General features: G+C 53.8%; 13 protein-coding genes across 13 annotated transcripts; 5 read left to right on the forward strand and 8 right to left on the reverse strand.

The window, feature by feature from the left end:
• Window positions 1-438: 438 nt before the first annotated feature.
• CORC01_13802 (chitin synthase I) lies at window positions 439-3,251 on the reverse strand (the record flags this gene model as incomplete). Its single annotated transcript, XM_022625418.1, has 3 exons — window positions 439-1,156; window positions 1,211-2,967; window positions 3,024-3,251. 3 exons carry the CDS (start codon window positions 3,249-3,251, stop codon window positions 439-441), a joined length of 2,703 nt encoding a protein of 900 aa, XP_022468061.1.
• A 4,646-nt stretch (window positions 3,252-7,897) lies between these two features.
• CORC01_13803 (serine/threonine phosphatase) lies at window positions 7,898-8,368 on the forward strand (the record flags this gene model as incomplete). The annotated part of the gene is made up of 1 exon (XM_022625419.1): window positions 7,898-8,368. The coding sequence occupies one exon, from the start codon at window positions 7,898-7,900 to the stop codon at window positions 8,366-8,368; it is 471 nt and encodes a 156-aa protein (XP_022468062.1).
• Window positions 8,369-11,702: 3,334 nt separating this feature from the next.
• CORC01_13804 (transcriptional Coactivator p15) lies at window positions 11,703-12,287 on the reverse strand (the record flags this gene model as incomplete). The annotated part of the gene is made up of 2 exons (XM_022625420.1): window positions 11,703-12,020; window positions 12,132-12,287. The coding sequence occupies 2 exons, from the start codon at window positions 12,285-12,287 to the stop codon at window positions 11,703-11,705; spliced, it is 474 nt and encodes a 157-aa protein (XP_022468063.1).
• A 1,301-nt stretch (window positions 12,288-13,588) lies between these two features.
• On the forward strand, window positions 13,589-16,879 carry CORC01_13805 (uncharacterized protein; the record flags this gene model as incomplete). The annotated part of the gene is made up of 1 exon (XM_022625421.1): window positions 13,589-16,879. The coding sequence occupies one exon, from the start codon at window positions 13,589-13,591 to the stop codon at window positions 16,877-16,879; it is 3,291 nt and encodes a 1,096-aa protein (XP_022468064.1).
• An 846-nt stretch (window positions 16,880-17,725) lies between these two features.
• On the forward strand, window positions 17,726-21,865 carry CORC01_13806 (hydantoinase B/oxoprolinase; the record flags this gene model as incomplete). The annotated part of the gene is made up of 1 exon (XM_022625422.1): window positions 17,726-21,865. The coding sequence occupies one exon, from the start codon at window positions 17,726-17,728 to the stop codon at window positions 21,863-21,865; it is 4,140 nt and encodes a 1,379-aa protein (XP_022468065.1).
• A 1,191-nt stretch (window positions 21,866-23,056) lies between these two features.
• CORC01_13807 (uncharacterized protein) lies at window positions 23,057-24,918 on the forward strand (the record flags this gene model as incomplete). The annotated part of the gene is made up of 5 exons (XM_022625423.1): window positions 23,057-23,602; window positions 23,671-24,226; window positions 24,293-24,433; window positions 24,495-24,590; window positions 24,665-24,918. 5 exons carry the CDS (start codon window positions 23,057-23,059, stop codon window positions 24,916-24,918), a joined length of 1,593 nt encoding a protein of 530 aa, XP_022468066.1.
• Window positions 24,919-25,945: 1,027 nt separating this feature from the next.
• On the forward strand, window positions 25,946-26,749 carry CORC01_13808 (uncharacterized protein; the record flags this gene model as incomplete). The annotated part of the gene is made up of 1 exon (XM_022625424.1): window positions 25,946-26,749. One exon carries the CDS (start codon window positions 25,946-25,948, stop codon window positions 26,747-26,749), a length of 804 nt encoding a protein of 267 aa, XP_022468067.1.
• An 888-nt stretch (window positions 26,750-27,637) lies between these two features.
• CORC01_13809 (RanBP1 domain-containing protein) lies at window positions 27,638-31,159 on the reverse strand (the record flags this gene model as incomplete). Its single annotated transcript, XM_022625425.1, has 1 exon — window positions 27,638-31,159. One exon carries the CDS (start codon window positions 31,157-31,159, stop codon window positions 27,638-27,640), a length of 3,522 nt encoding a protein of 1,173 aa, XP_022468068.1.
• Window positions 31,160-32,219: 1,060 nt separating this feature from the next.
• CORC01_13810 (uncharacterized protein) lies at window positions 32,220-32,372 on the reverse strand (the record flags this gene model as incomplete). The annotated part of the gene is made up of 1 exon (XM_022625426.1): window positions 32,220-32,372. One exon carries the CDS (start codon window positions 32,370-32,372, stop codon window positions 32,220-32,222), a length of 153 nt encoding a protein of 50 aa, XP_022468069.1.
• Window positions 32,373-32,822: 450 nt separating this feature from the next.
• On the reverse strand, window positions 32,823-33,340 carry CORC01_13811 (SCP-2 sterol transfer family protein; the record flags this gene model as incomplete). The annotated part of the gene is made up of 3 exons (XM_022625427.1): window positions 32,823-32,986; window positions 33,045-33,245; window positions 33,325-33,340. The coding sequence occupies 3 exons, from the start codon at window positions 33,338-33,340 to the stop codon at window positions 32,823-32,825; spliced, it is 381 nt and encodes a 126-aa protein (XP_022468070.1).
• Window positions 33,341-35,642: 2,302 nt separating this feature from the next.
• Window positions 35,643-38,290, reverse strand: CORC01_13812 (uncharacterized protein; the record flags this gene model as incomplete). The annotated part of the gene is made up of 5 exons (XM_022625428.1): window positions 35,643-36,033; window positions 36,115-36,673; window positions 36,733-37,438; window positions 37,534-37,946; window positions 38,017-38,290. The coding sequence occupies 5 exons, from the start codon at window positions 38,288-38,290 to the stop codon at window positions 35,643-35,645; spliced, it is 2,343 nt and encodes a 780-aa protein (XP_022468071.1).
• Window positions 38,291-40,274: 1,984 nt separating this feature from the next.
• On the reverse strand, window positions 40,275-41,267 carry CORC01_13813 (carbon-nitrogen hydrolase; the record flags this gene model as incomplete). Its single annotated transcript, XM_022625429.1, has 1 exon — window positions 40,275-41,267. One exon carries the CDS (start codon window positions 41,265-41,267, stop codon window positions 40,275-40,277), a length of 993 nt encoding a protein of 330 aa, XP_022468072.1.
• Window positions 41,268-43,533: 2,266 nt separating this feature from the next.
• Window positions 43,534-44,905, reverse strand: CORC01_13814 (guanine nucleotide-binding protein alpha-2 subunit; the record flags this gene model as incomplete). Its single annotated transcript, XM_022625430.1, has 5 exons — window positions 43,534-43,878; window positions 43,938-44,196; window positions 44,253-44,410; window positions 44,494-44,717; window positions 44,788-44,905. The coding sequence occupies 5 exons, from the start codon at window positions 44,903-44,905 to the stop codon at window positions 43,534-43,536; spliced, it is 1,104 nt and encodes a 367-aa protein (XP_022468073.1).
• Window positions 44,906-51,793: the final 6,888 nt, after the last annotated feature.

Below are 51,793 nucleotides of genomic sequence, written 5' to 3' on the forward strand. Positions count from 1 at the left end.
CCCCCCCAGGCCGGCAAGAACGCCCAACAAGGACCAAGCCCTTCACTGCCCGTCAAGGGTGATTACCGGCGGAATGAAACTCAAAAGGCATGCATGAGAATGAATAGAAAAGGCAACTCCAATGAAGGGGGAGTGCCATGTGATATCAGAGAATCGAAAACACAACAAGACACGGACGGGCGGGAAGGGCGGGAATTGAGGACTGACAGAGGTTAACAGGTACAGAAACGCATGGTAGCAAAAAGGCAAAGTCATTAGAGTTACATAACCCCGTGATCGTACTCAAAACATGAAGAAGTTCGGAAACTCTTCAAAATCGTGTTCGCCATCCACATAGCCCTTTTCTCCAAAAAAGCGGTGGGTATAATGCTCACGAAACCAAAAGTCGTCAAAAAAGCAATCATCCCCGCTATACATAATGCTCGTATCCACTGGTAATTATACACCTCTGAACATGCGGACGACGAGGAACCACATCGCTCCAATGAACTTGAAAGACGAAAGTCCCGCCACCGACCACAACACAACCGACATGTAGATGTTGGCACGGCCGTCCTTGTCGGCAGTACTATCTGCGGTGGGACTTATCCTCTCGAGGCCAGCGGCACTGAGAACGACGGCAGCAAGGCCAAAGTTGGAGATCATCCAGGCCAGCACTACAACGGAACGGACACCACGGTAGTAGTCCATCTGAGCCTCAGCCTTTTGCGAGTCCGTAGGGGCCTTAACTTCCTTGACGAACTTGGCGCTAAAGACCTTGAGCTCGCGCTCGTACTGGGCGTTGAGATCAGCCTCGTCGGGAAGATCGGTCTTTCCTGAACCATCCTTGGTGCTGACGGTAGGCAGCTTCTCGGCGCCGTCGTCACCCTTGGTACCCCATGAGATATCGTGAGTGTTGCAGAATGCGTAAACATTGAGAATGTTGGTGTAGGTAGGCGTCAGAAGCATGTACTGTCCGAATGAGGTGATCATGTGCCAGGGATCAAACATGAGCACCGAGGCAAGTAACCAAATACCGTAAGTCGACATGACGGAGATGATGAGGGTGTAGAAAACTGGATTCTTGAAGAGGTCGCTGACGTTGAAGCCGTTCGAGTCGTTGACATCAGCGATAATAGCCTTGACAGCAATAAACACGGCGGCAAACAACAGGTAGCTAGGGAAATTTCAGTAAGATTGCCACCATTTAGTGCAGTCAGGGTATACTCACATCATTATAAGCGCCCAGAAGTAGACCATCGTGATGTAGTAAGCACCGGAACCGGCTGGACGATTACCCATGGAGAGAACGAAACAAGTCATGAGTGAAATTCCGTAGAGCCAGGTAAAGACCACGCCGAGGATCTCGCCGGTCCTACCTAGCAAGGTGTCCTCGCCCAAGCTCGTCGTAAGAATCTTGAAGACCAGGAAGAAGTTACCGATGGCAAACCATGCGAAAATCATGTTGATCGTGTTGAAGACGAACTCGATGAAGAACATTAGCTTTCGTAAAATAGAGTGGTCGGACCGGAAGAATTCGTAGAAGTGGGCAATAGCGTAGATGGCAGCGAAGAAGGAACCGTTCAGCCAACGACGACGTTGGAGGACAAGTTCCGTGACGGTATCCGGCACATCAGTCTCGCCAGTAGCAGACTTGACGTACTGCAGAATCCAATGGCAGTTTCTCTTCGTGACAAGCTCGAAGCAGAGGATACGATCCTCGGCGAGATACATATTGGATGTGAAGATACCAGCGCCGGCACCTTCAAGCTTCTCACCAGCAAAGTACTTCTCCAGTGGACCTTGACCGTTTTTATCGTTTTGCAGAGCAACGTAACGGTAGGCTGAGAAGGCGCCAGGCAACACAGAGATGAAGCCAAAGGCGGATTCCAGGGGTTTGTCGAGAATGTTGCTCATCTTGTACTCGAAGTTTTGCGTCGCCACCAAAGGGTTAAGAAGGTGCTTTCCACCAGTTCCCAACATGGCCTTGATTTCACCGCAAGCGCCAGCGCACATGGGCTCGAGGTCGAAAGCCTTCCAAAGGTGATAGATGGAGTTTCCACCAGGCTTGGTACCCGCATCGATGAGGACACAAATGTTGGGGTCGAGAACGCGGCCGAAGGCCTGGAAGAACCATCTGTGGGAGTTGATCTTTTTCGAGTTCTTCTCCTTCAGGCAGAACAGCATCTGAACGGGCTGCTGCTTAGGGACCAAGGTGACGACGTCGTTCTTGATCGTCATGCCGACTTGGGAGGTGTACTCGTAAATGTGGGCCGTGACATCCTTGCCGTTGACCTGTTGCTTCGCAATACCCTCCTGGTATACACCCATACCAGCCAGCAGCGCTCGTGTTCTCGGGTTGATCTTGCCACGACCGTCGCTGACCACACAGACAACAATCTTCTTCCAGGCATCCTTGCCCCAAGTCTTGCTCTCTTTCCGGCTGCACATATACTCAACGTTCTTCAACACGCCAATCATTGTCCGTGCGAACAAGATTTCGTCCTCATTGTACATGGTGACGACGATGAAAAGCTCTGTATGTCTCGGCTTGGAGAAGAGCCTCTGTCTCAGTGTGAAGTTGTCGTCGTAGAAGAAGTTCGGATCGCAAGTGGCTGCGGAGTAGCGCATGTGGGTAAACTCGTCACGCTCGCCGTGAGGAAGCTGGTTAAGCAGTCTTGGGGGAACGGGGCAGTCAAGAACCAAGTTTCCCCGGTACAACAAAACTTGCTTAACGGTCTTCCATCTCTTGATACCTCCAGCTGGCTGTGGTGTTGGATTGTCCTGGTATCCCCCATCGGTGGGCGTAGTGTCTTGGTGAGGTAGCATCGGCCTGTTATCGTCAAACTCGTTATATCCACTATGTTGATCATGGGGTGAAGGTTCGTAAGACTGGTTGTAGTATGCGTCATGATGCGCTTCCGGGTTCACACCGTAGTCGCCGTGGTTCACTGGCGTATCGTACCCGCTCAAGTTGCTTACAGAGTGCTACGTAAAACCGTCGTTAGCTAAGTTCCAGATGAAGGCTCTTGAGCTTTGCTTACTGCTGCGTTCAGTTGTAATTGGTCACTGGGAGTGCCATAGCGGCCAGGTGCCATGGGGATATCGAGCTGAGAATGAGGGCTGGGGCGGCCATACGGGTCGTCCACATGTTGAGGAGGAGGCTGGTGGTATCCTGTCTGTGCCTGGTTGTTGAACGGGTTGTCCTCCAACTGATAGCCATGCTGAGTCGGCTGGCCTGGCGAAGGCGTGCGATGGTACCGGGGATCCATCCGGTCGTTGTAATAATCGTCGTCTATAGGGAAATCAGGTTAGGTTGGCTGTCTACACAAGTAATTTGCCGTGACTTGAAAGTAGGGTGTTGTAGAGGTGAGAAGCGGGTATAATTGTTTAATTGTTTAAAGCAAGGACAGAAGCTTGCGCCACGGAAGGTGCGTATTCGTACTCTTCGATGCAGTATGCGCCGGACAGGGAAGCTCTTTGACAAAGACGGTGCGATCAGGGCCAGATGACGAGATGACTTGACCGGACACACAAAAAGGGTACAGTTATGTTGGGGTCGAATCAGGTCTCGGACTTTGTGCGGGAGGAGAGGGAGATGTGGGATGAATAACGCCAAGGGTCAGTATCAGAAGGGACCAAGTTACTTGCCTAAACGATTATACGACATGGTTGCGATGGTACGGGGGGTTCAATCACAGGAACCAGTGTGAGTGTCTGATGTTTGTTGCCAGGAGAGTCCGTGGGTGGATATGAATATGGATCGGGTAGACGATTCGCGTCCCTCGGGGAGAGCGGGATGTTGCTTCTGAGGAGACCGGTGTTGGCAGTGCTACGAATGCGCCGTGCTGTGCAGACTTGGATATGGGCCAGTCAGAGACGTTGTAGGCGTAGATTGAGATGGGCGCTGGAGAGAGTGGTGTCGCGGAGAGAGGAAAGAGAGGTAGAGATGGAAGGTGGATAGGATGGGAAAGTTGGGACTGTTCGGCGCTTCTCAGAGTCGCAGAGTCGCAGAGATGCAGTCGCGCAGCAAGACAGTCGCACCTGCTCTCAGTCGTCGGATCGGTCTTTGTCGGCAGGCAGTACAACTTTCAGCTAAGCTTAGCCCCTATTCTTGTTTTTTTCCTCTTTCTGATGCTTCCCCTGTGAGCTGCTGCGGCAATGTAGGGTGTGGTAGGTAAGGTGCGCAAGGTTTTGCTCGTGCTCTTGCCTCCAATACAGGGTAGATCAGGGTAGGTTGTCCAAGGAGGTTGCCGGTTGGGTTGCACAGCTTGTGGAAGGGCAGTGAGGGCGGTGGTGAGGAATGCGGTATGGCCGCGCGGGTCGGTGCTCAACTCAATGCGCCTGACGGGTTTCGGGGCGGACGGGAAAGATCCAAGGGGGGGTCCTGCGGGAGACTGGGAGGCAATTGTGAGGGAGGTGAGGGACAGGAGGAGAAGAAGGGATGTGTTCGGTCGAAACGTTGAAGGGTGGGAGAGGTCAGGGAGGACGTCTCTCAAGAAACCTGGGTAGGCACCGTTTCAAGCTGATTGAGCCGTAGCAGATTGTCTGCGGGAGGCAGGGCAGGACGCAAGATGACCAGGATACCTTAGCACCCCGAAGGAGGGGGATGGGAGAGAGAGCATGGGAGAGGATGGACAGGGGTAGCGATGGTTGTAGGAGCAACCGCCGCAGTTGCCAATCGCAAACAAGCTGTGGAGGCTTTGGAACGTACCTAGGTAGCTACTTAAGGTAGGTACCCTACCCGTTGAACGCCGTTGCGCAGCAGCAGCAGGCGTGGAGCTATCTACCTTTGCAAGCGCAGTCAGCCTTTTTTGCTCCAATAGATCTCATACTACCGGTATGTACACAGCAAGGGAATTTCAATTCGGTGCCGCGGCAAGGTTGATTCCAGGTTGGAGGAAAGATCCGCAGGCTTCAGGTGTTCTTACGGTGGTGCCTTGGTTTGCGCCATCCAGAGGGCAGGCTGACTTGTTGCGTTTCAAGTGTGGCGCGGCGCCTTTCGCTTCTGTATTCTTGATATTGGCTTAGTGCCATATTATCGGACCTTACCTTACATAACCTAGGTAGTAGGAGGTGCATGTCCAACACCACCAGCACTCCCTTGCACCTCCTTGCTTGTCGACCACAGAGCTTCGAGAAGACCGCGCTGTACGTTGATTTGTGGTAGTCATCGGAGCAATTGGGTGGCGGATGACGTCGCCGCGGGCTTCACGGGTGGACATGTCAGGGTCCCCGTGGACTCTGAAAGCCTGCGGATGCCAGCAACCCCAAAATTGTGAGAGGTGATGGATGGTGCGTGTGACTAGCTTAGCGGGGGGGCAAGCCAACACGATGGCGATGGCGGCGGGCCCAGCTTTCCAGGTATAGGTGTGAGGATGTGATTGAGTACGGAGGTACGGGCCATGACTAAGGTAGGTCCCTGAACCAAAAAAGCATCCAAGTTGGCATTGGTGAGGAGATGTGTGGATGGGATGGCCACGCCAGAGGTGAGCGCAACTTTTTTTACATGGAGGTGACGTGAAAGTCTGTCTCTGCCTTCGCCGTCCGTCTGTCCGCATGGCAAGCCGTCAAACGTCCGTCCACAAAGTCCGATTTCCCGCCCGGCCTTTCTGTCCGTTCATCTGCCAGATTTTAGTTACAATTGCGGCAAACATCCGTTTTCCTTCCTCATAGGGACGGGATAGATCCGAAATCGAGGGCTCAGCAGGAACCAAAACACCTCTTCCACTCCAACTCGAGCCCTCTTTCTCTTCTTCTCTCCCCATCGCTGTGCCGCGCAAGGTACCTGCACCCGCTATGATCGCTAGAAATTCTAAGCAATCAGCAAGTGCCGTAACAGCCGTTCGTTGCCCATTCGATGAGTCGCGTTCCCGTGGTTGCATGTGCTGCTGGGATCCGTTGTTTAATTTTGAGTAAGAGTAAGCATTGCAGGATAGGGAAGGGGAGGGGGGGCCATCTTCCGAGCCATTGACAGGGTAACCGGCGCTTTCCCCTTGATGACCAGGGGTCAAACGGTCCATTTGCCCATTCACAAGTCAGAAGTCTCCCTCACCATCAAATCCCCCTGTGGGTCGATGACTGTGACACCTCCTTCCTCAACTCGGACTGAAATGCATGGGCAAGGTACGTACCTAAAAACAAGCGCATCTTGCGAGTCGCGGGGGCTTAACCTACACTACCTTATGCGTGTGTCTCCAAAAATAAAATTCAAAAGAGAGAACGAGAAGATGTAGGCACGATAGGGTGGTGGGTGCTCTGTATCGACGCCACACTTGCCTCAAGGTGACGACGCCTCCACGGCCTCCAAACTACCACAGTAGGATAGGTATGCGTGCCTGTATGCATTGCCTTCACATTGCGTCTCCACTCTGGGTGCTCAGCCTCACTCCTCGGTCTCTTCTCGTACTTCAAGCATTCTCACCTCACAATTGGACGCCACTGTCTTTCACATCCGAGGAACTTCAATCCTGGTGTAGTGCCCAAAGCCTTGCCTCCACCAGCCCTCTAGGACCCTTATGCGCGGCATCTTCCCTCACCGAGAAACCCACCAACCCGGACCCGGCTCTTCCCCGCCGCCGCCACACACCGACCCAGGCGTCTTCCCCGCCATTGGGGCTGAATCGCCTCATCCGTTGCCAAAAAACCTGCTGCGGCCATGGATGCACGAGTTCCTCTGATCCCTCGCTAACATAACCATTCGCCTTACCGCGTCTGGATAATCCAATGGGCCTCCTCACGGCCATTCGCCTCTCTTGCGCCGAGCCGACAGGCACTCGCTTGAACATCCCCGGAACAGGAAGAAGAAAATCTATCCGATCCATCCCATATGCCCGTTTCTGAGCGATGCAGAGGGAAGGCCTTACTTCAGACTCTCCTGCGCGCTTCGCTGACCGAGGCATATGGCTTTGCATTGCTGTTTGATCGTCATATGCTACCGCCCTCTCCAAGGGGCCAAGCTCTCTCCAAAATTAGAGATACTGAAGTACACCTGACTTGCCGTCAATGACGATGATCCGATGTTGCTCGCCAAACTCAAATCAATCCGAACTCTATCATACTCCTTCTTTCTCCACTCACAGTCGCCTTCTGGACCGAGCTCTCCCTCTCTTTCTGTCTGCGGACTTGCGGGCGTCCGTCAGGCTCCCTTCTTGAACCTTTGCTGTCGTCTCAGTGCCGCGGTCTCCCTAGTCCCTCAGCTCCCCCTTAGACTTTGGCGGGCCAGCCCGAGATGATGCAGTCGCCTTTAAAAAAAATTGCAAAGTATCGTGACGGTTGCGACAATGCCAAGTTGATGTTTCTCTGCTCCGTTTAGCCAACTTGGTTCGTCCCTTATCTTTTCAATAGTGCCCATTTCGAGGTGGCTGAGTCTTTGTGGACTGATACGGACCGAGCAATCACATCACAAAGTTTTGTGATATTTATAATAGTTCTCTTTACTGGCTGCCTAATTCAACTGAGTCAAGTCGAGGACTGATTCACCGCATAAACTAAACAGGATTGACGACCATCCAGTGCTGTGATAGGGCATGATGCACACATCCAAACTGTGAAAGGGCAAGACGAAATTGGTTACAAACCTCCACAAACTATATGATGTACAAATGCCAGATTTGGCCAATTCATGGCCTTCTAGTCCATCAACGCCATGGTATACGTGGCACCAATTGGTCTGCAGCATAGATTATCCAAATCCAAGGTAAGGCGGAAATAAACAACGAGCCAGATGTGTGACTGTGAGAAGGGTACCAAAGACCACCCAGATTTAGGCGTGGTATCTTTCCATAGAATGAACAAGCTTTGACATGTTCGGCAGTGACTTGGACATTATCGTTACCAGTCTTCACGTAATAATGCCGCATACTTCCAAAGTAGATGGCTTTCAAGAGACCGCCAAACCAGGGATGCAAAAAGATGGATGAACAACGCCAAGACTGTCTCCTCCTTAAAGATCAAGAACCGAATTTTCATCATCTCGGGCACCCATGGCGCAGTACCTCAACCGGTGGAATATGACAAAACACTGAACCTGGCCGATGTATCCATCCGCTGCGGCAACCTCGACCTGCTGAGGTCCTCTCAAGCTCGTCATAGCCACTACTCGGCGCTCGATGGCCCGGTTTTCCGACGCAGGTTCGCTGATATGGCACCTCCCTTGGTCGCTATGATCTTCATCCGGAGACGTAGTGGTGACTTTAGCGCGTCGCGGTGTGCCAAGGTTGCTGCCATCGTCTTCCTCGACGACCATGACGACCATGGTGACAAGGGAGGAGGAGGGGAACAGACCGACACTAACACTCATACCTTGACGCTCGCCAATGCTGCATCACTGAATGTCTACGCGAGTCCCCCACCTCACGCTGTCCTCGCCGTGGGCAGACGGTTGTAGGGGTTCCAGTACGATCCATGGCAGGATGTCGAGGTCAACGGCGACGTCAAAGTTGGAGCAGGAGGCCAAGGCCCAAGACCACCAATCGGACATTGGGGGCGACGTGGACGTCGTCGTCACCCACGACCCGCCGCAAGGGGGGGGATATTCGACCGCACAGCCACCGAACGGATCGGGTGTCCGGGCTTATTCGCGGCATGTCATGCGGGTCAAGCCGCGGCTGCAATGCTTCGGTCACATACATCGGAGGGCGGGGGGGTTCAAGACTTTGCATTACGCTGGGGACGGGCATCCGCTTAGGGCGGGAAAGCATACTTTGTTTATGAATGCTGCTGTTCAGAACGATGGTGATGAGGATTCGCTACAGCACTTGCCGTGGATTATGAGTATTGAACTTTTGAGAGCTCAAGATGTTTCCTGCGATTATGGCGCAGGTTGCAGGTGAGCCAATAGAGCGACTGGGGAGACATTGAAACAAGGTGAGATCATCTTGGATAGACAGGGATCCGGCGCTGGGTAGGCTAATAAACCCGTTGGCAACGGCAAAGGAGAAGAAAAATGGTTTCAATTTTGGCGAAATGAAGGAAGATTGCCGGGGGATGTTTTCGAACCCCAAACGGCGCAAAAATGATATTAATGAATAATGCCGCTATTGACATCATCAAACATGACATGGGGGCTTAAAATTGTGATCGAAATTGGAGGGAAACTCGCCATGGTTCCGGGTGATTGATGATTGAAGAGAAGAAAACATGTGCTTGCCCATGTCCAATCTTTCGAGGGAAGGCCACCCCCGATCGAGTTGATGAGACCCAGGGTTTGGTCAACCTGCGACGGAAACATGCACCGAAAACGAAATGCCTCCGCTTCTAATTGCGCGATGCTGATATGGATCTTGGTTTAATTTGCGCTGGGCGAAGCGAAGCTAGGGGGCCACAGAACTTGCATGGGTAAGTTGGTTTCTCCTGCCTTATCTACAAACACAGACCTTTTGTCCAGATCCGTTTTCGCGGCATGGTCTCTCGGTGTTCCCACTATGACCTTTCCGTGTGACGGACCGAAGCCGGCCGGGGTCCTCCGGAGTCGTTCCCGGGGGGCGGCGGATCGAATCACAGCCGTCGCGGACGTTCCATGGCGCAAACTTTGTTGTTGTTTTCTCTGCGTGATAGCCTCGGACTTTTATGTTGTCAATGAAAGCGCAATTCGTCTTCGCTGCTCATGGTGCAATGGCGTGGAATAGCAAGCGGACTTAGTCATGGCATCGTAGGGCAAGTGTATTACCGCGACCTTGGTGGTTCCACGAAGTGAGTGGATGCCCAAGCTCAAGCAGGAACCTTTTTTTGGTAGACTACTGCTGCCTTTCTGGCGAGCAAATGGTACAGCCGCAGCTACATTGTCATCCGTCCGATGCTTTCGATGATTGCCATGAACTTGATGGTAGAGAAGCGCAATCCAAACCTTCATGAATAACGCCTCAGCACCTCCAAGACATATGTTTGCCAGCATATTAATTCTTTCGGAAGATCGTCTTTGTAAGCATCGAACAGCCACACATTTCTATTTATCGATGTGCTTTGTGAAGCCGTGAAGATTTGGCCTCAAAAGAAAAGGCTCTTGGGAACATGACTTCCAAGAGATCGGACCTCTGCAAATATGTCCGACGATACAGCAGTTCCTATAGAGGCTAGTTATCGCAAATTGGTTCTCGGTCGAAGTGAAGGCAACTGCCTTGCAGAATTCTGGCGCCAAGCACGCTACACAATAGGGCAGAGAGACGTCCACTGCTCAATTGTTTTAGGCTGGCATTTGCAGTCCTCTGCATCTCTCAACAGAATCCTTCTCCAGAAATAAGGACGAAATGGAAACTCCGGCTCCATCAACTTCACTTGAGGCAAGAAATCGCAGCAGGCGTTCTAAGCAGCGCTGCAGTGACTTCACCGATTGATCACGGAGACACGCTCCGTAGGTTCTATCACCGTCTCGCTTGATTGCAATCCCGTCATTGCCGTGCTGTTACTTTGAAGCGAAATGCAATATTACTTTGGTATAATCTCTTTTCTCATTCAGTATAATTGAGGACGTAGTTCATCTTGGTATCGAATTTCAAGACCAGTCCGTTATACGTATAAATCAAGGCTTCTCTTGCATCTCCATCGCGCAGACTTGAACTACGATTCCTATCAAGATGGAGATGCATAGGCCCTCGACCAAAAGCTACCTCAGTCCTTTTTCTAGCTTCCAAATTCATTGAAGACTGACTGAAGTCTAACGATACCTGACGTCTCTCAATCATTAGCTGGCGGTCCCTTTTCCATTTCATCCCACTCAGCCGTATCTTGCAACTGCCTGCCATTGCTTGAGTTTTTCATCTGCCCGCTTTGGTTAGCTCGTTTTTACAGAGTACGAAGGATAGAATGTTCTCGCCCTGGACTTGGGGTGGAGGGCGTCAAAATCGAGGGTCTAAAGTGAAACCTACGTTGGGTTTTCTGACTTGTGGATCTGCCGTCCACATGTCGTGCCAGAAATCTCTCACAGCAGGCATTGGCACCTTCATCCTCGACGATGATGAATGCGGCGTGAGAAAGTGACAACACGAGCACTACAGGCAGCCATGAATAGCTGGAAAATGATCTCTAATATGCATACGAATCCAAGTCATGTGCGTCCAAATGAACACGCAGCTTTTGACGCCCTCCACCCCAAGTCCAGGGCGAGAATGCATTCATCTGTTTTTCCTTCCTTTTTCTTCTTCCTATATTGTGCCTTGATGCGTATCATATTCTACTGGCCTAGGCAAAATATGTTCGAGGCGCCGTTGGCCGAGAAAGAACAATCGATAAGGGCCTCCATCATACGCTTTCGCCCGGCACCCCCTTGGGAACCTACGACTAGGCCATTTCCATACGTCCTGCGGTTGTAGCAGTTTTGTGGGAGACGTTTTCTGGAAAAGTTGGCCCGATGGTGTGAAATAAAGGAAGCATACGGGATCATCCCGTAGAACTAGGCGCGGAAATGCTTGGAACAAGGATGCACGATACCGGAAGTTCATGTCTCATGAGCTTTTCATCAAGTCTAAGCAGCCAGCTATCACAAGTCTTGATGAACATCATCTTGGCCTCCCAACCCCCGCTCCTTTGTCATACATCAATTCCTGTCTCATCATGATCAGGAGAAAGCAACAAAAACAACTACGTATGACGCGTACAACTTTTGATCTCAATAACGCCTGTCCCTTCCCTTAATCAGATTCCGAACCCGAAGTGTAGTCGGACTGTTCAATCCCCGACTCCGAAGTAGACTCAAATTTGTCATCGTCGTCACTCGAATCCGAATCCTAGTCCGACTCCTCGTCACTGGTAGCCTCAAAATTGGACTTCTTGGCTCTTGACTTCTCCTTGGCAGCAGGCTTTGGTGCCTCGACCGCGGTGGGAGCCCCGCCGTCCTCCTCCACGTCCTCGACGTCGTGGCCCATGGCGCGCAGCTTTTCGCTAATAGCGGGCATGGCCTTGACGAGGGCCTCGTACTGTGGGACGGTGAGGGAGATGCCTTTCTTGCCCGGCAGCATGTCGCCATCCTTTTCGTAAAACTCGCGAATATTGACAAAAGTGGTGTTCTTGAATTGAGAGAGGCCAACGCGGCGCTTGTTGGACAGCTGTGAGGGAGGTGAGGAGCATGTTAGAGTCCCGCCGGGTTACAAGGAGGACAGATAGATTTTGGGAAGAAGCAGATGAATGGGTGTCCAAGGTAGGAAGAGGGAACTCACATCCCAGAAAGGGTTGCCGTCCTTGTCAACCCCATCTGTGCTTCCGTTGTTCTTTGTGGTTTTTGTCTTCTTGTTGGACTTGGTGATGACCTCGTCGCCGGAGTCGCTGCGCGAGTCGCGCGGGGCGGCGCGCTTAGTACCCTTTGTAAACGGCATGCTGGGCTGGTAAGCGAAATGCGCTGTACCAATGGGTGTTTTTCTTGGGTGATCTTGTGGCTTGACGTTCGGAGGAGAGAGATTGGCGCGGGTATCAAGGCTTCAAGAACCAAAAAGTTGAGACGCGATCAATGATATGTAGTCGATCGCATGTACAGTGAGTTGTCCATCGCTTGGCAGGCGCATTGCGGTCGGTCGAGTAAAGTGGTCTGTCGCGAGTCCACCAGATGACGTAATCGGTCAAACGCAAGCACACGTAACGCGAGGACACGTGACGAACCTCACTTATTTTGGCAGATCTGGCTGAAGTCCGTTCCTCACGTGCTACCAACCTTGGCACCTACCTTACCTGTCATTGCATAGCGAAGACGTTGCACGCCAAGAACCGGAGGAATTTGTGGGCATGGTTTTGCGGCGCAGAGCACCAAAAGACGTTAATTTTCAACATTGGGACCCTGTCGCGTCGCTCAATGCAAGGGACATTGGATCGTTTTCTTGTCTCACCTCGAGCGCGCATCTGCCGCGTCCCGAACCAGAGTGGTCCTTCCACTGCTGCTTGAGATGTGTTTCACCCCCATATTCTGTCCACCTGCGCTACACTTCCCATCACTTCCCCCATCCCCCTTTTCATTACTGACGATCCCTTACCTATACATATGGCCATGTCGCAATTGTTGACGATCCATCATCCAGCAGACAGCTTTAATGAACAAGTGGAATCAGAGAAACAAGAGTGGACAGACACTGCCCAGAAACACGGGGAATTTTTCCTAGCGACTGGACCGGTGCAGGGGTCCCGTCACTAAAATTAGGAGTCTAGAGCTTTGGCGAGCATTTTGAGCCCAGCTGCGTTCCCTTCCAAGGCGGGCCAATCTGCCACAAGTCCCACCAAGGACGCCAACATGAATTCCCATCCCGTTCTCCCCCAGTCCCATCCGCGCTTAGGCCCCCCCTAAAACAAACGAGATCTGATTCTACCTGGCACCTTACGCCGCTGGTGCACTTCAAGTCAACGCACGCCTCTTTTTCTACTAGACTTTTTCGAAACTCTACAGCTGCTGCGTGTGCGAGAACCACCTCACGGCAAGGTCGGCCAACTATCCTCTACCAATTTTTTTAAACCTTGCGCCTGCAGCTGACGACGACGACTACTTACTGCTCTTGCCTCACGCTTACGGTCAGACGTTTTTTCCATTGTGCATCTTGCTCGGCTCGATTAATGCACGCTTGGTCTTCACCTCCAGCACCAGGGATGTGAGAGGGTGCGACTCCCGAATCAATAGAACGACCAATTAAGAAATATGGACTCGACGCCAGCCGAAGCGCATCCACCCGGCGGCGCATCTCGCGTCGCTGACGAGAAGCTCCCGGCCACTAAGACAACAACGACAACGACTACAACAACGCAATCTACAATCCCCCCTCCGATCGAAGATAAGTCTACAATTTTCTCTGCTTCGTCAATACCAGCGGCGGTCGCTTCAGAAGCGCCAATGCCTGGTGGAAAAGTGGAAGAAGAAGATAATTTGGTCACCAAAGTGCTCAAGTTCTTGTCGACCGCAACATCCGAAACCCTAGGTGCTATCGCAGTCGGCCTGGCAGCTTCGACATATTTCATCCTCGGCAGGATTGGACTCGTCCTTATCGGCGCTTTTGGTGGTGTTGTCGCCTTCATATCGTACGAAGCGCGCCATCCAGAGGTGTCCCGGGTCGTCCGGGGCGAGAAGGGCATTGACGTCCTTCAGCGGCTGGCCTTGGTCAAGATCGCTGAGCCACCCAAGAATGATGAGGAAGAGGAAGATCGACTTATCCATGGATTCGACGACTTCCAGCCCGAAACGCGCGAGGCTCTGACTAGCTTGGTGGACGCCGTCATCCGTGACTACGTCAAGTGGTGGTATTCCCCGATTCTTCCGACGGATAGCTCGTTCCCTCTTTCCTGCCGGAGACTCCTCAACTCGTTTCTCCTATCCATCTCGAACCACCTCTACCGCAAACGCCCCGCCGACTCATTCCTCGACTTCATGACCAATGCGTCGTCCATGTTCATCGTCTTTCTCTCCGAATTATCCTCTGCCTTCACCGACCAAAACAACGACCCCAACTCGACAGCCCCCGAAATCATCTCCAAGTACCTAGAAGAAAACCCCAACTCGAATCTGGCCAATCTGCTGAGTCGGTCACAACAGTCTGCCAAATTCCACAATGTCGCAGACGACCTCCTCGGGTTCCTGGACCGGTCGGCATACAATTGCGATCCCGCTCGCGTGTTTCTGCGAGAGATCCTCGCGGGAGTGATTCTTGAGATGACCTTGCAGTCATGCTCAGCGCCGGAGTGGATCAATGCCTGGATCGTCTACCTGTTGGAAGCCGGAGAACCCGACTTCAGTCAGGCCATCGACGTCGGCATGCAGACGGGGCCCGAGGCAGCCACCGCCAGCGCTGTCCACAATGCGAATGCGTTCATTGACATTGACGGAAACGTCGGTAACATCGCGCTGACCAAGGGGAACCGCAACTCGTTAGAGATGGAACGCGAGCGCCGCAAGGGGTCCCTAGTATCGCACAAGAAGCAGCTTAGCAAAGCTGACGAAGAGATGGAGGAAGCTATGGAAGAGATGAAGCGTATGAACGCCTTAATCGCCGAAGAAGAGGCTAAAAGAGTCAAGACGCGACAGAGCGTTGACTCGGCATCCCATCCGACGGTGCAGACTACTGAGGGCAAGATCGTGTCTTCCCCTGGTGAGCTGTCACCGAGATCCTTGTCTTCAGCAGAGAAGCCGTCAACGAATGGTTCGAGTGGATCGAATACGTCCGACGTTTCTAAGCGGGAAAGTACGCACTCACCTACCACGCCAAGGTCTGACGCGGACTCCTCCAGCCAGAAGTCGTCATCCAAACACGCCTCTACAGGGAGCGCCTCCCAGTTTTTGAACTTTGACCAGATCGTGCCACCCGCGAAGGAGGAGCCTCAGGTGCCTGACGAGAGCATTTGCAAGCTTCCTTTTTCACTGCACAATGCCACTATCACTCTGTATGAGGATGGCAACGACAACAATCGTATCCGGAGCAAGCCTAACTGGGACTATATGGTTCAGATTGAGCCATCTTCGTCTCACTACCCCGGCTGGATGATTGTGAGGCAATACTCAGACTTCGAGACTCTGCACGAGATCTTGAGGCGCATCGCAAATATTTCGGGCGTGACAGCTTTTACAGAACAGCATGCCGCGCTCCCTAACTGGAAGTCGCATACGCGGGCCTCGCTTCGTGGTGAACTGGAGCGTTACGTCAAGGACGCCTGTTGGTACAAGTCACTAGCAGAGAGCGAGGGCATGAAACGCTTCTTGGAAAAAGACTCGGGCCACGGCCACAGCAATTCCAAGTCAGGTCTACCATGGGACACGGTTGGCAAGAACATGTTGGATGTCTTGACAATGGGCCCCAAAGGTGCCATGGAAGGCGGCAAGGCAGTCTTTGGAGGTGTGACTGGCATGTTCAATAATATCGGTCTCGGTCCAAGAAAGAACACGTCCTCGTTGTCGGAGATCCAAACATCAAATCATCGATGGTCCACAGGAACGCCGCCAAGGATGGACAGTACCACCAGTCTGAACGCGGCACTCTCATCGCCGACTGGAGTGGGCTCTCGGAAGGGCCGGGACAGTCTTGACAGCCAACGATCCTCGATTGTCTCTACCCAGCCAGGCAAGATCGCTCCCATGGAACGACGGCCTAGCTTTGACCCCCGAGGCGATGCCGAGGCAGATGGCCTCAAGCCTCGGTCCGACCATTGGGAGAGGAACACTCCAAGTGCCACTGGCAGTCGCGAACATAGTAGAGCTTCAAGCCTAGCGCCCTTGCACTCACCAGCCCTCCCGTCTCCCTCGTTAACAAGCCTTGATGTCATGAATCTCCAGTACCTGCCTCCTCCGCCGGACGAGATGCCGGAAGACTACCAGTCACCCACACAGGGGGACATGCGGGCTAAGATGGATGAAGTTATTTCCCCCCGGAACTCCACCGGGGCTCTTTCGCCAGGTCTCCCGCAGACCCAGCCGAAGAAGAAGGAGGCAAAGCCTGCGCGGCAATACCCTCCTCTTCAGGAGCAAGAAACGAACGTGGCTGTCGAACTAGTCTTCGCTATTATCAATGAGATGTACACGCTCTCGTCCGCTTGGAACATTCGACGAACTCTGCTAGCCGCCGCAAAGTCATTCCTTCTGCGACCCGGCAACCCGTCCTTGATCGCGATCCAAAAAATGATGCAGGAATCCGTCATTGACGCCAACACCAAGGATGAGGGACTCGCGTACCACCTTCGCAAGCTGCGAGAGAACACAATGCCGACTGATGAGGAGCGGGCCACTTGGCCTGCTGAGATGACGGAAGAGGAGAAGGAGAAGCTGCGATTCAAGGCACGCAACCTCCTTATCAAACGAGGTGTTCCGGCTGCCTTGACTGGCGTTATGGGACAAGCGGCGACGACCGACGCCCTGGGGCGTATCTTTGATAGTCTCCAGATCCAAGAGGTGGCGCGGGGCTTCATATTTGGCATGATGCTCCAGGCTGTGAGGGTCGTCACCCACTAATCCACAGCATTTTCATCCCTTTGGCGCCGGCGCAACACACCATTTTTGTACCAACAATCGGCTACGAAGGCGAGAATGCGCAGCGTAGAACAGCCGCTGTTTGTAAAACTTATGACTTGAAAGAAAGACATGGAAACGACCGGTGTCGGGCAACTTGGCATCGCTGGGGACGAGAACAAGATTACTTATACATACTTAATAATTGACTGACATATATAGCTCAAGAAGATATAGCTATCATTGACTGGAAATGTTTACTTGAAGTGAAACGTGAGAGGGAAGTTCAAGAGGGACTGGCGCTGGCCTGCCTCTTCCTCTGTCGTACTCTGAGATTGCCTGCTGCTGTCTTTTACACTCATCCAAGGCAGGCGCCTAGTCAAGGCACTTAGACGAGGGACAGAGGCAACCAGGACGAGGAAAAAAAACCAAATACGAGCAAAGCAGAACTTGCGTCTGTATTTGGCCAGAGAAAGAAATCGGTAAAGTTCCATAACGACCGTCGTGACCTTACCTTCAAGGATCATTTCGAAGCTCAAGAACGCCCCCACTACTAGCACGGCTGTGGAGTGCGGGGTATCAGGCTAGTAGTGGGGTGCGGAGCTTGAGCTCCTTATCTTATCGGCAGCTCCTTCCGTTGCGTTGACGTCGACCACCATTTGTCATCGATCTCTAGAATCACCAAGTCGTCGTGATCTTTAGCCTTCATCTATACCCTTGAATTCTTCTTTTGCCTTGATGTGAGACTTTTTGATATTTCCAACCACAAGTCGAACCCAATCCTTGTTCAATAGAACCTACGGGTACCTTCCTCATCACTACCCTACGTTCTCGAGGTCCACCGTCACAATGGCGTCAGACTCGCGAGACCGCGGCATTCGCATCGCCATCGACCGCGGTGGTACCTTCACTGACTGTGTCGGCGAGCTAAATGGAAAGGAGACAATCATCAAGCTCCTCTCTGAAGACCCGGCCAACTATGAAGATGCGCCTCTCGAGGGGATCCGGCGCATCATGTCGCACTTCCTCGACAGGGAAATCCCCCGGGGTGAGGCTCTGGACACAAAGAGGATCGATTCCATTCGCATGGGGACCACTGTGGCCACAAACGCTCTGCTGGAGCGCAAGGGTGAAAAGATCGCCATGGTCGTGACCAAGGGGTTCAAGGACTGCCTCGCCATCGGCAACCAGAGCAGGCCCAAGATCTTTGACCTGGCGATTCGAAAACCGGATGTGTTGTATGAGAAAGTCGTCGAGGTTGATGAGCGCGTTACTCTGGAGGACTATGCCGAAGACCCCATGCGGAATTTGACCAAAGTGGCTGCCAAGGCTGGGACGCTAGAAGCAGCCAAAGAGGAGCTTGTACAGGGGACATCGGGGGAGGCCGTGAGGATACTGCAACGCCCCGAGGCACAGAGTATCAAGGACCAGTTGCAAGAAGTCTATGACTCGGGAATCCGCAGTATTGCGGTGTGTCTGATGCACGGCTATACCTTCCCCGACCACGAAGCCCTGATTGGCAAGATCGCAAAGGAGATTGGCTTCGAGCACATTTCCCTCAGTCACGAGCTCATGCCCATGATCAAGCTGGTTTCGCGAGCGACGTCCGTTTGTGCTGACGCGTATCTCACGCCTGCTATCAAAAAATACATCGCGGGCTTCCAGGCCGGATTCGAGGGCGGTTTGGGAACGAGGAGCGTTCAGCAAGAGGAAGGTGCCAAGGGTGCCCGATGCGAGTTTATGCAGAGCGATGGTGGTCTTGTTGACGTGGAGAACTTCACTGGACTCAAGGCTATTCTATCCGGGCCGGCGGGTGGTGTTGTGGGGTACGCCATCACGTCGTATGATGAAGAGACAAAGATCCCTGTGATTGGATTCGACATGGGCGGCACAAGCACTGACGTCTCTCGGTTTGGCGAGGGGCGATATGAGCATGTGTTTGAGACTACTACTGCTGGCGTGACTATTCAATCGCCGCAGCTGGATATCAACACGGTTGCGGCAGGCGGCGGCTCCATGCTTTTCTGGAAGAATGGGCTTTTTGTGGTTGGTCCTGAGTCTGCTGGCGCACACCCAGGTCCGGCGTGCTATAGAAAGGGGGGACCGGCGACTGTAACCGATGCCAACCTCTACCTCGGTCGTTTACTCCCTGAGTTCTTCCCAAAGATCTTTGGCGAGAACGAGGACCAAGGGCTTGACCCTGTGGCTAGTAAGAATGTTCTACAAGAACTTGCTGATCAGGTCAACAAGGAGACTGGAAAAAATATGAGCGTCGACGAGGTGGCATACGGTTTCTTGACCGTTGCAAACGAAACAATGACGAGGCCTATCAGGTCAATCACGGAGGCCAAGGGTCACGATTCCTCCAAGCACCGCCTGGCAACATTCGGTGGTGCCGGCGGGCAGCACGCTGTTGCTATTGCCGAGGCCCTCGGTATTCAGCAGATCCTTATTCACAGATACTCCTCTGTGCTATCAGCATATGGTATGGCATTGGCGGACGTTGTTGACGAGCGCCAGGAGCCCGATTCCAAGGTCTGGGAATACCCGGGCAAGGCAGTGGATGAGCTAAAGAGCAAGATGGAGAAGCTCAAGGACAAGTCTCGCAAGGCCCTGCGCGACCAGGGCTTCGACGAGAAGGAAATCGTGTTTGAAGAGTACCTTAACATGAGGTACCGCGGCACCGAGTCGGCGTTGATGATTATCAGGCCTGACCAGGACGAGCAGAAGGACACAAAGGACTGGGATTTTGGAACGGCCTTCATTCAGCAGCATCGTTACGAGTTTGGCTTTACTCTCGACGATCGAGACATCATTGTTGACGATGTGCGAGTCCGCGGTATCGGAAAGAGTTTCAGGCATGCGGAGAAGACGGTAGACCAACAACTCAAGGAGTTGGAGCGTAAGAATGTAGAGCAGAGCAAAGCACACAACCGACAGCAGGTTTATTTCGAAGAGGGTCGACTTGATACCCCGGTGTACAAGCTCGAGGATTTGAGCACTGGCGAGACTATCAAGGGACCCGCCATGCTGGCAGATGGTACGCAGACTATTGTGGTCACGCCGAAGGCCACTGCGCTGGTTCTTGATACCCATGTCGTCATTGACATTGAGAAGGAAAAATCCAAAGAAGACGGGTATGTAGGACAAGTTCGAATCGAAAACTTGAAGCTGACCTCTAGGTATAGGCTACCAAAGAACCAAAGCGAACGAGACGTTGATCCGATCATGTTGAGTATTTTTGGTCATCGATTCATGGCTATTGCAGAACAAATGGGAAGAGCCCTCCAAAAAACTAGCGTCAGCACCAACGTCAAGGAACGACTAGATTTCTCCTGCGCCATATTTGACGCGACGGGCGGTCTCGTGGCTAATGCGCCTCATCTTCCTGTCCACTTGGGCTCGATGTCGACCTGCGTCAAGCGGCAGGCGGAGATCTGGAAGGGGGATTTGAAGAAGGGCGACGTCATCATTTCCAACCACCCTTCATACGGAGGTACTCATTTGCCAGATATCACTCTGGTGATGCCGGCTTTCAACGACAAGGGGGATAAAATCCTCTTCTACGCGGCCTCGAGAGCGCATCATGCGGATATCGGAGGCATCACAGCTGGCAGTATGCCGCCACACTCAAAGGAACTGTTCCAGGAGGGAGCTGCGATTAAGAGCGAGAAGCTTGTTAGCGAGGGGCGCTTCGACGAGAAGAGAGTGACGGAGTTGTTATACAACGAGCCTGCGCAGTACCCCGGATGCAGTGGAACCCGCTGCTTAGCCGACAACATCAATGACCTGAGAGCGCAAGTCTCGGCGAACCAGAAGGGCATTGCACTGATTGAGGGTCTCATTGGGGAGTATGGCGAGGAGACGGTGCAGTTTTACATGGTCCACATTCAGAATAACGCCGAGCTCTGCGTGCGCACACTGCTGAAGGAGGTCAGCAAGCGATTTGAAGGCAGAGATCTACAAGCGGTGGACTTCATGGACGACGGCAGTCCGATTCGGTTAAAGGTCACCATTGACGCCGACAAGGGCGAGGCGGTCTTTGACTTTGAGGGTACCGGGCCCGAAGTCTACGGCAACGTCAACGCCCCCGAAGCCGTGACGTACAGCGCGATAATATACTGCCTCCGGTGCCTCATCTCGGAAGACATCCCCCTCAACCAGGGATGTCTGAAGCCCATAAACGTCAAGATCCCGCCAAAGTCGCTGCTGTCCCCGTCAGACGGCGCGGCGGTCGTGGGCGGCAACGTCCTGACGAGCCAGCGCGTGACGGACGTCATCTTCAAGGCCTTCCAGGCGTGCGCGGCGAGCCAGGGCGACTGCAACAACCTGACGTTCGGCTTCGGCGGCAACGTGACGGGACAGAAGGAGGTCAAGGGTTTCGGGTACTACGAGACGATTGCGGGCGGCAGCGGCGCGGGCCCCAGCTGGGAGGGCACGAGCGGGGTGCACACGCACATGACAAACACCCGAATCACCGACTCGGAGGTGTTTGAGAGGCGGTACCCCGTGATCCTGCGGGAGTTTTCGTTGAGAAAAGGGTCCGGCGGTGACGGGCAGCATCGGGGCGGTGACGGGGTGGTGAGGGATATCGAGTTCCGGATCCCCGTGCAGGTGTCGATCCTGAGCGAGAGGAGGGTGTATAGGCCGTACGGGCTCGCCGGCGGGGAGGACGCCGAGGCCGGGCTGAATGTTTGGGTGAGAAAGGTGGAAAAGGGGAGCTGGGAGAAGTCGCTCAAGAGGTTGAAGGGTGCCGCTGGGGAGGTGAAGGGAGACGAGGAGGTGGAGTACGAGGAGCGGAGGTTCAATCTGGGGGCAAAGAACAGCGCGCCGATGAAGCCTGGGGAGAGGATCATTATCAACACGCCTGGCGGCGGTGGCTGGGGCAAGGTTGGGGCTGAGAAGGGAATCAGTAGCAAGAGGGACCCGACGAACGGGTGGAGGAAGGGGAGTCATGCGAATAGGGAGGATACTGCTCTGCAGGTCTAGGATGTTTGGACGTGGTTGATTGCGTTGGAGAGACCACCTATATAGAATGTAACATCAAATACCATTAGTCCCGTGGGCATTCATTCATGATTCAAGTCACTTGTGATGCTTGCACACAGATCATAGGATTTTGAAGGATGTGTAACTTTTTTAAAACTATCAAAAAACCCTTGCGACACTGCCTTCATCTTGGTGGTGGCTATGATTCCCCCTCCAAAGAACTATCTTCGCGGGCTGTTGTCTGTCTAGAGTAAGATATTCGATGCGGAATACAACACGAAAGCTGGGGGCCTATGACGACTTGATTTGAGTTCAGTTTGTCGAGTAAGGCTGATTCAGAGTGAGACAGCGTCCTCTTGTACCCATTGGCAGGCCTCAAGGCACTTCGTCTCTCAATGAGTCTCCTTACAACGGCGCACACTCAATTCGACTCGTAGTTGCCGGACAGGTTGATTCCAGAGTCTTCTTGAAGTTCTTCTACTAATCCAAGGCAAATACCCACTCGGATTAGCCTCCGTGAGTACTACGTTGGGTACGTAGTAGCAATGGCCTCGACGAGTCCCTCGGGTAGTCGAATACAACAATGTTTTATCACTCTATGATGTCAATCAAGCTGCGATAGCAAGGAAAATTGAGTAAAACAAAAGAAGGAGCCAATCCAAGGGAATTTCGGCGGTTTTGTGTACTGCCTGGGCGGGGCCTGGAATGACGGCGACCCCGGTTTGGGTGGTAAGACAAGATATTGTCAAAAATAAACGTTTCAAGACAGCTGAGAATAATAATTCGGTCGAGCAACTTTTGGACCCCACAGCCTGATTCTGCATATATTACTTTGCAAGCCCATTGGTTGTGACCATGCGTCGTGCGACGCCCAACATGTGCAAATAAGCACGCAGCCTGACCACATTCGCATCTCGAGGAGGGCTGGAAGGAGCGTAGCAGCTGCCCGAATGTGGCGCGGTTTTCGCTGGTTGAAGTCTTTGATATTTAATGTCGTTGTTTGGACAGCCTGGTATCTCGAGATTTTGACTTCTGGCTCGTCAGTCGGAAACACCAGGGCCAGCGATGTCGAGTGAGGGACAGCTGAGGTCTTTCTTTGACGATCTCTCTACGAATTGCGCCGTCTTGGCTGGGCTTTGAGAAAAGACTGAGTTATAACCACGTAGCTCAAGGCCGATTAAGCATTTCAAAATGGCGGTTCATCATGTCTTGAAGATGGACTGGCTTTACTACTACTATGCCGCTCCGAGTTGGCCTAACTACCTGTACTCCATCTATAACGCAAAGAACTCGGAAGATACCAGCATCACTGTGTCTCTTCCATACTGGTGGTATGATGCTGAAAGTAAAATCGACGCACAAAAAGACTGTTACGACCCGAAAGCTCTGTTTGAGCTCTCCACTGAGAACTGGTACGGCTGCGCAGCAATCGCGACCTCGGCGTTTCTCGTGCAGAATGAGAACATCACCATCGACGAAAGCGTCAATGAAGCGAATAAGAGAGCCAATTTTGGCTCTCTAAAGACTTTCAACGCCTCACGGGTCGTCCGACAAATTGTTGGCTGTATCGAAGAATCCTGTACCGACAACAATCCTTTGGGAGAGTGCGATCCCCGCGTCGCGAAGCTCACACAGAGCCAAGTGATAGCGGATGACCTGAATCTGGTCTTGGACCCTCTCCGGGACTTGTGTTCTGTGGTACAAAAGGAACCGGAAGCCGACATTGCTGGGCCTGGGGTAAGTCAAGCTGTTGATCCGAGAAAAGGGGGGGGAATGATCGACCCCATCGCTAATGTAGACCATAGATTGCCGTATCCTACTACATACAAGTCGTACTGACCATCTGGTTCTTCATCGTTTGCGGTCTTCTCCCCCACCAACCTGACTCTTCCACCTTTTTCGGCATGCTGCGCGCAATCAGGTGGTGCGTCAGGCGACTTCACACGCGCTCAGAGACCGAAAGGGACCGCCTGCGCTTGACCTTGACGCGTCTACGCTCGACTCGTTTCTCCGTAGCCTTGTACTCGACAATGATCGAGTTCCAAGAAACCCAGGCTTTTTTCGTCATGGCTATTGAAGCGGCGACTCTGACCATGATCATCATGAACCGCGAGTCTCTCGCCATCCGCGTCGACGTCGGTGCCGCCAAAGTCTTCGCGACAGCCAATACGCTGCTGGTCCTCATTACGCAGGCCATCATGCAACGGAGGGGTATGTACTGGTGGTACACGTTCATACTCACAGTTATCGTATATGTCCTTTGCGCTATCATACAGATACTCAGGCTTCCGACGTCTTCCGATTCGGATCTGTCCCGGCAACACGAGGCCTGCGGCGGAAAGCAGAGTATTCTGCAAACATGTTTGCCGGCCGGTGACGGTAACTATTACGTTTCTGACATATTTATTTACTTATACCTCTATACAGCAATCATCATCTTTCTGACAATCGATCATCTGTTCCATCTTCCTCGTCTGCGCAGGATGGTGGCCTCGGCAAATCAGGCTCTTACAGAGCGCAGTATTCAGATGCCCGCTTCGGTTCTCAAAGCATCCTCCGTCTTTCCTGGTGATCTCAATGGCTTTTTCTCTCTTCTACAAATTAAGACAATTATTTGACTTGTTCGGAGAAACAATGCACATCAAAAAGCAGTGGACTTTTGGCCAGGTTGTCGCGGTTCTGGTATGGGCTCCAGTCTTATCCAAATACATTTACTACAACATCTGTAAGTTCCATCCATCAAAAGACGATGTGACAGTCGCGGGTCAAGGCACAATGACTGACTTTCAACTCTTTCAGTTGGCATCGAACTTGGGGTTGGTAACCGGATAGACGATCAGTACAAGGTTGTGCTCAACGAAAAGCCACCATCGGCATCTCCTGGAGCACAGGAACGGTTCGATTCTTCGACGAACTTGGTGGATGAAATCATTTACATAGGTCTGAGAAACATTGGGGACGGTCAAGAAGATCAAAGACACTCGAGGGTAGAGCAGAGTTCGGTCGTGGAGGGAATTAGGCGTAAACCGTTGTCTGCGAGGACCGTCCCCTGAGTTGCCCAGATGAGGTGCGTGAGGCTGGGAACATAGCGGGCGGCTAGGTCGGAGTATATTTCCTTCTCATAGGACTTGAAGTCGAATTTTACAATTTTAAACATGATTCAAAGTCTAGAAGATCGTCGCTCTTTAACATCCTGCCATTTCGAACCTCTGCTAGCACCGCGGAAATCTCCTGATCAAATTCCACCCTTGTATCGATAGACAATTCATTTGTACCAAGGAAATTCTATAACGAATATAATTCCACTACTTCTGATAGGCAGATACTCTCTCGCATGCTATTATTTCAACCTCTGCATTCCCATGGGTTCGTTCTGCTGCATCTGATGCCTGCAAATCATTCGCGCGTCCTTGACTGGCGACAGCGTCCTTATTGAACTTTTTTGTACAGAGAAAAACACCCCCAGGACGGCAAAAGCAGGCAAATAGAGAACGTCTCTTTGCAGATAATTGTCAACGATGCTTATGTGGAGCAATGAAAACACATCATTTTCTCATCGCAATCACCATTTTACTTGCGATTTTGTTTTCGTTCTTCTTCTCCCCAGGCCTTGAGATGCCAAGGCTTAACTACATTGTCTTCCATGATGTATATTCGATAGACTTTGTTAAGGGTATGACTCTGCAACTAATCCACAGGTGGCGATGGCATGGCTGGACCGTTTTGGTCTACCCGGAAAATGATTCAACGTGAACGGGGGCCCTTGTGGCGTCCGCAACGGTTTTCTGGAACCACAGCGGTTCCTGAAATTCTACTTGTAGAGTTCAACGTAGACACGGTTACTGCTGAGACTTTGCTAACCCTATCTTAGAGCCCCCCAGGTTCTCTCAAGGCTTTCTCCGGAAATTCTCTCACGATCAGATACATAAAGGAGGCCAGTTTCATCCTTAGACCATGATTCTGTTTGTGAACCATCTCATTACAATACACATCTTCATCAAGTTGATCGATCATCTCTCAACCCAACCACCAATCGTCAACTTACAGAACAACCCCAAACAAACAACCAAAGTATTCAAGATGCCTTCCCAAACTTCTACTCTCACTTTCCTCACTCTGGCTCTCGCCGCCGCAACCTCAGCGGTAGCTATCCCAGTCGAGGCTCTTCCCACCACCATCACCCCTACCTCTACCTCTACCACCAGTTCAGTCCCCACCACTTCAGTCCTCACAAGCTCCAACATCGTGGCTCCTGCACCTTCTTCTACAGGTGAAGCCCCACTCGAGACCCCGGACTGGAACTGGGCTGCCGGCACCCTCGCCCTCATTGAGAGGGCTGCTCTCGGAGACTCCACTTCCTTCGCCAACCGTCGCGTGGGTGACGCGGACAACAAGGCGGACGATTCCAGCGTCAAAGACAAGGAAACCGAGTCTGACTTCAAGGAAGAAGAGATTGCTCCCACACCATCTTCCACTGCTATTCCAACCGAAGCTTTGGCCTGGGACTGGGCCGCCGCCGCTCTCGCTTTCATGGAGAGCAACGAATTCGGAGACGCCACTTCCTTCGCCAACCGCCGTGTAGGCGCTGAAAGCGAAAAGGAAGACGAGTCCAACGCCATCGAGGAGACCAAGGGAGGAGAAGATGCCAAGCCCCTCGACGAGGCCGCCAAAGAGAGCATCGGAAACCTCCGCCGCCCCTCCTTGCCACTCCAGACTGCGAGCCCCGAGAAGGAGGAGCAAATCAAGCCCACCAAGAGCAACGCGGACTTTACCATCCTGACGCAGACGAGCCTCCTCACCACCGTTGCGACTCCATCGGTCACGGCTCAGACGCCCACCTCTACTACAACAATGGAGGTTGAGCCTACCAAGGCGGGCATGTAATGGGGAGGGAGGTCATTACTACTATGAGTATTCGGTGGTTTCTGAGAAGTATTCCCCTCAGAATAGCAAAGTACAAATAAACAGGGATTATCAAAGATACATGCAATCTGTGACTCATTGTTTCAATGCCGTCTGTCAAACGAGACGGCCGAGCCCGTGAGCTAATCTGGACACTCTCTCTTGGGGACAAAAAGTGAAGTCAAGAGGTATAGCAAAGTCCATATGGCTGAAGAAGATCTGAAAAAAAAAGGCCGTTCATCCGTCCGCCAGTTGACTGTACTGGTTCTCAATGGGTGGAGGGAACTACAACTCGCATCGCCACGATCAGATCACACAGGTCACATGAGAGCAAAGCATGAAGTCGGGTACACGATTCCTTGATAATGCACTACAATTGCCTTATTCCTCCCAATGTGAATTCTACAACAGTTACTTTTTCGAGTCATCCTCCTCTGGCTCTCCCCATTGTCCCAAATCCGCCCTCCCCATAGCGCGGGGGTGGCACACCTCGAAAAGTGCTCTCAGCTCCATTCCTAAACGCGGTTTCGAAAGGCCGGTCCAAAAGGTAGGAGAACACGGCAGTCTCGAGAAGAAACGAGTGAAGAAAAGAAGTAAAAGAGAAAGCAAACAAATGTCCCAACGCCGAGCCAAAAAGAGCAATGCTATGCCTTACCTATCTTTTTTGTCGCTACGCGAATCCCGCTTCATCACTTTCCCCCAATCACACGCTCTCCTTTTCTCTCTCCTTCCAGTCTCCAGTCTCCATCTAGTATAGACTCAGACCAAGAAAAACAAAACTGGGGAATAAATCGTCCGTGTCGAAGAAGCAAAGAATAAAAACACGCGATAACATTCTTCCATAATCCTTCATTGCGTTTCGATCATGCTTCATTTGGCGTTGGCCGACTTGTGAGTCTCCAAAGCGCTTGCGAGCGCCTTGGCGAAGTCCTCCGTCTTGACTTGCACCATCCAAGTCTCGAGGCCGCTGCCCGTCTCGTTCGACGTCGTGAGCTTGACGTACTTCTTGTCCGCCTTGTAAGTCTCAGCGGGTAGGACGGTGCGGTTGAGCACAACGTGACCGCGGGGTTCCGCCCGCAGCAGCATGCGAACGGCGCCAGTGTTCTTGTGCTTCAGGAGACGAAGGGGACCGACGCCCTTGGTTGACCAAGGGCTCTTGTTCTTGGGTTGATCATCGCCACTATCCTTGTCTTCCTCGGATCCGGCCGGAATGAACTTCATAATCTTCGCCCGGACGTCATGGAGGATTTCCTCGTCTTCCTCGCCCGGACCACCCTCGGTAAGCTTGAGTTGCTCGTGAGGCTTGCCGTCGGCATCGTCGCCTTCACCGCCAGCGGCAGCAGTCTTGTCGGCTTCCGCAGCTGGCTCGGGAGTGCCTGTGGCAGGAGTCGTAGCTAGGCTAGAGGCGCCGCCAAAGTTGAAGGGTGAGTTTGTGCCGGTGGTAGAGGCACCCGCCGGGGGCTGCAGGTTACCGAACATGCCGCCGGAGGCAGGCTGGGCAGGCTTGGCACCAAAGAGGTTGCTCGTTGGTGCCGAGGCTGACGCTCCGAACAATGGCTTTTGGGACGCAGGCCCCTGGGCATTGGCAGATCCGTTAGAGGCACCAAAGGCGAAGGTGGGAGTCGAGGCAGCAGGCTGAGCGGGAGCGCCGCCTCCAAATTGGAAGGGAGTGCTGCTTGCCGCCGCAGGCGCGGGTGCGGACGATCCACCGCCAAACTGGAATGGTGTAGAGCCGTTGGAGGGAGCGGAAGATGCGCCGCCGCCGAAGTTGAACATGCCACCGGCCGAGGTCACGGGGGCAGCACCAGAGCCGCTGCCATTAGCAGATGCGAAGGGGTTGTTGAAACTCTGGCCGCCACCACCAGCGCTGAAGGTGAATGAAGAACCGCCGCCAGAGCCGAAGCTTGGAGGACCACTGGAACCACCGTTTGTCTGAGGCGCAGGCGCAGCCCCGCCGAAGGGGTTGGCGGGAGCTGCGCTTTGGGAGCCACCAAAGTTGAACATGCCACCAGACGGGGCTGCCGGTGCGGACGAACTAGGGGCGTTGAATTGCCTCTTCGCTGGCGGGCCATCCTGCTTCATGGGGCTGCCACCGAAGGGAGAGCCAGCGGATTCGTTCGCCTTGCTGGCGCCGAAGCTAAAAGCAGGAGCTGCGGCGGGTGCGGGAGCCGTCTGGGGGCCCTTGGAACCTTCGTCACTGGACTTAGCACCAAAGAGGTTGGAGGTGACCGACGCGGGTGGCTTGGGGGCACCAAAGAGAGGGTTCGACTGGAAAGAACTCGAAGTGCCCGATGTGCTTGCGCCGAATAGGGGCTTAGCCGGTTCGGCGGCGGGTGTTTCCTGAGGCTTGCTGCCGCCGAAGAGCGTCGACGATTGCATGACAGAGCCCGCAGGCTTATCTTGAGAACCAAATAGATTCGAGGCCTGAGCTGCGGGCTTGGCCTCGTCCGCCTTGGGAGCGGGAGCACCGAACGCGAAAGTTGGTGCGGCCACCGGCTTAGGAGCTGCTTCGTCCTTTTTAGGCGCCTCGGACGGCTTCGACTGGAATCCGGAGAAGCCGCCAAATGGTGACTTGGCAGGACGCTGGGAGCTGTTCTCTTTGTCTGACTCCGAACCTTTATCATCCTCGGAAGCAGACCGCTTCCCGGCCTTGGGCTTCTCATCTTGCTTCGGAGCGCCGAACAAATTGGATGCAGGGGCAGCAGGAGTGGCAGGCTTAGCACCAAAAATGGAGCTCGATCCGTTGGTAGACGCTCCAAAGAGTCCATTGCTAGGCGCAGGGTTGGTATTGAATTTGATCGGCGAGTTGGGGTTCCACGTAGCGTTAACCGGGGCTGGAGCAGTCTCCTTGACCGGGGCGAAGGGTGTCTTCTCAGGAGCCGGCACCGGCTCAGCCGAGTCCGCGCGGAGAGGCTGCCCGTTGTTGCCCTTGGTCACACGGTCGAACAGACTCTTAGTTCCCGAAGGAGTAGTCTCTCGGGCATCCGACAAAGTGCTGGTAGGAGCAGTCGCGGGGCCAGCGGAGAAAAGAGGCTTCTGAGCACCAAAGAGACTGGAGGCCGGCTGGCCCAACGGCGTTTCGGCACCACCACTAGCGGCAACACTGGGCTCCGCCTCGTCATCGGAGTCAGTCTCACTCTCTGCATCAGCCTCCACACCGCTGTTCTTCGCAGAACTGGCATCGGACAAGTAACCAAAGATGTTGGATGCCTGGGCAGGCTTGAGCTGCTTCTCGAAAACGGAGCGTGGAGGTTCGTTGTTTGCGGGCTTCGATGCTCCTCCGAAGAGGCTGCTGGGCTTGGCCTCGGCAGCCTTGGGGGTCGCCTTGGGCGTCGAAGAGGGGCCTTGGTTGTTGGCAATCTTTTCAAACATGCTCTTGGTGGCCGAGGGCGTCGAGGTAGGCTTCTGCAACTTGCTGGGCTGGCTCTCTTCCGACTCGTCCTCGACGGTTGCCTTTCTCGTGCTCTTGATCGTTGCCGGCGTCGCAAGCTCTGGCTCCTCTCTGTCCATAGCACGCCTCTTGTTGTTCTTGTTGGGCGAAGCGGTCGAAAGGGCCGCGTCCTTGGGGGTTAGCTGGTCTTCAGCCTTGCGCTTGGGACGGGTAGTCTGCCTGGAAGGGCTAGCATCCGCAGCATCCTCCTCGGGTTCAGGTAGTCCATGTGCGGTCCTCCACTTCTTCAAAACTTCCTCTGAGGGCTTGACGTTCTTGAACTCGTACAGGCCATATCTGAGCATGATCAAGCTCCTGCTCTTTTCGAATTCCTTTGCAAAGTTCATGATGTTGAGCTTCCAATCCTTCTTGTTGAATATCTCGTTGGCAGCATATTTCAGGCGGCGAAGATCGAGAACGCAAAACAGCTGACGACGTTGCAAGTCATCGTACTCGGTCGGAACTAGGTGGCTGAGGTACTGATCGGCATACACTGTGCCCTTGGCTTCGAGCTCAGGGGGGATATCTCGCGCGAGCGCTTCGCCGGACAGCTCAGGAGGCGGGGAGGGAATGCGCATCTGAAAGAGCTCGGCCGATGTCGACTTGGCTGCCATGCCCCGAGGGGTCGCCTGGGCGATGGTCTCTCGGTAGACTTTTTGAGAAGCCGGAGTCGCGCCAGGCGCGAAGACCTTCTTTGCGGTGCTTGTAGGCAGGTTCGGGGCGAAGGATGTAGTGGCCGAGTTCGCGCTGATGGTAGACGAACGGAAGAGGTTGCTTGCGGTTGAAATAGTGCTTGTGTTGAGGTTGCTCGATGGCACGGGGTCGCGATTGAGGACCCTCTGCGATGGAGCAGTCTTGGGGGTGCCCAGTCGCTTGTTCGGGTTCAGAGGCGACGCTTGATAGCTTCGGTTCGCGAATTTGAGCGACGGGCGCGGCCGCGGGGTGCTGTTTCTTTGGTCCATGATGATGTGCGACGACAAAAGAATCGATTTTGGGATTATAATTAGTCGTTGGTGATGGATAGGTTGCTGGTCGACTCGGTCTCGGAGGAAGAGTCGCGTCTCGATTCACGTAGGATTCGTAGACAAAGCAGACGGGCGAAGAAAGGAATGCAGGCGCAACAGCGAGAAGCAACTGCAAAATGATGGATGCGATTGGATGGAGAAAACTCGAAGAACGTTGGAGTATCGGCGGCAGCAGATCGCGATGGCGCAGCGATCAAGAAGTTGATGCTGAATGGCGCATCAAAGACGCCTTTTGGTGGTCTGGCTAGAAGAACCACTCGAAGATTTTGGTGCTGGATGATTTTTGGTGTGGCTCGACCGGGCGACGGGTGACGGGGCCAGCTATTGGTAAAAAAAAAACCAGGCCACGGTGCAGGGGGCGCGAGCACGGTCGGGAAAGAGTGGATCTGTTTTCTGCCGTCCCTGAACCTCAGGCCAGCGTCACCGCCTTCAATTGGCCGCAATGGAAGTGCAAGTACGAGGTGCGACTGCGACTGCGACGGGGCGCTTCTGGTTGGTGGTCAGCGCTTGCGATTTTTCCTAGGGCGTTCCCCAGACCCGGTCTTTCTTCAGGTCCCGCGTCACAGTGCTCCAGCTTCGACCAGTCGAACAAACGGAAAGAATGGAAGGCAACCAGCGGCACGTGCCTCCCTATGGATTTGATTCCGACAGAGCGTCTGATGGCAGAGGCTTTCTTCAGCATTTGCTGAGTAAGCTGACGCTACCACCAAGCAGACCAGACTGGCGCAGTGCTTGAGTGCAACACACACCTTCAAGTCGGCTGCACTCCTGACCCCTTTGCATGCGCACCAACTTCCAATAGACAATTGTTTGGCTGGCACGACTACAATACTGAAACCAGGGGGAAACTACCCCCAAATCCGGACGGCAATCTCGCTCACGAGTCACTCACAAGTATCAGCATCCTGCTGTCCGGGTCGCCCAGGTTGAAACCAGTCAACTTTGCTCGCTGGCATTCTCCAGGTCATGGGTACGCCTATGTAGAGGTGTCGACTGTTCATCGCAGGCTTGCACTCAGTAGCGTCCAACCGACCGGTGGTTGGAGCCGGCTCACCACGGCCGGAGAGTGCACGTGAAGATGGCGGCGCCGATGCTCCGACCCCAAACGGGTCTTCTGACTCGGGCCGGCAATACTCGGGAATTCCACCATCTGAGGTCCAGCACCGTTGATGTTGCGGTTGAAGTCACGGAAGCAAACGTATCGGACCTCTGTTGTAAACATCTGCCATGTGCCGGACTGCTTTTCTGGGGTAGATCTGCGCTATTTCCCATGGTCACAGGACTTGTAGGCATATATACACATTTTAGATTGTCACGCCGTGAAAATCGTCTCTGCCCTGCTGTCACATGCTTTTCCCGCAGCGTACGATATCACCAGAATCTAAGTGTGAATTACCGAGTTTGCCACAATTCACCAATCAGTATTTCGTTCATTTCACTGCGACGTTTGCCTGTTTAGGTGGTTGTTGATTGATCATAGTCTCATTCCCTACGGCAACGCTACGTTTGGCGCGCATCCAGGGCCAGCACCAATCACTGGCCCAACTGGTAGGTTATGGTACAGGGTATTACCGACAACAAAATTTCCATTGCGACGTATTTACAACTTGGCCTTGGACTGGGCCTTCTTCAGAATAGGCTCCATCTTGGTGGCCTTCATGACGTCGCCCTTGATCTTGAGCTTGCCGGACATGAAAAGCTTCTGGGCGTTGGCCTTGCCTTGGACCAGGTTGCCAAAATCGGAGTCGGACAGAGACAATGTGACTGCGTCGAGGTTAGAAGTGATTTAGATGGGACGAACAGCGCCGCACGAGTGACGTACCGGTGGGCTTCGTGCCCACGCCCTTGCCGACTGCGCCCTTTTCCTTGAGGTCAATGTGCCAGCTGTCGGTCTCGCCGGCCGAGTTCTTCAGGGTGAAGGCGAAGACGGCGTTGCCCTGCTTAATGGCGTCCTTGCGGTCGGGCTCACTGGAGCCAAGCGCATCGTTGATGGCGTCGAAAGCGGCCGAGGAGGGGAACTTGTCTACAGCGTTGGGGGGGAAACAGTCAGCGTTGAACGCGGTTGAGACCGAAACGTAGACCCTCGATGGAATATAACATACCGTTGGTGAGACCCATTGTGCTTATAGGATAGGTATACTTGGTGAAAACGTGTTCGAAATAGTTGAAAGATTGACAGCTAAGTGTGATAGATCGCGAGAGATTACCGAAACGCGGGGGGATAGCCGGATAGTTTAAATACTGGGAAAAGATGTTAACGGTGAGCCGTGCGTCGGAGGCTGGGGGTCGTCGGACGGAGGAATAAAGAAATAGAGAAACGGAGGCGGAGGGAAGCTAAGCAGCAATGACGCTCAGTCGTCGCATGTGAACCTCGGCGATTTACCAGGGCGTCATGTGCCCGCGGGTGTCCCCAGAGAAGAAAGAGTGGAACCCAGCTCCCCATGGTCCACCTAATGGAAGGAACCCGACCCCAGCCAGGTGCATCCAATGCACCTACCCCTGCACATAGTCTGCCTTGGGGGAATACGCTTCGCACCCACTAACTTCCAGCGCACTGGGCCGCTGAAGAGACGCATCGTGGTAGCGCGAACGGAGACCCGCGGTCCATGGATGCTTCGCTTCGTATTTCACCTTACCTACCTTACCTTCCTTGGGGTGTTAAGGTACCTTTTCCTAGGTATCTTGAGAAATTCATGGACTTGGTAGGCGGACATAGCCGCGCCGAGCACGGGCGGCGCCACAGCGGGACAGAAGCGGCGTAGCGTAGCAGCGACCAGCTTATTCGTCCTTCACCACTTGTCATCGACCTTGACAGTTGGGTTCTGGAAGCTCCATCATCGATACCGGTTCGTCGACTGCGAGCGGTGTACCCCAGCCACGACGCCACCGAGTTCTTGGTGTGTTCGTTATGCTCGAGCTCGCCCTGCCCACTCCCGACGACCTCGACGCCACAGCATGGTTCGAGTCTTACCTGGTACCGGCACTGATGAATGACGACGATCCATAGACACGCTAATCTCATCATTGTCACGGATCTGGTCCCGGTCCTAGCGAGCCACTGCCTTACAATGAGTCTCCAGTTACACACGGCAGGGAACAGTTCCCGGTCTTCAGTGCGGTCCAGCTAGCATTCGTCATGTCTCGCAGAGACCGAGGTACCAGAAGGGAAACACGAGGGAAAAAAGAGTCGGTCGAGGTTGATCAAAGGTCCAAATGAGACAGAACAGAGCAGACAAAGGCAAGACATCCCGACTCTGTGGTTCGTTCTCTCCCCAAACAAACTTCAGACGACTGCTACAGGAAGCGAATTGCATTCCGCATTCGGACTCTCTTCATGGTTTGCTTCCCTGATGGTTTGCCACGATCTCTGATCGTGACCCCCCATATGGATGGTCAGTTGGATGCTGCAGATCCCAACATTCGTCCCAAGTTGTTTTTCTGGTTTCCTCTCCTATCTGACAGCAGCCGAGGGAAGTCAATTTGGGCCCCTCAGAAACCCTTCCTCCAAATTAGGCAGCACCGACGAGAACGAGTCCGAGTGCGGTAGGTAGTGCGTGACAACAAAGGTTGGGCACGCACCAAGATCCAGGCACAAAGGGGGACCTCGGCTCAAAGCTTCCATCAAAGAGGCTGAAAGACCTCGCACGGGTTGATCAACGTTTCGGGAGTTTAGCAGTTCTTCTGAACCTAGCTTTTCGTCCTGTTTATACGGATATACCACCAAGGTGCTGCGTCGAGACGGGTCTCCTTCGTCCATTGGTGCCACAGCATGCAAACACCTGTCTGAAGTTCAGGATGAGCGTCTGCCTCCCGATGCAGATCCGTTGACCAAACCATATTTGGCATTGAACCCCAAGTCAATGCCACGCTAGCGACTATACACGATGCAGCCCCAAGTCGCAGCGAATCATCTCTCAAATACCATTTCATATATATAAGTTCTTCTCGTCAGTGGGTACGTTGTAACGCCATGCTCGAAACGTTTTCCGAGCCTACCGGTCGAACCGGATGGGAGAAAAAAAGTGTCCACTTTGACGAACGAGACGGCCGAGCTGAGAAGAGGACTCTTCTACAACTGCCAGGCAGCGCTTCTGCCACTGCCTATCTCCAACTCCGGGGCCGTGTATGCTCTCAACCAGGGGCCTTGAGCTGTAGAAGCCTGTACTGAAGACTACCTGGTCTGAAAGCGTTGAATGGTGAGTTAATGGACCTTTTGTGGCCACTCATTCTTGATATCCATCCTAGTATTCTTTCTACATCCACTCAAGGCGCACCTGAGTCCATGTGTATACAAGAGCTTTCTGCGGCTGGGAGGCTTTCCTTGAGTTTCGAATGTCAGAATCCAAATCTCACGCCAATCTCGACACGAAAGCCTTTTTGGTACTGCCTCAAGGTATATCACACAGCCAGTCCCCAACTTTCAAGCCGCCGAGTCCCGTAGATACACGGCAACTACACCTCCCCACCCGCCAGCGTTGTCGCTTGCAAACACCTCCCAAATAACGCCCCCCGTCTTATCATACAGCAGCGCGGTAGTGCTCTTGGTGCTCAGGCCGAACCAGTACGTCGACTTTGCGCCGTCAGCGTAGGCCTGGTTGGTCATGCAGTTGCCACCCGTGTTCTCGCACTGGGCGTTCTGCCACTGATTATCATTCATCTTGTTGAAAAACACCCACAGCGCAGAGCCGTGAATCACCACCTTGGAGCTGCCCGTCATGTAGTGGCCCCACGACCGGTAGCACCGGTCATTGTTCCCCTGCCCCTGGACCGCGCAGTTACTGAAATCCGGGTCGCCGTATGCTGGTTTTACGCTGCGCGTGAAGAGGGTTAGCCCACCTGTTGCCGATCTCGGACTCAGGACATGAAGTTGTGGGAGATGGGAGTTGACTCACGACCACGGGCCGGGCGCTCTCTGAGGAGTTCCTTCACCCTGCCAATACGCAGATTCCGTCTGCTGCAGACTAATGTACACATTCTGGGCGTTATGGAGGTTGTACTGATACATCACGCAGTGCTCGAAGCTGGTGCCCACCAGCCACGTGGGCTTGGTGCTTTCGATAAGTGCGCCCCTGCCGACGGCAATGTTCTGCGCGGCGCCGCCGTCGAGCGAGTGATCGGCCACCCAGCCCCATACGTTCTCCAGGTACGCGCTCGCCGTGGACGTGACGTGCATGAGCGCAAAGGCGGCCTTGCACGCGCCCGGGTCCGCGCCGCCGCAGTTTGTGTTTGTGAGCGAGTGCTTCGTGCCGCCGACGCGGAACACGCTGCTCCAAATGCCGACGTCGCCGGGCCGCGCGCCGGCCATGTTGATCTGCACGAGGGTCGCGCCCTGCAGGACGTCGGCTACCTCCACGGTGATGTCGGTGATTTGCGCGATGCCCGTCTCGCCTGGGTTGCCGACTTTGAGGATGGGTTGGGGGTCGTCAGGATTCCACCACTGTGATCCGATGCCTGTTTTAACGGTTCAGTAATCGATTCCAAGGGGCTACAGAGGTTCGGATGTGGCCTACCGTTGAAGATGCTGAGCGTTTCACCAACCAGCCGCGTGCCGGGAGGCACGTAGATCGTCTCCTCGGTGCGGTAGATACCCTGGGGCACGAAGATGATCTTGCACCCCTTGTACTTTTGCAAGATTGCATTGATGCTGGGCCCGTCGTCGTGGCTGTTGTCGCCATACACGGGGTACTGGGGATCGCCCTTCAAACTCACAAACTGATCCAGGGCATACGTTTCATACTGCGGCAGCGGCGCGGTAAAATACCGATCTCCTGAGACCAGCGCGGCGGGCCGGTCAACGGGGTACACCGTCCCATTTTGCAGATTGTTCGAGTTCACGTACCCCATGACCCAGGTCTGACCCGCCGGGACCGAGTCCTTGCGCAGTATCGACCCGTCGCTCGCGGACTTGACGGCCGCCGTCGCGCCGCTGACCTGCAGATTATCGAGGACGAGCGAGTTTTGGCCGGAGCCCGTCACGAGGTTGTTGACGCCGGCGTTGCATGAAGACTCCACCTTGGAGTCGATGACCGAGACGACGCCCGCAGTGCTGCGGCCCATGTCGATGCCAAAGTTGCAGTTGGCAAAGGTGGCGCCCTGGACGACGGCGACGTAGATGGAGGCGACTGATATGCCGACGTTGCAGCCGTTGAAGGAGAGGTTCTTGAACTGGTACTGCTGGCCGTTGACTTGTATGCCAATGGCACCGCCTTCGAATTGCTGAGCGGCGATTGTCAGCCTTGAAAAAGGGATGCCTCATCCCATCCCAAAACCTGGGAAGGCTATCGACACCAAAAGGGAGAATCGAAACTTACACTATCGCTAATCAAGATACCCGAACCACCCTGTGCCATAGTAACACCAATATGGCTCGAGTAATTCGGCATGCGCACCTTGACGTTGGTCAACGAGCACCCCTGCGAGACGCTCCAGTCGACCCCAACGGCCTGCACGTCCGCCCCGATCTCGGTGGTGTCAATAATAAGATTGCGCACCGCCATGTAAAAGTTCTTTGTCGCGGACCCGTCCCCCTGGTGGGAATCGTAGCCGTTGATGACGGGCTGGGTGCCGAGCGCCGGATCGGCGATGAGCACGGGCGGGTCGAGGGCGTCGCCGACGAGGTAGGTCGTTACGAGCATCTGTATCGGCTTCTTAATGCGGTACCGGCCCGGAGGGACGTAGATGTACGCCGGGCGCGTCGTTACGGTGTTGCCGGTTCGGCTCCACGCTGTGCGGCGCCTTCAGTCCATTTTCCAAAGACGGCCGGGGGGGAGGGCATCGAGTGCGAGCAAGCATACCGTCAATGGCAAAGTTGAAGGCGTCGGACGAGTCCTGGACGCCGGTGTTGTCGGCGCCGTACTGCACCGCCGTCCGGTAGTACTGGTACGTCGAGTCCGTGCTCGTCGGCGCCGTGCCATTGTGGTCGATGGCCGCGCGCCACCAGGTCGACGGATTACTCTCCACGGGACCGGAGCACGTCTGTTGTCTCGACTCTAGAATAGTAGTATCATGTGCATCGTGGGGGTGGGCGATCCCGATGCCCATGAGGGCAAGGAGAGGGAGCAGTTTCATGATGGACGGAGCTATCTTTCGAGTCCTCGACCGACGGAGGAGATGACAGCCACACTCTGTATCTTGTTTCTCGTCACCAATCGATCGGGGGTGTGGCGGAGTCTTTAATGACATGCGAATCGACCGCTCGGTAATTTTTTTGGTTTTGTCTTTCCCTTGTTCGTCTGCTCATCAACATCAAACCCAATATTCGTATCCTCAAATCCATCCAGCCACTAGTCACACTAACAGAACCCCTGTGTCTTTTATTTTTCCTGCATGTGTATGAATAATCGCCAACCCGCTCATTACCGCAACCCGTGTTGCAGTAAGGGTTCGGCCGCAAGCGCAAGGGGAGAACGTTGAGGTAGCATAGCTAAACATGTGCTGGAGGCAGTCGTACAGCCTGCACACAGTTCATGAAGGTCGTTTGAACAGAAATCGGGCTGATGTGAGAATGCTTAATAAATCAATACACAGTAGTGTGTTCCAACTTCCCACACCCCTGATTAGTTGAGGCTCACTAGCCTACTTACGTGCAAGTGTAATAGCCAATTTGGAGCGGAGAGACACGTGGGTACTGGCTTAGTAGGCTGTAGCTGCGGGTTTTTATTGCTTCTTTGCAGTAGGCTCTAGGCACCAGAATTTCGTCGACCAGGGGGTTAGGGGGGGTTGTTTGTTCTTCGACGGCGGTCTGCCGATGCGGAATTGCGGGGATTGATCGATCCCTTGAAGCTAGAACTTGGTCCCCGGCGAGCTGAGCGGTGATGAGTTTGACACGTACCTAGTCCGGCAAAGGCTAATGGTTTGTTGTTGACCAGAGGCTATTTTAAGAAGATGGAGAAGAAATTCCTTCAAAAGCATTCGCTCTTTACAAGGAAGGATCAAGGTGGTAGAGATAGTCTCGAGATGTTACACTTGACACTACCCTAGGCAAGGTAGGGTACCTGGTCAGACTGCGCAAATCAGTAGCTCGGGCTCGGTGATATGGGGGATAGGGGGGCACCGCGGAACCATTGATAGCTTGGAAAAATTTCGAATCATATGGTACAGCTCTCCTCCAGTCGTGAGGGTACACTACTGAAATTTTGACAGCTCCATTTTCTGCCCCATTGGAGCTGTCTGCTCGTTTACGCTGACCGCCCTGACCACCTCACATCGTGGAGTTGTGAATGCTTTCCTGGCTTATCCTATCTTGGGAGTACGACCCTACGGCTTGTTGACTGTTTCCGATTTGACGGCTTTCGAACGGCCTCTTGAGTCTCCCCAACTTTGTCCAGACCTGAGGTAACCTCACCACATGCGCAAGCTTCATACGAGATCATGGTCGACCCTGTGTACTATATTTGTATCTCAAGTCCCCTAATCGCACATTCTTGTCGATACATTACAAGATGTGATAGAAAAGATGTGCGTCAATCAATGGTACCAAGAGTCAAAAAACATATTCAAGCAAGTTTCTCACTCATCTGGTAAAGGCACGGTCGATGCGAATAACGACAGGCCAATGGCTTTGTCGTGGGATCTAAGCAAACGTGACAGGTGGCCATTCTTGTTCCTATTCCTCTATCTTGCGTGAAAGACACAAACAGAAAAAAAGCCTGACCTATGAGGATTCTCAATATTCGAGTGATGGTTCTGCAGGGTTTGTGGTGGCTCTGAATTGAGAGCTGAATTCACAACAGCGAAAGCCCGTTGTGGCCACTTGTTTCCATGCTTTATTCCTTGCAGACTGATAAAAATGAAGCTGCCGAGGATCAACAACGATGGAACACCTCAGTCCCCGTGACGTACCGGAGAAAATATTGTCGTACTCAACAGCAAATATGATGAATGTACTACCTAACCTGACTTCCTCCCGTCCAACTCGACGCTTTTTGTATGCACCACAATGGTTTACATGGGCCCCCCTTTCTATATGCATCGTATCTTGCCTCACCAGCTAGAACACTCCTCCCCAATCACCTCTCTTACATCAAGCAGCGCGGCATCCACACCCCCATCATCAAACCTCTCCCTGATTGACATCGGGATACACATCAAACCTCCTCTGCGTGTTGATCGGAATATTCCGCCGCGCCTCCTCAATCTTGACATTATCCAGCTCCCACGCAACAGTACTCTCCCCTTCCTCCGCCTCGACAAGCACGTTCGCCATCGGATCAATGATCAACGAGTGGCCCCACGCGTGGTACGTCGCGCCCAAGTCCCGCGCGGGACTACACATGGCCACGTAAATCTGGTTATCCACCGCCCGGCCCTGGCCGAGCAGCCGCCAGTGCATCGGACCCGTCGTCAGGTTAAACGCCCCCGGGTACACGAGCGCGAAGCAACCCCTCCGCGCCGCAATGGCCGCCAGCTCGGGGAACCGCACATCGTAACAAATGGCCACCGAGATGCGTCCGTACTCGGGCAGGTCCACGACCGTGACCTGGTCCCCGGGGCTCAGCACCTCGCTCTCCTTGAAGGTGATCTTGCCCGGGATATCGATATCAAACAGGTGCACTTTCCTATGCGTCGCCAACAGCGCACCCGCAGGCGAAAAGATTAAGCTCGTGTTGTAGAATTTCCCCGTCTCGGCGTCCAGCTCCGGCACGGAGCCGCCGACGAGGTACGCGCCGCTCTCCGACGCCATGGCCGCCAACGCGTGGAAGCTGGGGCTCTGTTCCCGCGTCGGCGGGGACGGGAGGAGCGTCTCGGCGTACTTGGGAAAGTAGTCGCATCCGTAGGGGGAGTTGAAGCACTCGGGCAGGACGATAATCTTTGCGCCGGCGGCGCTGGCGTCGAGGACTTTGGCGCGGGCGTTGGCGAGGTTGGCGGCCTTGTCGGCGCCCGAGGCGAGCTGGATGCAGGCCAGCTTGACGGGCTTCTTGAGCACCGGGGATGCTGCTGCTGCTGCTGCGGTGGTGGCCATGTTGCGGAAGGGGACGAGGCGGTGGGCGCGAGGGTTCAGTGTGGAGGATGTTAGGGTGCGCAAGGTGCGGAGGGCGAAGCGCATTGTACGTCGAGGGGGTTTTGAGGGCTGCCCGGGGACGAGTGACGTTGGGTGCGGCACTGATTATGGTGGTGGTGGTGGGTTAGTTGGATAGCGGGGCGTGATTTGGAGACGACGAGCGGTGGTGGGGGAGGGGGGGCCGGAATGACGATAGCGGCGGGGTAGCTGCCGTGACGGGCTTTGCTTGTCGGAGCTCATCCCTGCCGAGATTCGGCTAATGTTGACATGTTACACTGTGCGATTATGTGAGTTTTTCACCATATGATACAGTACGAATACTGATTTGGATGCGCCGAATTGTCCGATCCGCCATCGGGAAATTGGGTTGCTTCGGCCCGGCTCCGATCGGCCTTTACGTCCCCCGTGTCGACCGCCGCTACTCAGTTGTTAGTCTCCTTGGAGATTCCTTACTCCGTGACCATGAAGGATCCTTGCTTGCCACCACGTTTTGACTTATCTGGTGACCACCACCCAAGCAATGAAAACACGATCTCTGATGCCTCAAACCCTCGAATGCCATCATTTCAGAATTGGAACAACACCCAAGGGCAAAGGCAATCCGCCAAGTCTAACCTCCTCCGAAAGCAAACGCAGAGAGATGCCCATCGTCCGGCCATTCAACCTTGCCCTGGTGCGATGAATGTGCTTACAGCCACAAACCGAGGTCTGGGTACGTAGGCCAGGGAACTTACATTCAAGACCAGCCTTACTTTGAGAAAGATGGGCAACAATGTGCCAAGACAAAGAAGACTCAGATCTACGCGCGCCACGGCCCCCGGGTAAACCGTGCCGTGGCACGCAAGCTGAACCATCCCCCCAAAGGATAATATCCTAGTTCCGAATCCGTCTACAGTACAGTCAGTCACACACATGCCAACGGTGACCCAAGCAATCGGTAAACTTGTCTTGCTCGTCTTGCTCGTTCACCATCAACCACCGCCGTCGTCGTTCTTTTACCTTTGGCAAAAAAAAAAAAAAAAACACACAGGCTCTGGCTTGGGGGTAGGCGACCGAAACAGAGACATCAGCCAGCTTGCACAACTCAACTTCCAGCCCTCCTAAATCCTAGCTTTCGGCAGCCTGCCTTGCTTTGCCTGGCTCTCATCACTGTCGACGTTCGTCCGGTCAATCAGCTTTCCCCCCGGCGTGAAACGCCGCTTTTGTAAGCTTATGTTTGGGGGATACCACACATAACCATACCTTGCACGACAGTCCAACACTGCCTAGGACTGAGGCTGACTGAGTTAGTGGGGGACAACCCCTGCACGCGTATAGATGGCAGAGGACAGGGAAGAAAGCCATTAATCCATTATACTTCAACCCATGTCACCGGGTCGGGAAGATGCCATTCCTACTGTTAGAGGTTTAAATCGATGCTGATGTTTCCAATGCAATGGGCGTTAGGCATCGGGGGCTCGACCGGAAATAGACTCCATCGAGCAAAGTTACCCTTGTTTTTAAGCATGAGCATTGCGGTCATCAGATGATTTTAACATGTTTTATCTGATTTTTTTCTCTCTTTCAAATGAGACAAATGCTTGCTCTGCTTGCTCTGCAGCCGCGTGACGCTTCCGCCTCGCAGCACAATCCACTCACATGTCGTTTCCTCTCTGACCCAAACATGAGCAGCAAAGCTTGAAACAATTGATTAGGTATCAATCCATCATACGCGAATCCAATTCTGCTCCGCCTCGCCCTTTGCATTCGTTTCGTCTCATACGAACCGAACCACACTTCGCAACCTGCTCCGCCTTTCCTTCCACAAACCTCACTCTACCTGTGAAGCTTGTAGCTGTGACCACTCACAGTGGCTTGTTTACTGTTTTTCTGCTGGCCTCGGCTGAGCAGTCCCAACAACCGCTGTGTGTTGGCAATAATATGCAAAAAAAGTAGCTGAGTGATCCAGCCACATGTTTTTGCGAAACTCTCTGTTCAGACCAACGCCTCCATATGAACAATAGATGACGAGAAATTAGACACAAAGGAAGTGGAGTAATATACATCCATATCGGTGCCGGCGTCCTCAATGGAATCGCCAATGTTTCGCGACCAGAAGGCCTAAGTGCGTAATCGCAAATATACGACGATTTCGACAAAAATGGCAACCAACTTGGACGATTGACGCCGCCGGGCGGGGCCGTGTTGAGTTTGGAGAAGACACAAAGGCCGCGGGTATCAATTAGAAATGGCATGTTTCATGCATGCCGTGGGGTGGGGTGTTGAAATTGATCTGGGCCAGGTAGGTGGCCCAATCATTGAAGGCTCTGCCTTATAGTATCAGTTGCTTCAGGTTGCGCTGGATGATCATGTCCTGGACCGAGCCCATGGTGATTTTGAGCAAATTCGTATCCGTGGCGTTCGTAAAGTGTCCATAGATTTCCTTCTCAGTGTTGCGGTTGAGGGCGCGGAACTTGTCCAAAAAGTATTTGCTGGCGGACTTCCAGTCTTCGGCTGGACCATGGTAATCAGTGAAGCCGTGCGATGTAATCGGGTTGTGAGGCAGCTTCTCTTTGAAGAGATCCATCTTGTTCAGGAAAAGGATGAGGGCAGATTTTGTGAACCAGTGAGAGTTGGCAATCGACTCCCAGAGCATCAGCGCTTCATTCATTTGATTCTGTTGGAATATTGATTAGTTCTGACAGTGATAGAACGAGATGATGCGGGTACACATACGCCGTCCTTGTCCTCGACAAGGCATTGGTCGTAACCGCTGATAGCAACGAGGAAGAGCAAGCAGTTGACATTTTCGAAGCAGTGAATCCACTTCTTTCTCTCTGAACGTTGGCCACCAACGTCGAACATGCGGTACGTCAGCTGACCCAGATCGAAGACTGTCTCGGTGATGCCCGTAGTTCGCAGTCTTGAGCGCAGTAAATCTTGGTCTGTAGGTTCGTAGCTCGGGTCCCAAATTCGATCTAAATCATCGCAAAAGCTACGTCGGTCAGCGATGGGGTCTGGAAGGGGCAGCTGGTGCGGCAGTATGCTCACTATGCGAGGTTGTCGTGGAGGGCAAACTCATTGCCCTTTGCAATGGCCTGCTTGACACCGCCGTCGACCCAGAGTTCCTTGACGGGTTGCAGGTAATCGCGCGGAAGAGGATCTTGGGCGTTGATCTCGTGTTCCACCAGGATATGCGCCATGTGCTTCTATAAGAGACACCATGTGTTAGCCGAGCCGCTCTCATCATCGCATGCATGGACAGCGACAGCATGTCTCGAGATTGTCGCACGCAATTAACGTCACCAGGAGCATATCGGGGTCGACTTGCCTCATTTTCAGGGTTGCTGAACTCGATTCCCATCTCGGTCATGGCATCTTGGATCAAACGGAATGATTGGACAATGTTGTTGAACACGACTGGCTTCCATTCGAGCTTTTCGTTCTTGCTGAAGCCTTGTGCGTAGATCAACTTCATCTGCTTCAAAACTGTAGATTTTCCAGATTCTCCGGCGCCTGTCCAAATGAAAAGAAAGTCAGCGCACGAAGAGGTGCATCGCGCAAGTTGGCGATCGCGTCGACATACCCAGCAACAACAGTTTGACCTCTTTTGACAGGCGCTTTTCATCTTGGCGGATCATGCGGTCGAGATCGCGCGAACGAGCACCGCCGCTGTCATCTTTTGTTCGGGCCCCGAAGCACATGTTGGCTCGAAAGACGTTTATCGCCGTGGAGACTGGGTGCACGAGATGCCGGCGCGGTGACGCTGAACAGGTGTTGAGGAGGAAAAGAAATGAAAGTAGCGCGGCCACTCGGTTAGAAAAAGCGTGGGCAGAGAGCGCGAAGCAATCAATGGAGGCGGACCGGTGGAGGTGACAACGGTCTAAGACGAGGACGAGGTGGAAGAAGAAATGCGCGCAGCTAGTTCCGGGGAGAAAGAATATAGGGGATTGAGATTCGCGTCGAGGCCCAGGTGGGATGGGAACGGTCTCGCAATGGTCCGAGGGCGTTGAAGATCGGCCAAGATCAGACGAAGACAAGAAGAGCTCAAGGTTGGCCAGGCCACGATGGAGGATCGAGTCGGATCGCAAAGAATTATGACGCAGACAAGGCGGCGGAGGAGGAGGAGGGGGGAGAAATGTCTCGAAGGCGACGGAGCGACGGCGAGGACGGACGGCGTGGGTAGAAGAATTCAATGCCTGCCTGTCCACCAGTTGAGGTTTGAGGAATGGGACGGGAGTGGGCGGAGGAAGCTTTTGTCGGTTTTAGAAGTCCCACTGGCAGGTTAGAGAAAAACAAAAACGCTAAAACTTTTGGGGGCGTTCGTAGCGGACGCCCGGTGGGCTGCGGGTTGCTAATGTTAATACTCCTGCTCAGTCTTGTGGTGTTTTTGCTGCCCAGCGAGGCCAATGGCGGGTCTGGGGAGAGAACTAACGGGCTAGCGCAGGAATTGGAGAAAGGAAAGAAGGCGACGAAGGAGGTGAGAGAACAGGAACAGAGCTGAGGCCAGACGAGACGTGACACACAGGCTGTCAGTCGCTGGCGATGACCAAGCGGGATGATATGACGGGGGTTAGCGAGGTGGTGAGAGAGGGATCGGGGGAGGGACGGAGTGTGGTTGAGAGAACGGCGACACACGGAGCGGGAAGGCAGGAGAAAGAGGAGAAGAAGAAGAAGAAGAAGAGGAGGAGATGGAAAAGAGAGGGAAGCCGAAGCAGAAGGCGGAAGGAAGCAGGAAGCAGACGGGATGCAGAAGAGCTGCTGTCCCGGACGCACGCACAAAGAAAGAACCATGAAGCACCACCGGCAGCTCGTCTTCTGAGGTACACCGTACTGCTCCTGCTCAGTATCCGTAACCACACCTCATCTGGGGGCACTGGGGCTCTGTGCTCCGTGCTCCTCTCTCTTCAACGCAGCACGTACCTGATTCAATTTCGTTACTTGCCAATCCCCTACCTCGTCTGTGGTCTCCGTCGATGGTCTGCATTGACAAGGTACCATCGTGCCCATCGTGCCCCGTCCCATTACTTGCCGTGGCCAAGTACGGATACGGATACAGCAGGTATGAACCGAGGACGGCTAGATGAATAAGGTAAGGTATACAAGGCACCTGTAAAGGTACCTCTCCCCGTTCCTCGCTCTGTTGGGCGGGAGAGAGTCACGCAAGTGCTGGCCCCAAGGTGCCTTAGCCTCTGCCCTCTGACCCTTTAGGACCTACAGGTATGTACCCGGCCCAAGGCATGCCTGTCCTTGGACTTGACTCCTGGCAATGGCATGGGCAAGCAAACAAAACAGGGTTGGCGTGACTTTGCGGCTGGCCGTGTCTCTGGAAGCATGGATTATCTGGACAGACGGCGACGACTGCTGCTGCACCTCGAAAACGACAAATAGCCGCGCCACATACGCCCACCGCCACGACGTCGATCACGACCCTGATTTTATACTACATATGAACTGCCAGTCCAACCACCTCGATGCTACCTCGCCGCACGGAGGACTAACAGAAAAACTCTGCAATATCTCCGAAAAGAAGAACAGGAGCTGCGCCGATTCCCGAAGCATCATCCAAGGTAGCTTATTTGTTGGAAAAAGAAAGGTGGCATGAATAGGAGCAGGAACAGGAACATACGGATCTTTTGGGCCGGGGTCGCAGCAGTACCTACCTGCCTCAACTCGCATGTCCTGGTACGTACCGGGGCTCTAGACTTCCACCTAAGCCAGCGCAGGACGGGACTCAAGTGGGGCGCTCCCCTGACGTTCCTGGCTTGTATCGTCGGTCTGATTCGCCTTGTCATCCCGGCCCGCTCTTGCCGCAGAATTTCATCTAGAGGGACTTGGCAGCTACTTGTGCCGGGGTGCTCTTAAACAGTAAGTCTGTCCATAACTTCCTTGCACTTGCATTAGAAAGCAAGCCACCTCCAGTTCCCCGTCGTCCTTGCACAGCACCTTCGCCTTAGCACCAAGGCATGCCACACTGCCAATCCTCGTCTCCCTCTCCTCTGTGGACACTGGAAACATGGAGAGCACAAAAGGTATCCGTACCTTCACCACCTAGCAACTGCTTTCTGTTGGTCAGACACTCATTCCGCCATCATCTCAGACATTTCATCCGCCGCTCAACCAATCTACTGGTTCGTTGCAACCACTTCTGCTTTCCGGGGCCGGGCAGTTCCTCGGGATTCTGGGAGAGACCCAGTTGGACCTTACGAATGCCCTCTCTCTTGACCCTCATCGACTATGGCACGCATCCCAGCAATTCGCACACGACCTTCACGACCGTCGCGACCCCATGTCATGCTCCCCAAGGCACTACGAATACATTGACATGCATAGTACCTATCCGCAACCATAAGCTTTCTAGCAGTGGTCCTTAGCAGCCAATAGGAAAATCCCCAGCTGCCGGTCAGAGGGTCTGGACGTGCTTTCGAAGAGAAGCTCTGTCATGGTTTGACGCGCAGGTTACAAGCTGCAAACTTCCACGCCTCATGACTTGATGCACATGGAGAGAAGCCAACGGTTCAGCAATCAAGCTGGAACTCAATCCAATCGCGCAGGTTTGGAGTACAATGGCACATGGCGGCGTTGATTCAAACAACTTCCAACCATCTGGTCCGCCGCCAAAACACCATCCAGCCCTTGTTGCCTGTCTCATCATGCCCTCCCTACACCACCTCCAAAGAGTTGCTCGATATGCTTCAAACTCAAAAGATTAACGGGCTCCGCCCTCGATCAACCTAGTAGTGCGACAAACCCGCGGCTGTCCCGTCAACACCTTGGACCAATCACTGGTTGTGGTGCTGTTGGCTCTGCTGCCAAACAACACCCGGGCAGTGCATCAACCAAACACACCAGTCGAGCCTTCAATTTGTCGTCGTCTCCATTCTCACTAGGGAGCGTCATCATGGCATTCCACACACAACAGACGAAGAGACAGAGCCGATCCTTCAGGCCCCTGCGTGACACCAGATCGCTGCTACACAATCCCAATCGGGCCCCTATTCCGGAAACGCCTAGTGCACCGCGCTCTTCTTCTGCCTGCTTCTCGTGCGCGAACCCGCCGTCGCACCCGCAGCCGTGGCCAGCTCGCGCCTCGCCCTTCAGCAGCTCATCGCTAGTGTACATGCTGCTTGCGGAATCGCGTCCCACTTGACGACGCCTCTTTTGTCGCTTCCAGACGTAGTGGCTCGCCACGCAGCCACCAAGCATTGGACTTCCTTCATCTGCCATACGACGACATTCTACCAGATTTGGCCAATGCTTCCGCTTTCGATTTCAGTGTTTTCTCTGTAGTCGAGTCTTCTCACAATGCACGAGACAACCATAATGCTAGTCCTTCGTTTCGAATAGCGGGGGTCCTGGCTGAACGCGTCCGCTCTGGGGGGAAAGCATGTCACCCCCTGATTCATGCAACTGCAACGCGGCCAGTAGAGCACGACTCGGCCGGCCTGTCTGTCGTTCTCCCTCAGAGTCGCATTCTGCTAGACTTTTTCCCCAACAATAATTCAGATCAGCATTGCAGGCTCCAGTGGGAAAATGAGCGCTGATTTTGCGGGCCGCGCAGGGGACCTGCAGCATCGGCAGAAGAGTCCCGCAGAAACGAATGCGCCAGGGAGCTAGGATCCCGGGCCTCCAGACATGGCTGTTACAAGGATGAGAGCAGCAGCTCGTTTCGTTCGACAGTGGGACCGTTTGTGGATGGATTGCACAACTCGTGGCTTTTCTGGCGGGGACCCTGGACTGTCGATGAGGCAGATCAGCGCACTTTCCCAGAACTGCGCCGGCTTTGCCCAATACGCTCAAGATTTGGCTGGAACGGCGCGGGCATCGACCTCATAGAGATCTTGTCCCAACTGGACGGGACGTACTAGATTCCGCACGTCGGAGACTTGACAGGAGGAGGCAAATTACCGTCCGCGCCAGAGCCGCAATTTGATGGAGGCCGCTTACGATATCGAGTATTTCGGTGCCGGGAATTTCTTTGAAGCCTTCAAGGGCTGCTTATACCTTTGGGCCAGGCTCAGCCTTGAGGGAACAACGGACGAGGCTTTGAAAGACCCAGCATTATGGTTTGAGTCGTTCAACAAAGATAACATCCCGTATTACTTTTCTACCCGCCCGAGACGGTACGGCCTCGAGCGGCTCTGTTGATGAGGGAGCACTTTCATCACGTGGCGAAGAAGTACCTGTCGGAGGCGGGCACCCAGAACGAATGATGCTGCTGGATGGTCCAGTGTCCGCCAGGAGAACCCAAAGACGTCTGGAGGGCAATGAAGGCAACGGCAAGGCAACGCAGTCGAGTGAGCAGATGACATGTGGAACTGTGGAACTCATTTTCAGATTCGTCTAATGGCAAGCCGCGATCCGATGGAATGGTATGATGTACGACAGAAAACCGCCAGATGGGTTGTTCTCTCAGGACAAGGGCCCCAGATGGAAGCAACGGGTACCTAATACAACAGGACTGTAAGAGAGACAAAAGCGTCCACCGATTGATCTCAAACACTGCGAGGTAAACTTTGGAATAGGAGTTCTGTCACGCGATGTACCGCATGGACTAGCATGCTGCGCTAGGCGTTTTGTTTCTCCCAATTGGGTTCAAGGTTCCTGCGCTGGCGTCTGGCAGGGAATCGCTTCGGCTACCATATAAAAATCGATTGGACACGGCTGACACGAGTCTGGGTAGAGACGTTGCATGCATGTCATGAAAGAGTTTTTCCCTCACGCTGGACTCGGGGCTGGCCCTGCCAAACGCCATCTCAGTTCATGCGGGATCAAAGCAACATGGACGGAGTCAAGGGCAACAGACGACATTCTCGGGAATCATTGCTATCGCCCTCGTTCCAGGCCGGTAGGGGGAGCTGAAGGAGCTGAGGCAACGGCGGCTGAACATTGCATTATCCCTATGATGTCAGGTCTCTGAGTTGGTTGGTTATCCTACTATGTAAGTACGAAAGTTCGATCGGGGCTGTGACATACGAGACGAGACGACTCGGCCTGCGCCAGCCTGTATCACAGATCCGGTGACGAGCGCCGAAGTTCGAGGGCGTACTTTCCACTACCAAATGACACACTCACGATGGGTGACAACAAGGGACAGAGTCACGATGCAGCTGGAGATAGTGAGCAGTGGGTCTTCATGTCTTGCGTACCCGAAGGCTACTAATTTTCAACCTCGGCATATAGTGCGAAGCTGTCGTTCGCGGCAGCTGGTGCAAAGCGCAGCGGCTGGCAGCATGAAGCCATCCACGATATTCGTAGGAAGAGGGTACAACGCAGCACCTTAGGTAAGGATGGGCCTGTGTCGGGCCTCAATCCTCACGGCGGACGGTCCGTGGACGGGCTCGGCCGGCAAGCGCCGGGTACGCGCAGGTCTCGTCTCAGGCGATTATCGATGGCTAAAATTGAACATTTGGGTCTAGCTCTCGCTCCCGCTGAAGAATTGGACAGCTTAGCGAGCCCGTTAGCTTGTCAAACTTTCTGACTGCGCTAGTGATGGATAACGTGCGTGGGCGAGTCCTCTGGCTCGACATTCAAAGTCCAAAGACTAGACTTGTTCACAGGGTAAGGTCCATTGCGGACTATGCACGGCCCGGTGGGACCAGCTGATGTCATTATAGGCCACCAAAGTTCAAACTACGGAGACCCAGTTGTGATCGCAAAGTTTTGTTTCATCTCGTCTCGCCTTCGTGAGCTGTCAAATTTGACGGCTGGTGGAGAGATGATCTTGTCTGTCTTGATCCGGTGACAACCGGTCGAGAGTCGAGACTTGGACACCATTGAATGCCGGTGAGGAAGCGGAGCCGGGGGGCCAGCTTCGTGGGGGACTGTCGGGTTTGGCATCCCGTTCAGTGTCGAGAAGCACCAAGCGAGAGATGCAGAGGAATGGGGGACGAAACCGAAAGGAAAAGGGGACAAAACCAAAGAGGATTGGGTTGGAGATCCTGGCTCGCCACGTTTTCTGCAGAAGCATGCCGCATGCCGCACGCCGCACATTCCTCCCTCCCTGTCCGCACGCCGCAGCCCAACTGCGGATAATTGCCTCAGAGCTCGCTTGCCTTGGGCGTTGGCGGTTGGCGCGCAAAGCCGATGACGAAGGCCGGTACGGCTCCGTGTCGTTGGCAGCACTGGCCAACCGGCGCTCCCTTCGCGATAAGCGCCGGTGTTGGTGAGCAACGGACCGACTGGGCAGGCAGGGTTGGGTCGGCAGATCGGGATATCAGAAACTGCCTGCTCGGCCTGACAAGGCAATCAAAGGCAAGGTCACAAATGTATTCGTATTTGCGCTGGTACGAAGACACTGACGGGCAAAGTCAGAAACCCGACCGGCGCACTGACTTTACCCATATCGAACTGCGTCTGGGGATTACGAGAGGGGTTTGGGGGGAGCGTGCCGCGTGCGTTGCGTTGCAGAGGGGATCCGTTGTCCATTCAAAGGGCCATCTGGCGGGCTGAACTACCTGAGGTAGGCAATGGGCGGCCATTGGGCCAATCCAATGGGCCAATGGGCCTTACCTTACCGTGACGGTAAAATTGGGCCCCAGCTTTTCAAAACGAGGCCACCCCGGAGCCACAAAATTTTTCTTGCTGTTTTT

The sequence above is a fragment of the Colletotrichum orchidophilum genome (assembly GCF_001831195.1).
Source record: "Colletotrichum orchidophilum strain IMI 309357 chromosome Unknown Scaffold_215.1, whole genome shotgun sequence".
NCBI classification, from domain to species: Eukaryota; Fungi; Ascomycota; class Sordariomycetes; order Glomerellales; family Glomerellaceae; genus Colletotrichum; species Colletotrichum orchidophilum.